A 72,089-nucleotide genomic window follows, 5' to 3' on the forward strand; every position below is an offset into this window, starting at 1 on the left:
GTTTTAAAGACCAGGTAAAAATGTTTTTCAGGATATCTCTAGGAAGGTAGACACCTACACATGCATACCTCTTCCTTCCATTCACCTTTGTGATTCTAGGATGATATAATAGTTTTATTATTCCCAGCAAATGCTCTGGCAATTCAGAGATGTGACAAACAACATTTGCAGGAAAAGGTTATGTATCCTATCTGACCAATTGCATATAGAAATGGCAAACTTCCACGCACATGATTTCCCCTTTCAATTTTTTTATATGAGAAAATTTTCTTGTGTCTCATTCTGAACATTCCCAAACATAGCCTTTCTCTCTTTCACTTGACACAAAAATTGGTCACTAAAAAATTACATTTGGAGCTTAATCTAAACAACAGAACAAAGATATCAGTGCTGAAGTGGCAGCAAGTGTATCTTTAGCTGGTTATATAGGACTATATTGCTGCTGGTTATATAGGTTATATTGTTTGGAGTTTTTTTAAATCTCTGGAACAGTTGTGTTTGTTTTTTGATGCCTGGGGTGCGAGTGCTGAGTGCCATACCATGGGGTCTTGATTAAGAGTGAGAGGCAATGTAGCATCTATGTTGAATAGGTACTCCATGATAGCTGACTACAGGAAGGGAGCTATTCATCCCCAAAGAAGTCCTTGAATAACATTCTACACGAGCAGGAGAGAGAGACAGCATGTGCACTTTGGGATAATTCAGCTCTGTCTGCATGCAGGGTCGAGCAAACAGCACCAGTGATTTCAAGCCTGAACCAGGCAGAACTGTCCCTCTGCTTAGAAGGCTGTCTCATGCACAAACAATAAAAAGCCAAGTAAACAGCAAGCACTCAGGAAACATTTTCAACTTTAAATAAATAACTTAATAAAAAGGGTAAACTACCTCATCAGGCAATCTATTGCTTTTAAAAGTAGTTGTACCCTCTCGAGTTTTTTTCAACTAGAAATGCAGGCAAAGCAGGCTCTATTTTGGGGCTCTGCAAAAAGATTATGCATTAAAAATATGCTCCTAATGTAATGATCATTCTCAAAAGGCTCTTTGAAAATTAAGAAAAAGCAAAGTTTACTTTGGTCAAGAAGACAGGACACAATTCTAAGAAATATTCAAGCATAAGTTATATAAAATTCATGAAGCTGGAATATTTACTCTTTTACCCATCAATTTTGACCCAGCTAAGTTACTTTCATCAGGAGAGATGGAATGCTTTATACTTATGGCCTTTCTAGCAGTCAATATAGTATTGACTGTATTGCAGCCAATGTAGCCAGTGTGGTGATGAGATACTGTAGTTTTCACAAGCTTTCATTAGGTTTGCTATGAAATGCCATGCTCTCATATTAGTCATCCTCTCTGCATTATATCTTAGAAGATGCATTTCAAACTGTTTTTAAAGTACATTATTATTCAGCTGTTCACCAAAATAGACCAATATACATTATAATATGTTTACGAGGTGGCAGTCTTACAATTCAACAATTTAAAACTTACATTCCATCTGACATAGCTAGAAAATTGTTTCAAATGGCTGTGTTTACTTTTTGGAGCAAGCAGTTCTAAATGAAAAGGTTGATGGCTTCAATTTGATTATTAGCAAGTAAAAGAACACTGATAGAAATATTGCAGTCAGTATGTTGATATTCCAGGGAGAATGAAAAATGTTTAGTGGACAGTTTAGAATACTGTCAGTATACAGTGTCATAAAAACTGCTGAACTTGCTTCTTTATTTATATCATTGATGTAGGTTTGATACCATTTAAATATCTTCAAAGCCACGTCATTAATGAAAAAAATTAGCTGTTTCAACAATAGATGGTAAACACTTTCTTCCTAGTATGCTTCAACCAAATATGAGCTATAGGCAGCTGGAGAGGGATAAAGCTTAGCATCTCCTGTCAAAAAGCAGCCAGTCTGCAGGGAATGCAGAACTCCTCACCTCTACCATGAGACATACAAGGTCATCTTATTGTATGTGTGGATTGAGTCAGGTTCAAGTATGTGAAAGGAAAGGAGGTGGAGGAATGGAAGGAAAAGGCAGAAATTTGACCTATTGTCCCAATAACAAATCATAAAACAGAAAGCCCATCAGATTCTACACAATTTTTCTCTGCTCTCATAATTTCACTGTGGCAGAGTAAAGCTGATTATCATGTTTTCCTAGTTGCTACTACTATATTAATTAATTCAATGCTTTCAGCAGATGTCTGCATGAAAATACAGCAACTCAACTTGAAAAAACAGATCTTAAAAACAGAGGTCTTAGGAGGTGAGATAATACTCAAGTAAAAACAGTAGTTCTCTGAATAACAGGGCCAGTGCCTGCGATATGGAAAATAAGCAAATGAGACCCCGAGGACAGAAAGAAGATGGAGAGGAGGAGCAGAGTTACAGTGTGTCTCCTGAAGTCGAGGTTGGAAAAAGTGCTGAGATTGTGTGTGAAGCTACATGTGTGTTTCTACAGTTTCTTAAAAGCCTTGCATAACTCTTCAGTGAAAAATGTGTTCGCAATTTTCCCCCACCTACCATGGAAAGAAAGCAATTATTAATTTATAATCAGACAAGAAGTTGTCCTAAGTTATCTAAGCACATTTACATCAAGTTATTCTAGAGGAATACCCGTCTGCAAATGTCCAAACAAGTGGTCCTTAAAGCAAAGAGCACAGGTCATACAGAAGTTCCCTGCACTGCCAGTAGTGCACACTGAAAAGGCAGCACTGTCAGCAGGACTGCAAACATGCACCTTTCCCACCTGCTTCTGTACAGCCAGAGGATAATCTCCTGTCTCCATTCCATGCATCCTGAGCCTGTGCTGCTGCCAGCACATGTGACAGCCATTGCCAATTGTGACAGTTGTTTTTGTGAAGGGGGACATCTGTCTACATAAAATCAGGCTGGGGTCTGCAAACTCATTCACAGAGGACACGAAATAGTCATCAGATGGTAAAAATTACCTTCTTGGTTAAAACACAAACTGCTGTCCCAAAAGTGAGAAAGACTCTATCTGACTAACGCTCACCTGAGCCAGGCTGAAGTTTGTAACATATGTGCTCAGGAGAACCCTTGTAATTGCTGACAGATTGATCTCCACCTAAAGAGCCTTCCACCTCTACTTGCATCTCTCATGTTTTGAAATGTTAATGATAAAAATTACCTTCTCCACCAAACATCAAAAAACAGCAACATGAAATTCTTGAAAAAGCTATCAGTATGTAGTGTACATGTCCTATCAATGAGCTGTTTACAAATGCCAATGAAATGGCCCATTGGCTTTGTGGCTTTTCATAGACGGGCTTGTCTCAGAGGAATATTGACATCAGCCCAAGTCTCTCCTTGGCATCTCCTCTCTCCTCTCGTTGTTTCTCTAAATCTCTTGCTGTAAGCCTAAAAGCAAAAAAGTTCTCTGTACAGTTGGTTCCAATTAAGAAAATTAAAGCTATATATTTTTAAGCAAAAATAAAAATGACACAGACAACATTTAAACATTTAAAGCACAAGAAGAGTGAATGGGCAGGCAGTTATATTAACTCTTGACAATCTACCTTATGCAACACATTTCCAGGGTAAATGCATTAGCAGTTCAGTGTTTCTTTAATTTTTGCACAGAAGCATCATTTTTTGGGGGTCAGATCACATTTTGTAACACAATATCAATCTTGCCATACCCATGTTCTAGACGGGCTGTAGGGACTGTGCTGTAATTATGTCAAAAAATGAAATATTTCAAAATCTGATTGACAGCTTGATTACAATAATGCATCTGATTAAATTCAGGGTGTGCTGGTGTAACGAAGGAGGGAATGTCAGTGGTAATTAACTGTATTTTTGCTAAATTTTGTTGAGCATTTCTTGCTCTTAGGTTGTGGTACATTGAAACCAATGAGACACCTAGTGGTAGCATTTTTTTAGAGTTTCTTAGTGCTATTAGAGATTGGCAGTTCTTATGCAAATCACATATTTTGTTACATGTCATGTAAATTTTATGTAGATTAGCATGGTCATGAACACCAACGTTATGCAGTACAGTGGCATGACAGGATCCTTCCATGCAATGCTCAAGTATAGAATAGCAGTTCTGTAAGTACTTTTTCTTCCCCAGACAGCTACTTCTGTATAATAAAGCTTGCCTGAAGACAGACAAGTATGAATTATAATGAATTGCAGTGGTTTATTTTTAATTTTCATTGTATTACATCTCCTTCCTAGGAAGGAGTCAATGGCTTCTATCCCTTCTGTTTCCTCAAAGAAAGTTTGTATGAGACAAAATTCACCAAAAAAACCTATTTATATGAATATGAATGACCTTTTGATATTAGAAAAGGATGAAATGTGCTAATTTTCATTACTTGTAAAAAAAACTCTTTTTTGCTTCAAATTTTGTTCCAAACTCCAAACTTTGTCTGCTCCTCAGACAAAAATTGCTGTCTCCAACCTAATAAAAGATCTTAGCTGTTTTAGAATGTAGTTTAGAAATACAAACATTACCTAAATGATAAATTTTTAGTGTTCTCTCTCATGAAACTGATGGATAAATGCAGAGATGAGAAATTATTATTTCCTCGATTTAAATAATTCAAGGTGCTACACAGCATAATTGACTCAAAACTGTGTTCTTTCATGGAACACAGTTCCATGCTGATATCTGCTAACCTTGATATTTTGCCTGCACATCTCTTCCACAAGTTTTACTGTCCTCTCAAATGCATCCCTTACAACTGCAAAATCCATTCCAGGCCAATATTCTTCCCTTGACCCAGTTTTTATTCCCTTTTAACAGTCTGTAACCACTGACTTGTCAGAAACCAGGTTACCTATATTTGTTCTATTTTGGGGAGTGAGGAAACACGGTAGAACAACTAACAAGGCTTTTGAATTTATTTGGTATTTACGGACTGTAATATCTTTGAACAACTGCTATGTTCTCCTCTGTATCTGGGTAACATTAAATAAACTTTGCTTCTTGGCAAGGTATAGATGATAAAAACATACAAATAAGATGCAATCTAATATAATAAAGTGAAAGATAAAAATATATATAAAGCTGGCTTACTCGTTTATTTTCTGTGAAAAGAATTGAAGAAATTGATAGAGGAAGTAACAAGCACATGGTGATTCTTTATTTTTCCCAACATACAATTTCATTTTCAAAAAATGGGCAGAAAGATGCTATTTTTTCTATTTTCAAGCAAAAGAGTTAATACTGTATTTTTTAAAAACCCTCTGTAGAAAACATGTGACAGCTTGGTGACCTTGGAAGTGATAGTGATGTCTGTAAGCAGTGGGAAATATGGAACTGTAAATAGTGAGTATAAGGCACACAGCTCTCCCTGTTTGCGTCAAGAGGGTTTTGAAAAATATAACCTCGTTCTTTAGTGCATTTTTCTAGAGCCTAATCACCTTAAGAAATCACTATTTGATCAGTAAGTCCGCAGCTAAGTATAAGCTCACCTCATTCAAGAGATCTACATCCTCTGAGCTACAAAGAATATCAAATAATAAGTTTATAGAGTTCTGGTTTCTTATTTAAATAGCATATAGTGACAACACTACTATTTAGCAGAGAAGTGTTTGGAGGTATGCTAATGACCACAAGAAAATTTCAAACCTCCATAATGTGCTTTAATCACCAGCTGGAGATCAAAAGCCACCATGTGATTTTATACAGCATGGGCAGCTTCCAGAACTGCCATACATGGAAAGAGATCAATGGTAAAATTGGTAGATACAGCAAAGCTTTGCAATAAAAGCGTTTTATGTATCTTGTTCAAAGTATTCAAGTGCCTTTTAGATCACTGATTGAACCATAGACATTATAAAGTGGAACCTTTTAATACCAAAATAAATTTGTGGAGTAAAATTCCATTACAGGAAAAAGCATTGCACTGCAACAGGACAGATAATAATTCCTTCACATGTAATGGGATATATGAAATGTTTGATGATAAACAGAAGTTCTTTGCATCATTAGAGTTGGATCCTATGCACTGCTGTTTGTGTGCATGTGAGTGAATCTACAGTGTAGGATATACAGTGCCCCAGATGAAATGCATTTGTACCTATAAATATCACTCTAACTGGGATGGGGAGAGACACTTCACAGTCAAGACAATTCAGTCATTTAAACAGAGAAAAACTGCCCATGCATATGAGTTTGGACCTTGACCAAAGAAAACATAGAAATGCTTTAGAAACTCATGAAAGTCCTTTAATTTGGATTAATTTAATGCACTTCAAACAAGCTCTAGTCTTAGAAGCTTCAACTTATTAAAAATTATTTCCTTTAACAGCTTCAAATCATGTGTCTGTTAGCATCACAAAACTGCCAGAAAAGAAGTGAAACTTCCAATGGATCTCACTGTGTAGCTTTTCTTCCAGTGTTTTCATCAATTCTTCTAATACTTCATCTCCTTTCTGTGGATATATTGGGTACTCTGTAGAGACTGGATCTCTCCTACCCCATCTTCCATTCCTCTCTTTAACAGATTAGCTACTCGGGGAATGAATACAGATGACCTTTTAAAAGAGCTGCAAGATCTAAAAATATTTTCTCTGCCTCAGCATCTTAATTTTGAATTTTAAATATTTTGAAAAGTACAGTTAATAATGTCTTTTAAATTCATGATACAGAATTAAGAGTCGAGTAAACCAGGTCTTACTTTGAGATTTGGTACAAATTTCCTTTATCATTTCAAGCTAAACAAAATTTACTAAGCACCTCTGGGTCTGAGTCTTCAATTGTAATAAGGGGTAAATATTTATTTGCTGAAGTGATTATTTATTCAGTTCTTTAGAAAGTTGATCCTAACAAAAACCAGTTGTACCTTCCTTTGGTGAGGAAAACTTAGATGACCGCCTTATCCTATGGGGAACTTTTTAGACAGATGTGTAGTAACTGCACTGAGTAAATAAATAATCTCATCAAAGGGATTCAGTATTCAAAATAATAGTTTCTTATTCACTGCATTCTGAAGGAATTAATAAACAAAAATTTAAATTCCTTCCCAAAACCACAAAAATTAGTCTAACTTGTAAAGACACCTGGAAAGATTGGCAAAACCAGTTTTGTTCCTCTCTACCTTTTAACAGCACTCAGATACAATTGGATGTTGTACTGGTCTCCTAAAATACACACAAGCTCTGAGGTTACTGGGTAGATCACTTTAAATTCTCTTGAAATCTCTATTAATGGACAAACAAGACAACTCTGGAGTGCCATACTGATATACTCAGAGAACAGTGATTGTTCTTTTAAAGTTTAATAAAAGCACATTAGATGAAAAAAGCCACAGCCTTAATTTAATTTATGTAACCTCTTTCCTCTGAGGAAAATAGTGTGAAATGTGAAGACAAAGAGTAAGTTTACAGTAAACACATTTCTCCCTCAGTGTCAGTATATTGCCACTGCAGGATAACAACTGGATATGAGGGTATAACAACTGGATATAATTCCTTGTACACCAGAGTAGGTGAGTGGTGGGTGCATGGCAACAAAAGGTACTGAATCAAAAGCTTTCTCCTTGGAAAATGATCATACCACTGTTCTTTTTCAGATTGTTTATGCACTCTGACAAAAGGTTTTTAACAAAACCTTTTGTGTTCTAACCATTCATGAGGTCTGCAATCTGAACAAAATACCATGATGATTTTTTTTGTGCAGTAACCTTAATCTCTACTCCCATCTGTGGTCCTCAGCCCCTGGTTAGGACAGCTGAGTGTAACGCATGTGTACTCTTTTACCGAGTATCTGTGGTGGCACAGTCTCCCCATTCATTTTGGAATTGTCTGCTAATTTTTTTTTAATTATTATTATTTTTTGTGGTTTTAATGCATTGTGTGTAGCATGACATGGTGTTTGAGCAATGTACATGCATTTTTCTTCTCATTTTGCAAAGTAGAAAAATAAAGAAGATTGCAGAAAGAGAACACATACTGGAATTATAAGACATTTAATTCTATAATTTTTGGAAGATTGGAAATGTGAAGAACATAATTTACTTTGGAACTTGAGTACTACATTCTATTAAATTCAAATGTGATTCATATGTAGAAGTGGAATATTTATTCAATTTCTCATTTAATTTTCTCTATCAGCATCTTAAAATGGCTTCATGATCCCAGTAATTCAATACTAAAGAGGATAGAACTGCACGTGAAATGCCATTATGTCTAGTAGTGTTCTTCACTTAGTTCAAACAAACGTTTGGTCTTTCCTATGAACAGCAATATCCTAGAACATTTTGAGCAGTTCAGATTCTTGAACATCTCTAGTAGTACCTAGAATTTTAAAAGTACATTTCTATTATTCTTAATGTAGCCTGGAAAAAAATGTGGCCAAGGAAGTCTATGCAAGTACTGTCATGATGGGCATACCACAGAACGATGGTTCTTTGATTGAAGCTATTTAGTACCGCAAAAACCGGAGCATGTGAAGACGGCGGCCATGAAATCTTAATGCCTATTTAAAGGGTTGAAACACCCAGTAAATTAACAAAATAAAATCATTGTGTTATTTTTTTTCTGCCTCAGCCCCTAACTTCCCTGGTTTGCCATGTGTTTCATCTTCTGCACGTCTCTCACTTCACAGCTTGGCAGAATCAGGCGCGGGTGTGCGGACACCTGTAGCCGACAATAAAAGTAGGAAGAATCACTGTTCTGGAATTGTTTAAGGAAAGACTGGACACGGCACTTAGTGCCCTGGTGTAGTTCACCTAATAGTGTTCGGTCACCGGCTGGATTCGACGATCTCTTCTAACCTAATCGATTCTGTGGTATCAGTTTGACAAAGCCTTCCCAAATTTACTACACCATAAGAAACCAAGGCTCCCTGTAACTCTCAATTTTTTTTTTTTTTTTTTTTTTTTACTGAGAACAGCTGTGAAGCACTACAAGAGGCTGTCCAGGGCAGCAGTGGAGTAACCACTCTTGGAAATGTTCCACAAACGTGTGGATGTGGCACTCGAGCACGGTGAACACGGGTCTTAAAGGTCTCCTCCAACCTAACCCATTCCACCACTGTAAAGCCTTCAGCTCCTGGCCCATCTCAGGCCGCGGTGCCTGCTGGGAAATATAGTTCATGTCGGACTCTCCTGCTGCCACTTGCTGTGGTCGTGGACTACTTTTCCCAGCAGGCATCGCGGCCAGGGCGGGGCGGAGGCAGCGAGCCGCGCTCGGCGGACCAATGGGCGCGGGCGATGCTGGGAGGTGGCGCCGGGCGGGCGGGCCGCCTGGGGCCGCGGGCAGTGCGGGAATTTCGGACCGGGAGGAAGGAACGGCGCCGGGCCCGCTCGCGTAGGAGGTACTTGGAGCCAGCGGCTGCCTCTGGGATGCAGTTGTTTGGGTTTTTTTTAAGGAGGCGAGTTTTGGGGTACTGTTTCGTGTCCGCTTCGCCGTGCCAAGCGTCCCCGGCCCTTCTGGCGGATTGCGGGCGGTTTTCCCTGCTACCCTCGCGGAGGAGGCTGGTGATACCGCCGGGGCCGGCCCGAGCCCTTTTCCTTCCGAAGGGTAGAGAAAGCGCCTTCCCTTCCCTGTCCCGGCTCAACCCGTGCCGCCGGAGGCGTCCCCTGGGCCCGCAGGGAAGGAGAGAACGGGGGCAGGTGGGCCACAGCTCCCTCAGCTTCAGCCTTGAGGTCTGGGGCCGCTCCCCGCCTTCCCGGGCTGTGGGCACTAAAGCTGCCTTCGGTGGCGGCGGCCTAAGTTGGTTTCCTTGCTGGTGTGGTTTTGGTTTTTATTTTTATTTATTTATTTATTTATTTAGCACTAAGGCTAGGTGGAGGAGGCTGAGTAAAAGGTATGCTCTGTTCCACTTTAGAGGTTCGTCATCTTCAGGATTATCTCAGGTGTGCCATCACTTTGCTTGGGAGGTGTTCCTGACTTTTGCTTTAAAGTAAACTTTTTTTTTTTTTTTTAAATACAGGCCTAAAAATCACAAAAATCTGCGATTTTGGGATCAGGAGAGGCCTAGTGTGTAAGAATTTTGGGCTAAGCTGGTTTCTGTCATTCGTTGTTTTTCTTCACTTCCTGTTTTTTGCTAATTGACTTCCTTTTTTAAGATTTAAGCAGTCGCAGACAGGGTGGACTCTGTTGTTCTCTTTGGTTTTCAATTTGTGCTTAAGTACTCTAAGGACTATAGGGTTTTATTAATTTATAGGGAATCCATGGACCGTTTTTATGGCTAAGAAAAATACAAAAGCTGTTGTGAGGCTTCTTGTCACTATTACTGTGGCAAAGGGCTTGTACCTTCATCTGTAGGGATAAGCTGTCCACTAAATTCTTGGAGATAATCCCTGAGTGAGGTGGGATTCCTGGTGAACTTCAGAGCTGATGGTTTTTATACAGTTCTAAATTATTAAAAAGCCTTTAAGTGTCTCACTCACATGTGTCAGGTCTTTGCAGTTGATACAGAGGTGAGTGATTTGGAGTGACATGATTTGATACCTTACAATCCTCACTGGTTTTTATTGCAATAACAGAGCAATGTTATTGCAATAAATTGCAACAGAGCAATGATTTAAGATTTTCAGAAGAACCTTAAATAACCTTTAAAGAAACTTAAAAAAGGTAATGTATTCTTGAGAAAGCAATTTAAAATTAGTAACACATTAGTTCCTCTTGTAAATGGCTGTTTCCTACTTCTGGGCAAGCTGCATGCTGAAATATTAAGTCATCTTGGTTTGTTTAGCAAAAATAGAAAAAGGTCATTTCCTTGGTCCACTCTGGTGGTGTTGTGATTAAATATTTCCCAGTAATTTTGGTTCACCAATGGCATTTATTAATTTTGCCTAATCTTTTTTTTTTTTTTTTTTTTTTATTATTTCTCGGGAGAGAACCTTAGTGCCTCTTCTTCCATAATTGCCATTAACTGTCTGGTATCTTAATCAGGAACTTAGATTGGAGAGGTTTTCACAGACAGTGACCAACCAGTCACAGAATGTCTGATTTATGCAAGAAAATCTTTGTTCACCGTCTACCTCACTCGGTGTGACAAGTCACTGACACATCAGTTGTTTTTTGTGTGGTCCTTCCCATGAAGCAGCTCTACAGTTTTCAGGAGTCTTTAAGCATCATGTTCTTTCTTCCCCACCCCTTGAGCAAAAATTCAGTTTTGTTTTCTCATTGTCTTAATTTTTTTTTTTTTTTTTTTAAGGCAGATGAGGATTTCTTGCTTTGACTAATGAACAAGTTTTAATTATATACAGATTTCAGGTCTTGCTGGAACTACCTGCTCATCTAGGAGCACAGGTCACCAGCATGCCTTCTCTGGGTTGACAATGAAAATACATCCTGCTAGGATAAACAACTGTAAAAATTACAATTTCCAGAGAATAAAAGAGGAAGATCAGGAAGCAACCAGTTTGACTTTACACACAACAGAAATTCCTTCAAAATAAATTTGTTTTGTATTCATTTCAGAGTTTTGTTGATAATGAATGGCGACAAGAATCGAGAAGTGGCTATTCATATTTATTCTAAGAGTTCAAGTATCGCTCAAGTAGCAACCATAGCAGACAACATTTGTAAAGATAACACCACTGATATGCAGACAATTTTGCATCAACAGTGCTATCTCAAGTACAGTGTATTCTGTTTCTTCCAAGATGTTTTATTAGGTAGAAGCCTTTGTTGTACTAAGAGGCTTCTGGAGAGAGTTTAGACAAATAGACTTCTGTTATTCATACTTCTTAGTAGCAAAATCTTTGTTTTGAGCACATTGTAGCGACATAAAATGCTGCTGTTTACAGTCATGCACCTTGAAAATTGTTCTTGTCAGGCACCTTAGCTAAGTAGGGTCAGGTCTGGCACTTGAATGATAGTACGGTACTTGACACCCATGGCACTCTTTCCAAGGACTTTAGCATGATTGCAGGAACTAATGAATTAAACTTCACAATACCTGTGGATAGAAAATATTCCTTTTGTTGATGGGAAGAAGTATTGAGAGGAAAGTTTCAGAGTTTTTTTCTTTTTGGAGGGATGGTGGTGGTGAATTTGTAAAGGTGATTTTAGGGAGAATTAGATGGCTTTATTCCGGTTGTGCATTGACAGTTCTATGTCAGGTTTGTTGGTGCCTAAGTTTCCTGACAAACCCCTTGTGTTTGTTGTATTATGAGTTGAAAAGCACGTCGAATGATAGAATTTGCACTAAATTTTAATTGTCTTTTTCATTTCTTTTTATTGTGACTTTTTTCCCTAGTTCAGTCTTTTCATGTAGAAAATTTCTGCTGTGTCCAGGTGCCTTTGATTTCAATCAATAGAAGACACCTGAATGGATTTACCCAAATAAATGTGAAAGCATGTGCAGCCATTGCTTAAATATTTCCTTGGTTAACAGCTTTTTTGCAAGAGAGTGAGTGCTTAGTTTTGTGCATGCTGCCCATTGCAAGCGATCAGTGTTTGGCACCTATGGCCCACTGATAGTTTGACCAACTTGTAAGTAGGCACAGTGCCATGTTAACAGATGGGTATGAATACAGACAGCCAAGAAACCATGTATGTGTATCTAGTGTATTTGTTAAGGGCAGGGTTCCCAGCTGGGGACGTTCAAACTTATGTCCATTGTGAATTTTTGCTTTTATGGGTAAAGGAAAGTTGTCATTAACAATTTTTTTTTTTTTTTTTTAAATAAATACCTTCAGGCATACAATTATTGACCATGTTAAACAAAATAAGCGGGGGTGTGGAAGAAGAGGGAAGCACCAGCTCTTCCTTTGATACTCTTGAGGAGCTATTTTAAGTAAATTTAATTCCTTTTTAAGCAAGGCTGCTATCAAGAGTCTCACTGTGAATGTCAAAGATGTGCAGTGTATCAATAGGTTTGTTTCACAGGCTTGCTTGCCTTCTTGAAAGAGAGGCTACAAATTTTTCTTTTATGGGCAACAATCTGTCCAGCATTCAGGCACATCAATGGGTCTGTCCAAGTCTTGCCCGAATTACCTGTAATAACTCAGAGATCAAGGGGGTGCAGTCCTTCAAGTCCTCTGCGTGGTTCTTATACTGACAATAAATTGTTTCTTTGCTTGAGGACAAGTATGCTCATTTTGGATACGTTTTGATGTCCTTTCGATCCTTTAGTGTGTGTGATCTCGTCCCACATCTGAGTCACTGGGCAGTGCTGCTGATTTTTGCACTTTCTTGTCTTACCTGAGTCAGCTTTGGGGCTCCAGATTTCTGGTTTATTTCTTTAGTACTTCTAATAATTTCAGTCTGCCCTTTGTTTAAATCCATTTCCTGACTTAGATGTCCTGTGAAGCTGCTTAAAGGTCTGCAGTGATCTTTATGGCCTGATCTTGTAAGTGAAATCAACACAGAGCCTTTTCTACCGCTCTGTTCTTCCTGACACTTTGACACCGTTGCTTTCTCATTGGTATTGTCTTATCTGAGCTGGCTGGAATTGTCTTTGGTGCTTGAAAGTCTCATTTTTCTCCTGTAGAAAATCTGGAGGAAAGATCTTCCTCCAAGACAGTAAGCTATGTATCACCTTGAAGATTAAAAAAAGAAAGACAAAGGGATGTAGAGAGGAGTTTCTTGAAGACACTGTGAATAATGATGTGGGTAAAACTAGCCTTAAAATTTATATATAAGATGTGTCTTGATTGTAGGGAAGAATATTACTGTGTCGAAGTGGACATACGGAAAAGTAATGCAGAATTAAAACATCCTTTTTTGTGATAATGAGGAAGCTTGTGCAGTATAGGTGTTGATAAATATCAATATCTTCCTGTGATGTGAGTATTTCATAAAAGTTTCGTTGAAGTTTCTCATTCAGATGCAAGTAAAATATTCAGCAGGTATTCAGGTGTGGTTCCATGACATAAAGACACTCCTCTCAAATTAACAAGGACACTAAAAAAGAACAGCTTTGGCCTGGAATGATGCACCTTCTTTTCTGTATTTATGCATGTATGGAGTGACTGTGATGTCTGGAGACTGCTTGCTGCCAGAGTCCATTACTCTCTGACTAAGTTCTTTTAGATGTTCTATGTATAAAGAATGTAATATTTGATATCAAATTTACTTCTGTGAAGATAGTTGATGCTATGTGAGATGTCTGATTTAGGAGAATGATATAAAATGTACTGAAAACAATACAATTTTAAGTTACACTTTGCAAAATACAGCAGGTGCAGTGCACAGTTCAGTCATGGTACTGGCGTGATTCTCATTACTGGTCTCTGTAGTATGTTCACTGTCACGATGCTGGTGTGCTCAGCCACTGGAAAGGACTATCTGGATTGCAACCAGCTCAAGCCGATTGTTCTCTTCAGAGTTATTTTGCTAGTTATTTAGTTTTTGCATGCTTGTATTGGACTCGGCCTCTTATTCACTGCCCCCAAGCTGGCCTGGCTATTTTGGGGGGACATTTACACCTCCATTTGATCCAGTTAGCATTCCTGAGCTCCACTCATCTGTCATTTAGCTATTTTCCTAAAACAAAAGCCACCCATTGGCACCCTTTGTGTTGAGCTCCTGTGAGTTCCTTTGCATTATTGCCAGAATCACCATTCTCAATCTCCACTGAGTGTTTTATCTCCTGTTGGGCTTTATTCTGTCTCATTCCACTTAGAGAGGTTTGGTCAAGCACAGCTATATATACTTGAGCATTAGTGGACAGAACAACATTTTCAGGCAACTTGGCAATTATTCTTGCCTTTGGTAAGTAGAGAAGTGGCTTCTCTCTTCAGATGCTGGTTGGGTGACAAACATTGTTTGAGGAAGAAAATTTGTTGCAGATACCCAGTCAGAAAAGTATTGTAGGAAGGGGAGTGCTTTTGGAACAACTGTTGCAGTTATGCAGTTTTCTGTTTGGGAAATTAGAAGAAATCCTAGAGGAACATTAGAAATGAAAGAGAAAAACTGATGCTAAATAACTGAGTTTGGCTTAGAGTTATTGTATTGAGTAGCTAGACAAATAAGAAAAAGTTATTTTGCTATCCAGAAACTTCCTAAATCGTGTGTTAATATTGCTTCCTGCTTCCAGCAAAATAATAAAATCCCACCAGTGAGAATAGTATCTTTTAGAAAATAAATGTGACTTGTTTATATGACATTTATCTTCATAAGGTAGAGGGAAAGATCAGGCTTTTTGTAAAACAATTTATGAAGACCTTTCATGTAAAGTGACCTAGTGCAGTCTTTGCTGTGTCATGGCTGCATATTCATTAATTTCTTCTAGTGCAGCAAAGTCTGACTCTACTAAAACCTCAAAAGATTTACTTGCTCAAAATGAGGCCTTCTGCCAAGAAGGACTTTGAGGTGATGGTGGATGAGAAGCTGTACATGAGCCATCAAGCAATTGAGGAAACCAGTTGTGTCCTGGGCTGAATCCAAAGCAGTGTGGGCAGCAGGGTGAGGGAGGGGATTGTGCCTGTCTGCTCTGCTCTGGTGAGATCCACCTGGAGCACTGCAGCCAGCTCTGAGGTTCTCAGCACAGGAAGGACAGAGACCTGTTGGAGCCAGTCCAGAGGAGGAACACAAAGATGATTAGAGGGATTGAACACTTCTACTGTGAGAGACTGAGAGAACTGGGATTTTTCACCCAGAGAAGAGAAGTCTCCAGGAAGACATTTTTGCAGCCTTTCAGTACTTGTGGGGGGTCTGTAAGAAAGATGGGAGCAAACATTTTAGCATGGCTTGTTGTGATGGGACAAGGGGTGATGGTTTTCAGCTGAAAAAGGGTAGGTTTGGAATAGACAGAAGTTAGAAATTTTTACAGTGAGACTGGTGAAACAGTAGAACAGGTTGCCCAGGGAGGTGGTGGATGCCCCATGCCTGGAAACATTCAAGTTCGGATTAGATGGGCTCTGAGCAGCTTCATCTGATTGAAGATGCCCCTGCTTGTTGCAGAAGTACTCGATGACATTGAAAAGGTCCTTTGCAATTCACACCATTCTGTGATTCTATGCTGCAGAAAGAGGCATATTCCAGTGGGCTCTTACGCTATTTCTGGAAATATTGCTTATCTGAAACCTGGGGTTATGAGAAAGCAACAGTAATACTTTCATACATGGGATCTCAAAGTAGGTAGTTATGTATTAGTTTTTGTGATGACCTACTCAATGCTGCCCTGTAAAAAATACCCAGCCTTTCTTTTTTTCTTGCTTGCAGTCATATAGGAGGAAAAATAAAATAGACTTTTTTTTTTTTTTTTTTTTTTTTTTTTTTTTTTTTTTTTTTTTTACAGTGAAGAGGAATTCCTCATATTACTACTGAAGAGTTGCAGTTTTTCAATATGCGAGTTTAACTCTAGGAAAACTAATGAGCTTTATTTCATAAGTTTACTTTTTTTCTAGGTTTAGACCTGTGATTTGTTGTGACTGATTGAATGTGATAGATTCTGAGATTTTTTAGTGTGTGTTATACAAGGTTTTGTAATAGGTTTCTCTTCTGAAGATTTTTGCTGTCAAATTTTTCTGTGATGCCTGGAAAAATTAGTTCTTTCTCAGTTTTAATTCATGCCAATGGAACTGCTTACTGCATTTCTTTTCAAGTATCTTTGTAGTAACAAATTATGACTTAATCCATTCTTTTTCATGTTTCTAGCAGATTTCTGTGTAAAATAAGTTGGATCAACATGTAGCCTTTTTTTTTGTTTGTTTTTAATTTTTCCTCCCCCTCACTTTCTCTAGGGAAAATGCCAAATAAGAAAACAGCTGGAAAAAGAGCCCCTGCAAAAAGAAAACTTGCTGAAGTGTTTGGTCTGGGGGAGGTTCTAGCAGATACATCAAGAAAAGAATGGAAATTAGGTGTCCCTATAGGGCAGGGAGGCTTTGGACGCCTATACCTTGGTAAGTGCACCTATCTTTGGTAATTCTTTAAAATGGAGAGTAAATGTTTATCCCTATGCAAAACAATGAAAAGTTGACCCCTAAGTTAAAAATGTAAAGTGTCTTCATGTGATCTTTTCTACTAGAATCTTGAGTCATGGTGTTGGAAAAAAATGACAGAAATAGACAAATGGTCATTTTAAGCACTAGTTTCATGAGTTTCCAGTGGTAGTTAATTCTTTTTAAAAATCAAAATCTTTATTAAAAATATTTGAATTTTGGTCTGGTTGAAAGACTGGATTTTTCATGAGTGTCTTTATAATAATGAATTCTGAACTGAAACTCTCAGTGCATATTATCTGGAGGCTACTGGTCAGCCAGTACTTGGACTAGTTTTGACTTTGATATTGCTTTTATTTTCTCATTGCCTTGTGAACTTTTTTTTAATATACGTTTTTAATATATTCTTTTTTAATGTAACCAGTGCAAAAACCAAATCAAAATATTGAACTTTACCTTTAAAGACTTAGTTGAGGTCTTGTTTTGCAATTCTGTTACAAGGAAAGCTTAAAGTGAAATAGGGTTCCATACTTAGTATCTTTTTTTACTTGGACAAATGAACAGATGGGAGAGGTCTTGAGACTTCTCTGCTTCATTGCCCCTAGTCATTTTCCAAACAATTCTGAAGGGATCAAAGTTAATGTGATCATTATAATATAGTCTTCCTCATCTTGGGGAAAAGGTTGTGTTGGATTCATTCTGAGTTGGAAAACAGGAAAAAAATCTGTCCTGCTTATAAAATGAACAGACTGCAGCATAAGTGGGTTAAGGAGAAAAACAGGACCAGTTGGTGGCTTTTTGCCAAAGAAGCTTCTAACTTCTTACTCAGCCTCACTCAATGAGCTACTAAATTTACTGGAGTTTCAACTCATTTGAATTCCTGCTTTGTTCAAGCCAAAGCTTGCTCTGCTTCCCCATCATTTGCACAAAGCTGTGACCCTGACTCTTCGTGTTCTTTGTACTTGCCTCACTTGATGTTCTTCATATCTGTATCTTCTGTCACAAATACCAACAACTTAGTAGCAACAGAAGGTCACTTTTAGATACGTGACATGGCAACATAGAATTTATTTTTCTTCTTTATATCTAGAAATACGTATGTTTATGATAGTCCTAGAAGGCAAAAGAAACACTATTGAATAGGAAAAAGTTACTGGATAAAAGAAAAAAGAACACCTGCATTTAGTAAACTGCCTAAAAGCAGACAGAAGGGAGAATGCAAGAGTGCAATATCTGTATACAGTACCCTTCACTTATAGCCTGATTCTCTTACCAAAGGCTAAGGTACTGGTCTGTGTTCTGTCAGCACCTAGTTACTTTGTTGTATGTTTGTCCATAAACTCCAAAAGTGAGTTTATGTTGTGTGACAGTTTCCTCTCCTACTAATAAAAGCTTTCTTTTTAACAGCTGATGTTAATTCTTCAAAGTCGGTTGGCAGTGATGCCCCTTATGTTGCAAAAGTGGTAAGAGAGCATTTGAATCTTTACTTCACAACTTGAAAATATTTGTTCTAGAATAGAATGTGTAATTTAAAACATCTTCTGAAAATAATGCAGTTGCAAAGTGGTGTTTAAAGTAAGAGTGTGAGGATACAGAGGAGTGCTGCTGAGAATTAGGACTCCTGTGGGTGAGGAACATCATAATGGAACATCACTGGAGTTGAAAAAGATCCATGAAATCGATCAGATACTCTTTCAATTGCTTCCTATAAACAGCACAGATATTACCAAATGAATGAAATCTGTCTAGCTTTTGGAGAATTTCTGTGATTCAGCAGTGAGTCTTTGAACTGTTGCTCACCACTGGATGTTGATAAACTGACAGCTCATGACTAGAAATAGCAAAACTTTAATTCCTAAGGTCTTCACAAGGTTCTTAAAATGTTTATTTATAAATCACGTACATGTTCTAATTTCTATTGAACTAAAAGAACACTGACCTAATTGTTTTAACCTAATAATTAGAGAGAAGAAAAAGCATTGTTGACAGCTCATTTTTAGCCCATTGCAACAAATCAGCAAATTCTTCTTATTACTTGAAATTTTCTTATGGTTTTAGTCTAAAAAAAAAGAGTTATTTACTCGAATTTGACTATTTCTCTTCCTAAGGTGTAAAGTTTTTTTCTTAATTTTTGCCAGAGTATTTTGTATAGATCTTACAAAATCTTACTAAAAAACCAGGGAATATGGGAATAATCATAGTAGAGCCAGACCCTTTATTTTCTAGGTGGCATTTTTGTTTCCGCAATAAAAGTAAATGCCAAAAAACCGTACAAGAACTTCATAGTGTAAAAGATTGGTTTTTCAGTGCAGTTCAGAATTGCACTGTTTAAACATTTTTTTATTAAACTATATGATGATACTGAAATACCTTGGTTGCAGTAGCCAACCACTTTGTGTATATGTTAGTGCTTATAACATTTGTTCCTGAAACTATAAGGTTAGGTTAGATTAGAGTAAAATACATTTTGGTTAGTATGTGCCTTTAATCTTGGTATTTACATCTGCTGACTAAAGGGAAATTGTAGAATACTGGGTTTGATACTGTTCAGACACCCCGAGGTACAGTTTGTGATGACCCTCCCTCGGAAATGTCGTCCCTTAGTGAAAAAAGCAGTGCTTGCTAAGCAAATGTCAGACTGCCACACTTTCAACATGAACCTGCTGCTGCTGTCTCAGGTGTTTGTGGGCAGGAATTCCAGAGGAGCTCCAGCCTGCAGTTGTGTGGTGGCAACCTGTGTTACTGTGTTCAGCCTGTCCTCTTGAGGGTGGGAGTGTCCACTTGTGATCTGTTTTAGAGGCAGATAACAGCAGTGGCTGAGAGGCAGTGGCTTCTAACTACTGGCTCCTGCTGAGTGTGGACTGAGCAGGAAACAGAGCACCATTTAACTTTCATGGAAGAATCTGGTTTGACTTGCTGGGAAAACCATCAGATATGCATTACTTTATGCTGTGTGTAATTGCTGTCACCCTCTTTTCCTGAGTCTGAAACACGCCCATCTTCTCGCCACTTTGGGCTCTTAATATAAAGAGTTGCCCCAACTTTTGGGTTGCTCCTATGCTGGATTCACTTTGTTGCAGCATTTTGTAAATACCTCCATTGCTAATATCCCAGATGACTACTCACTTTTAATTTGACTTTCATAATTTTGTCTTTATGGCAATAAAGAATAGCCCCAGTCTTTGTGCTAGCCTCACAAATGACCCATAACATATTATGCCTCCGCAGTCTAGTATAACACAACTATGGATTAGAGCCCATTTTCTGATGCCTGGGTGGGTTCTAGTTTTTCCATCAGCTGAAGCAAAGTGGTTAACAGCTTTGAACAATTATTAGTGTTTAACAAAATATGTGCTTCTATAGTAATGTTCTTCAAATTAAGCTATTAAGGCAGGATGGAAATTGGCTTAGTCTTTGACATATCCTCATAGTATTGATGTCTGAGCAGTCTGAAATGAATCACAGCTTTTATTAAAAAAGAAATGCTTTTTAACATGTGGACCTTTCAGATGTCATTGTTCAGGAGTGGATGTAAGGTTTAATTACACTTCATTACATTGCTGACTGAAAAAGATCAGAATTCTTAAAACACTACTTGAAGTTTGTTGGGTTTTGACATGTACTCTATAATCTTTAATTATGTTATCTTTTTGAATAACACTTTAATTTCAGTTTTATAAGTCATGTATTTAGAATGACCCTGAGCATAAAGCTGTAGAATTTTGTGTTTGCACTCCTTCTGGACCATTATGGCAGATATTGGATGATGTGTAAGCTTTTATAGCATCATATATACATTTATTTATCTGTAGGTAGAATTAATGGTATTGTGGGAAAACACCTTCATAGACAACATAAAGAACTGGTTTACAGTTAAATCATTTATCATTCTCTAAGTATGAAAAGATAACACGTTGTTCTTTTTGATCAGAGAAAGATACACGTTTTCAGCACCGAGACATAAATTTTTGTGGAATAATTTATTCATGGATAAATACTGTAAGAATTTTTAACACTTACTTTTCTTTGGCTGTATTTTAGTAGGAAAACAACATTGTTCAAATCTATGTAAATTAAATGAAAATTATATATGAGAATTCATATTCTAATAAGTTAGGATATTAATAGATAATACTACACAGGATCAAGTGAATAGGTCAAATAACGTGTGTTTGAGATTAATTCGTATATTGCAGTTATCTATTTAACCCTTCTCCTCTGCATGTATAATCTCTGTATTGCTAATTTGTTGTCCATTGTGGATAAATAAACTCACTGTGAAAGTAAATGTGCAGATACCAAAGTCTGTGTGTGTTGATCAGTTGGTCTGTCTTTGGTTTTGTTTTTTTTTCTGGTTCCTCCTCACACGGAGAGGCCAGGAGGCTGTCTTGGCTCCACTGTTTATCAGGGCGGTGCTGCTGGAGAGAGTGAGGTGGAGACAGGCAGCAGGTTTGTAATCAAGTGTCCAGGCCTAGGAGTGGTGCCCAGGCTGGGGGTATCTGTCCCCAGCACGTCCCGTGTCCCAGCCGAGCCTCGGAGCCGCACAGCAATGCCCCGGTCAGGGCACTCTGAGCTCTGCATGGCCCCAGTGGGACTGGACAGCAGGGAGCCTCCCTGAGCTCAGGGCTGCACTCTGCCTGCAGCAACTGCTGGATCACTACATCTGCATTTAGAAGTTAACATTAAACCTGTTTAAGATTGATGTGTATCTAATGCCATCTGATTGTATATTCTTGAGTTTCTTTGCAATAATATCATACTTTTATTACTTTTTAAGTGTAGGATATTCCAAAACAGGTATTTCAGAGAGTAGAATGAATTCGAATGTATATGAATAACTGGACCAAAATATATTGCCTAAGCTCATCTCAAAATCAATTACTGAAAATTTACAAGAATTGAGATAATTTTTTTTTTCTTTTTTATTCACTAAGTTCTGGAAACATAAAATCAAGGTACTTCCCTATATGGTGTTCTTGCAATATTTCAAATCTTTTCATAGGAATTTCTCTCTTGAACTTTACTTGTAATATATGGTTCCAATAGATTTGCCTCTTGAAAGTGGAACTGAAATGTATTAAATACAAGGTAGACTCTAAAATTGAAATAAGTGTAGTTCTTATAATTTTGAGAAATTTTGAAGTTTTGAAATTTTGAAATGTTGTTTAATGTTCTCTGCTAAACTTCTGCCAATAATTGTTAATTTTTCTATACATTTCAGTTAATTTCTTATTCTTTAGTCTTCTGCTGTTGGACAGTATTTTTGATACCCTTAATCTCAAGCCATTTATACTAAAAATGGCTTTTAGTGCTCAATTTCTTTTATAATACAAATATATTCTATTGAGTTTATCAGCATCAGGAGCATTTGACTGAGAATATGTTTTTAAAGGGAGAATGTTTCAGCTTTTAATAATTGTTAGGCATGAACACAGAAGTTTTTAATTAATTTTAAATTGTCTTAAAGGAACCCAGCCAGAATGGACCTCTTTTTACTGAGTTAAAGTTCTACATGCGAGCTGCTAAGCCAGATGAAAGTAAGCAGTCTATTAAAATGTTTTTAATGAACTACAAGCATTTATAAAAATAGAGCCTGTAGAAGTAAAGTTAAGCTTCAAGAATCTCTTTAGGTAATTTTCAAAATTATTTTTAAATTATTGAAATTGAATTCAGATATATTGTAAATTAGAGGGTTTTGGCAGTAAGTGCTTTGTAGTTCTGTTGGTAGTATTGTCTATATTTAAACTTGAGTTGCAGTTCTGTCCCTACAATGGATATGTGATTAACTATCCTGTAGTTTGCATATGCATTTCCATGAAATAAGCAGCTCACAGGTACACTGAAACTGTAAGCGATGTGACTGTTCCCTTTTTATGTAAGTCTCTACTCATGCAAATTCATGAAATTAACTTTGTTTGTATTTTCAGTTCAGAAGTGGACTAAGTCCCATAAACTGAAATATTTAGGTGTACCAAGATATTGGGGTTCTGGCTTGCATGAAAGAAATGGAAACAGGTGAATATATCTTTTGTTGACACATATTAGAATTTACTTAATCCAAATCCATTATCTCTTTCCGCCTAAGTTAGTTTATAAGTTACATTTTCTGCTTATCCTCATGTTGTTCACTTCTGTTCACAAATTTTCATGTGCATGGCAAGGGTGTGTTTAGGGACTATATAAATAGATACATTTTGTCTGTGTTCTGTTTGTTACTCCTATTTGTGTTTGTTGCAGTCTTTATACTGAGATTTGATTTGTTGTGTACATTGCTGTAAAGTGATGTATATGTGGTTTACAAGCTTTTTGTATTTTAATTAAAGAAAGTAATTCTCTAATGTCCAAGTCCTGGAATATTATGACTGAAGTTTTCTTGTTGTGTGCACTGAAAGAGTATTTTCACTCACAAATGTTAAGGACTTAGTGCTCTCTCAAATCTGTTCTGTTTTCCCTAGGGATGGGGCTTTTCCTGGCTTAATCTGTGAGCTAGAATAATTGCTAGTCTCATGCTAAATTTGTTTGAAGTTTAGGGATAGTTTTTAGTATTTTGTTCCATAACCAGGAAAGGTTTTTGTTACTTAGTCTCTAATGTTAATGCCTGCTTATGTAATAGTCCTTGTTGCCTAGTGGCTGTTCTCTAAACAGCTGTGCTGCCAAGGAGTTTTAGTAGTTCTCTGGCAGCTCACAGTAGGTCAGGCTTCTTTGTGTGGTGCACTGTGTAAGGCAGTCCGTGTGGATGTCTTAGTATGTCAGAAATGTCACTGTTTCAGTAAGTCCTCAACTGTAAAACTAACCTAATGTGAAAGCAACATTCATTTGGAGAGCAAAAGTAAATGTAAAGTATTTTTTTTTATCCTGCGAATAAAAGTGACTTTGCATTCAGCATTTAGTGCATGAATTTCTTTAATATAGCGACTATGAACTCTTACAGTTCTAGAACCAGTTTGGCTATAGCAAAGAATATCATAACACCTCTGGCAAGTGAAAGGTTTTTGTTTTTAGCAGTATGTTAGAAAAAGTTTGCAGCAGATTTCAGTAAGAGAAATTGTAATTGAACATGTTAAAGCAATTAGCAATTTATAAAAACAAAGAAATGTATTTTTGTAAGTAGATGATGCTTAGTTTTGCCTATAGTGAGTTACAATAGGGATGTTTTCCTCTTTGAGTACTTGTTATTTTGTTGCATTACTAGAATAAAGAGCAGTTCTTTTTTTGATGGATGAACATTTGAATAGTTGATGTAAAAAAGGTAAGAAGTGATGTACAGGATTAAAAAACCCACTGTATTTCAAGTATTTCCTGTAGTTTCTTTTGAGAGAGATGTATTCAATCAAAGTAGTTACTGCAGTTAACACGCAGATAAAATACTTTCCCTAAGTGTGATTCAGTAACTTTGCTGGTTTTTTGACCTTTTTTTTTTTGTCCTTGAATTTAGCTATCGATTTATGATAATGGACCGATTTGGCAGAGATCTTCAGAAGATGTATGAAGAGAATGCAAAGCAGTTTTCCCATAAAACCGTACTACAATTAGGCCTGAGAATAGTAAGTTTAAAAAATGCATTTTATTTTCTCAGTGTGTCTTCCCTGTGTAAATGTCTCAGTTCAGTCCCACTTTTGTGCCGAGTCCAGGTCCTCTGGTGGGCAGACTTGGGTACTGCATTTACATGACTTCTGTTTTGTTAGCTTGATATTCTGGAATATGTCCATGAGCATGAATATGTGCATGGAGACATCAAGGCCGCAAACCTCCTTCTGAGTTACAAGAACCCTAATCAGGTATTTATAATGCATTTTATTCCTCATATTTTAAACCTTCTATTTGACAAAAATGAAAGTGCTTTGAACCTGTGAAATCTAGCAGAAGCTCATTTTTAAGAATGTATATGGTAACATTATTTCTGCTTGACATTTATATCTAGTTAATATTCTACAATTTTTTAATGCATTTTGCTGGACAGTTATCAATTGACTATTTGGCCTAAATAGTGTTCTAGAGAAATTCTTAAGATTTAGAAAAAATTGACTCACAAATAGGTATTTGCAGGTGGAAGCCTAAAATTATATAGCACACTGATAAATTATGTTTGCTTGTCTGCATTATTACCTCTTTGCTTTGTTCAAGAAGTCCATCAGATAAGTGTTCTGTTACTTGGAAAAATTGGTCTCTTTAAAGTGTTGATTGTTCCACTTGATTTACTATTCAAACAGTGCATATTAGAGTTTCGAATTATGTATTTGTTCTTGCCCAAATGTTTTAGCTTGTGAAATATGTAAAATAAGAAGTTCTTATTAAAGGATTTCAGTTCTCTTAAAGTAACTGTGTTGTTAGTGAGAAGTAGTAGTATGTAGTATTGTTCAAATGGGTCAACTGACTTTAAAGGGGATAGCACAGTGAGTGTATTTATAACTCTATGGAAGTTACTTCTTGTTTTGCTTGTTACTTGCGTTTTTGGGGTTTTTACCTTAATCTAATTTTACTGGTAATAACTATTGTACTGTACTTGCCTTCTGTAGCAGCGAGTAATGACTTCCAGATCAGACTACTTTATGGAAAACAATAAAACCTAACAGACGTCTTGTTTTCAAATCAATGTGTTAAGATTAATAAAGTACTGAGAATCATTCAGAGTTGAACAACTCACCATTCTTAATACTTTCAAAGAAGTTATGAGAATGGTTTGGAGCTGCATTTATTATTTGTGTGTTTTGTATTTATTATTTTTTTGTATTTAACCTTGGAATGCTTTGTGGAATTACTAGGTGTACTTGGTGGACTATGGACTTGCCTACCGATACTGTCCTGAAGGAGTTCACAAAGTATATAAAGAAGATCCTAAAAGGTGCCATGATGGAACTATTGAATATACCAGTATTGATGCACACAAGGGTGTCGGTAAGGATGTAAAACTCAGCAACAGGCATTTGTATATCCTTTTTTATAAATAAAAGACTTAACAAAACTCAGTGTAGCAAATAAACCAGATTTCTGATTCTAATTTTTTTTCTTTGTGCTACGCTGGCATTTTTCTTCTATTTACTAGTTTTTACTAATTGTATTTTTAATGTAACTTTCTTAAATGTTCCTTAATTTATAAAGATAAGAGATTCAGTGTATTGCTTTTTATTAACCAAGTAGAAATTGAATAGTGCTTGTGAGATCTTAATAGAAAAATTAGTATTGGTTTTAGGAAAAAAATAGTAGCTGTTATCAATGTAAAAATATTTATTTTAACTCAAAAAACTTCAATTAATTAATTATGCCTATAGCTGCTGAACATCAAAAAGCAAGAAGTGAGAAAAGGTTGAATATATAAAGGACAGGTTTATGTCTGATTAATTATTGAGGATTTATAGTGAATATCAATTCATTTTCTTAATTCTTAAATTTTGCTTTATTAGCATAAGAGTGTTTTCTGCAAAAACAGCAGTTGTTGAAAATTATTATTTACTTGAGGATTCTTAAAGCTGAACGTAACCAAAGACAACTTGATCTGCCAATTTATACTTCTAGTGTACTTTGGTACTTTGTGGTCACTGAACATGTGAATTGTTTCCATGCTTTTTTATTTTTATTTTTTTCTGAAGGCTTAGGGATCTGATCTCATACTGTCCTTTGTTCAGTTTTCAGGCCACATAAAATAATTCAGCATGTAGAATATTTTTTTGGGAAGGTTGGGTTTGAGCACTTTTATCTTTTTATAGATGAAGGGAAGTAAAAACTATTTTGAACAGAAAGTCAATCACTTCACTAACTTGTTCTATTTTTTCCACAACCTGAGTACTTAAAAAGCTTCCCAAATTGGGATAACTGCAGCATGTCATGTCTTTGAATAGGAAAGATTGATAAAGGGCTTAAAAATGAAGTGATCCTTCCAGATGTAGGAACAATATTTTTTCCTTTCTAGCTTTCATGGTAAAATAAAGATTTAAATAACACATACAGTAGTGTTACATTGTTAGCATTGTCTTAACATATTTACAAATTTTTACTTGTTAAACTGCGTGTACTTTATTAGCTGATGTTATGGGGTTTTTTTGTCTGCATATATATTTAGCACCATCGAGACGTGGTGATCTGGAGATCTTGGGTTACTGTATGATTCATTGGCTTAGTGGCCATCTACCATGGGAAGATAATTTGAAAGATCCAAATTTTGTCAGAGACTCAAAAATCAGGTGAAAAACTATTTGTTTTCATTCTTTTTTGAAAATGAAAATGTCTTTCTGTAGAAATGCTTTGTACTTGCAGTATGTTCCCTTTTGGGAGTTGCCATTGTTTTGTATACCCCCCATTTTCCTGTCGTGTCTCGTGCATCCTTGACTTGTAATTAAACTTCACTCATACTGTTCTGTTGGCTCCTTTGGCATATGGGAGATGTTTATTTTTCCACCACAGTATTGGCACTTTAGGATTGCCATGGTGAATCCAAAAGCACTCTTAGCAGGATGCAGGTAACCATCAGTCATGCTTTACTGGAAGAGAAAAGTGTGAGTCCCTTTAACACCATGCTCTGATGCATGTGGCAGAAATGAAGGCTGAGGGGGAATCTTAAATGTCTTTGAGCATCATTCCAGCTAGAGCACTGCTGTTAGCAGATTTAAAAATTATTTTTCCTTTTGTCCCTTGGCCTCAATGTCAACATGCCTTCATCTTCCCCTCAGCCCAGATGAACCTTCTCTTGTCACATATTTAATGTGAAGAGAGCTGTCCCAGTGCAGCAGTTTCTGTCTCATTAACAAGTATTTGTTATTTGGCTTCCTTAGCATTGGTATGTGAGGATTGAAAATGGACCAGTTCTTTTCTTCAGTCTTTTACTTGCTTTTAAGAATCAAGAACTATTTCAGATGGCCCATCTGGCATTCATCAGGCTCTCAAATGTGCTGCACACCCACAAACGGCTGTACTAAGTCATATCAAAGGTTTATGCAGTAGTGTTTCTTGTATCTGACAGTGGCCCAAACTGGGTGCTGAAGTAGTTTATCAGAACCGGACAAGATTAAAAATTCAAAATAAACAGTAATTTTGACTGATTTTGTTTTTCAGATGTAGAGATAACATTTCTATTTTGATGGACGAATGCTTTCCTGGGAAAAATAAACCAGGTAAGAGGAGCTATTTTAAAATACTTGTTTACTGAACTTTTTACTTATTTTAATTCTTCCTTTCAATCAGGAGTGACAAAGTGGCATGAATTAGATTGCTCCTTAAGAGAAGTGTAGACTCTTCATTTTGGCTGCAGTTACATACACTACAGACATTCTGTTGCTTCTGGTTAAGCACGGTATTACACTTCAAACATGAGATGTGTAAATTGATTTTTCTCAACTGGATTTTAGATATGGAAATTTAAGAAGTAATGAGAACTTGAAGTATAGGTTGTTTTTATTTGGCAGAGGTGATTTGCGGAGTACATTGTTAATTTTTTTAAACTGGCTTTATTAGAAATACACTTCTTTGAGATCTTAATGTTTAGTTATTTCCAGCTGTTCCTGGTGATCAGAGGAGTTTTCTTATTCAAGTGTGACTTGTTTGTTTTTTCAGAGGTTTAATGTTTCATGTATTATTAGTATATGTTTCAGTCTTAAACTGATGAAATTCTGAGATAACATTGAATTTCCTTTTCCAAGTTTTTAAATGTAGACTTAAGAAATACCATGTAAATAAGCATTTATTGGTGAAGATTGGCCTATTAGGTTTTTTTACAACTGACTGTTTTCTTCATTGCAATAAATATGTAAAAAACAGTGATGCTGTCATCACTGGGCAATGAACCTTGGTATAATTTTTCTCTAAAATGTGTAGTAGTAAAGACATAATTATTATTATGAGTTTATAAATAACCATTTCAAAAATAGCATAAGTAGTGCATGCATAATCTCTGTCTCTTTTGTAGTAAACGTGAATGATTAAAATGTTTTCAAGTAGAAATTAATTGGAGGTGCCATTTCTTTAGATGAAATAGCCAAGTATATGGAAAAGGTGAAGCTACTCAGCTATGAAGAGAAACCTGTTTATCAGCATTTCCGAGAAGTCCTTCTGCAAGGTCTCAAGGCCATTGGACAGAAAGATGATGGCGTGCTTGACTTTGGCTTGGCAGAGAATGGAGACTGTCAAAGAAATCCCGTGCAAAAGGTTTTACTCTAAAAATTCATGTCATCTTTTACTGCATTTTGTTGAGCTAAGTAAGAGTTAGTGGTGTTGGAAGGAGGTGTCATAACTTAATCCAGTAGCAAATAATTAAGTAGTGAAATATTGAAGTCCTAGTTGCACACATCATTTCTCTAATTCAACTTAACTAGTTGTTAATAAAACTTAATATAGAATGGTGTTCACAGAGGTACTTTAACAGTAGATAGCATCTTGGATAACAAAACTTCTATACCTAGTTGTAATGACGTTTGAACAGATGAATATTTGGTTAATATACTTATTTCTTTAAACTGGGAAAACTCCAGATGGATCAAAGTCTGTGTAAGATTAGTCTAGCTTTTTTGTTTGTGGGTTGTGGTGTTTTTTTTTTGTTTTTTTTTTTTTTTTTTTTTTTTTTTTTTTTTTTTTTTTTTGTTAGTTTCCTTTCCATGATTAATTCAAAGCTTAGTTTTAAGCATACACATTTATGCCAACTGTTTGATTCTGGACTTCACATATTGACTTCACTGTGATCTAATATGTTGTTTTTGAGTCTTAACTGTATTGGTAGGCTAGGGGTATTTTCTTCCTTGTATTTATGAAGCCTTAAACTCTGGACTTGAATTCCAATTTGAATACAGCATTAAAGACTTTTTAAGCTTTAGGGAAAGTGTATGCTAAAACAGCTTATACCCATTAAAAAGTGGTCACACAATGGGACAGTAATTATCATCTTCTACTTCAAACTGCATTTATTGCTTCTTTATTTACATTTGTTAGTAGCAGGTGGGCAGTTTATTGGTTCCTTTAGTGTGAACCGAGGAACTGAGAATTATAATACAGTACAGTAGTAGAAGTATGTTGCCTGCTTACTGACGTGTTCAGTATGTTAAAGATGGGGAAAAAGCAGGAAAAAACCCAAAACTGTAGGATTCTAGTCTTCTGAAGATATATGTTCAGCTTTTCTTAGATCTTTTTGTCTAATAAAAAGTATTTTGGCTAAAATCATACAGCTGTGGACTCGGTAATAATATTTTGTGCCGAATTTAGTTTAAAGGTCCCTCCAAAAGGAGAGTTTGATAGCATAAGTTCTGTTCCCCCTGTGGTTTGATATGGCTTGAGACCTATATTTGGAGAAAAACTAATTTGTCTTCAATGGTTGGCTGGTTTCTTTGCTGAGTAAGTTGGCCTGCTGCAGAGCCAGCATCTGTGACCTTTAATGTCCTTGTCCAGCAGAGAGGTCTGGTGCACATTTTCCATGGAATAAAAACTTCAAAAATATTGGGTTTTTAACCTGTATCAGTCATGACCATTCCCAAAGGCTGGGATAATCCTTTTCCATAGGTCCTTACCTCCTGACATGAAATAGAAGTTAGTCTTTTCATTGGATTTCTTTTTTTTTTTTTTTGTATACTTTGAGAGCCGTATGTATGGTCAGCTTACTCAGTTGTCACAAATATGAAGCTTAATAAAACAGGGAGTGCTACTGGCCCACTTGAGTAAGTGTTTTCAGCTGTCTGCTTCATATCTTGATGGACTTGATGCTACTTCATGCCAGATACTGCTAAAGTGTCTGGACAGAATAAGATTGATGGGCATCATAACTTTCTTGCTTTTGACCAAACACCAGGATAGGTGACTCTTTCTTCTACATTGGTTTTTGTTTGCCTTGTAGCAGCTGCAGTATAGGCTAGGGTAGAAGATGACTTAGTGTTTTAAAGATAAGCTCCAAATTCCAAACTTCATTAAAAACTACTCTCCATAAACATAATTTGTCATTAATTAGTGGCATTTTGTCTCTGAAAGCCAGGATCTTTTATAACGTGCTGAATTTTGTTTGGCATGCTTAATGCCTAACTTGAAAAAGAAAAAAGCATCCATCCTTGAGAAGACTGTGACCTCTAACACAAAATATCTATGACATTTTGGCTCTACTGATCTTTTAATCACAGCAGTTCCTTGTTTCTTTTGGTGCAATCTACCGTAATATTTTCTTAAAACAGTGTTATTTGATGTTCTGAAGTTATGCTGTTTCATAGCTAGGAGCTATTTCTAGCTTCCTTGTAAATACATTCTTAAAACGTAGGATTCTCCTGTGCTATCAGCTATTTGAGCCATGGTGGGCATTATATGTTACATATAAGCATGATTGTTCTGGAATCTCAGTCATTCTCCAGTATTGGTATCTGGGTAAAAGTCACAGATATCTCCTATATTAAAAGTTAGCATTTTATTTTCTATCATGGCTCAAGTTTCCCCACATGTATAAGTAAATAAAACATAGTCCACAGCTGTCCTTGAGATTTTTCCTTTTTTTTTTCTGTATAGTAACATGCTAGTTTGTGAGTGTGATATTTTCTAGTAGTTCTAGACAAATAAGAAGCATGTACTGAAGGAAGTATTTCAAGCTCTTGACTAAATTATTTAGAGCAAAGACCACATTTTACTGTTGTTCAGTGGTGAGGAGTGCTGGGAAATATTGTAAGCAAAGTAGCCTGGAAAAATACAGATCTTAGTGATTTGTGGTTCCTTCTAATGTTCAGGTTCAGATGTGCAGGTGTTGCTTTTGTCAGATGAATGCTGCCTGATTTCTACTGCTATGTACTTCACCTGCATCAAGATTAAGAAGCCACTTTTTATTAAATAAGCTTGGAAACAAGATAAATGTATTTTGCTTTTGTGTAATATGTGTATCTGTTATGTGTATGTATATATGTATATGAATATCTGTTTTTCTGATGAGCATTTAAAATGTTTCCTGGTACAATTGGGAGGAATGCATTATCTCTCATATAAAAGCAGTACAGTGCTGAAATAGTCCTCCTTAATTTTGGTCAGAATGAACAAAAGTGTCTGTGTTTATTCCTGCCTAATGCATCACAAATCTGCTGACATGCTAACCTTGGAGTCTTGGCTGGCGGTAATCAGGCCTGTGCACCGGCAGGAAAGATGTACCTAATGCACTCCATCAGTGCAGTTTGCATATGGAAGTTCTCACAGGGGAGCTGCCCTGTGCCAGCTGAGGGTTACCTGCCCACTGCAGTTATTGTATGTAATTATCGAACCAATCTGTTCAGCCCAGCAGGGTTTAGATGGTAATCATGAAGCAACACTTTGGAAAGGAAAGATGTAATGCACTCTCCCCTTCTCCCGTGAGCTGTGTGAAGTTGGAGCCACTTTTAAAGTGGTATTAGAGAAGCTCTAGTCTCACACTATTAATAAATAAATAAATAAAAAAAAGGAGAAAAGGTAAACCTCCTCCAGTGTTCAGTGCTTTTCATGTATGCCTGATGCAGGTCAGTTCATCTTTTGCAAAAATCATGGCTTTAAAACAATAATTTTTCATAACTACCTCAGGAATATTTTGTAATAGTAAGTTTAATTGTAATACGTAGATAATAAGAGATCTATCCATTTAGAAATTTTAAGGTAATGTACCTTGAATAGAGTTCAGATTTTCTCAATACCTCTCTTTGGAACAGAACCCATGGTTGCTATTTAAAAAAAAAAAAAATTAAAAAAGTACTATAAGCTGTGCAAGGGAAGCCTTAAGAGGCAAGGATATCCAGGTACACTTGAATTTAATGTGTAATTGTTTTAGAAAAACCCAATTAATATGAACTTGGGATAAAATGTTTTTTTTTGTTCTCTTAAGTTTTTCAGATTGCTCCTTTTGTAACATTTTTTCAGAGTAAGTTTTAAAACCCCCCAGGTGATGATCACAATATGTCATGTTTTTCTACACCAAAATTTCAACTACTAAAGTGATCTGCAGATTGGGGAACTGTTTTAAATTGTTTATGCCTTAATACCAGTATTGTGTTAATACAGGAATAAATTTTCTCTGTGACTGGAGACATTTTATAATATATAATAAAAAATAAAAGAATGCCTTGTGAGGATATTGTCTACTTTATGGTTTTTCCTACTCTTGAGTTCAACTGCTATTTTTGGTTAATTTTTTTTCCTTTTTTTTTTCTAGAAAAAAAGAAAGGCAGCAGCTGCAGCCAGTGAGAGCACTGAGGCAGAAATGGAAGATACAGGAAGTCCAAAAAAAAAGAAAGCTGCTGCTTCTAGTAAGTCGAAAGATTGTTCTGACAGTCACATGTACTGATATGGCAGGATACCTTGGCTAAAGTCCAGACCCCTACACAGCCACTTGCTCCCCTCCTCAGTGGGACACAGGGAGAAAATAAGATGAGAAAACCCATAAATGAAAACAAAGATGAGGAAATTTATTTCTGTTTACTGTTTTGGGTAAACCAGACTCAGCTTGGGGAAAATGAATATAATATATTGCAAATTTAAAATAAATTTGGATAGTGACAAACATTAAAACACCTTTCCTTCTCCTTCCTTCCCCCAACCTCAACCTAAGTACTTCACCCTAAACTCCACCACTCTTCTTGTGCAGGAATCCTGGAGGGGAAGTGTGCTGTGGTCTCTGCTGCTCAGTCATCCTTACATTTTCCCCGCTCCAGTGTGGGCTCTCTCTTTTGGGTTACAGTCTTTCAGGAAAAACAAACAAACAAAAAATTACCCAGTTTTTTGAGGAAATATCCATTTTTTCCAGGTTAGGCTCTCACATGAGTTGCAGGGGACATCTCCTCCTCCTGTCCTTCCTGAGCTACCAGGAATATGTGCTCTGGTGCAATGGAGTACCACTTCCACCTCTGACTTTGTTCTGTCTGCTGTTTCCCACTCTTCCTCTTGCACTGCTACTCCCTTTTTACCTGGCCAGTGCTTTTTTTGTCCTTTCTTAAATCTTTCCACAGTGGTGCCACAAATGAATTTGGCTCAGCTTTGGCCTGTGATGGGTTTGTTTTGAGGCTTTGGCCTACAGTGGGTTTGTTTTGGAGCCAGCTGGAAAGGGCTGTAAGGCACAGAAGAGCAGCTGGCCTCTCCCCACAGAGGCTAGCCCTGAAGCTGACCTCAGCTTACCAAAACTCAGCCACATGGCCGTAAAACACCCAATAGAACCTTCAGATTAACTTTATTAAAAGAAGTTAAAATATTTCAACTTTCTATGTAAGAAACGATCATACTCCACTTAAGTAGTGCCCAGAGCTGGTGGAATTGCTAGGTGATAAAAATTGGTGGCTGAAACCTGTTATTTTGCCATTGTTCATTCTCTGCTCATTCTTGTTTTTATCTTCCTGTCTTGTCCAGTTCAGTGTTAGAACATGCTGACTCCTCAGGATTGCTCTTCACAGAGTGTTAAATCCAAGGGCTAACAGCAGCAGCTTCCAAAAGCAAGCTTGTTTAAAGTCAAGGAAAGGATTAGCTGTAAGGATAGAAAATGCTGAAGCCATTATTTCAACATAATTTGGCATAGTTTCAGTGCAGTATGGAAAAAGTCATGGACAGATAAAGTAGGATTATTGAAAATCCAATGTGAGAAATCTTCAGTAGATCTGTATAGGGTAAGCTGATGGTGAGTGTCCCATCAAACTGCTTTATGGATCTGACCTTGTAATGCCTTTATTATAATTAAATCAGTAAATGTGAACTGAATTCAAGTACTAGCACATATATTTTTCCTAAAGAATGTTTTATTTATGATTTTAAATAAAAGACCAGATGTTGTCTATGGTCAAATAGTCTAATAATAATAATAAAGTAATAGGACTAAAGTCTACCCCAAAACAAATCTCCTTGTTTAAAAATGACTTGATGAAGGAGTATTGCAGGATGGGAAACTGTAGCCTTTCAAAGACAGTAATAATATTGGTGAGTTTTGGATTTACCTTGGGATACTTGCTCAATCTGTATGGCACAAAGTACCAGGAATAAAGCTAATGTTATTCCAGGAGGTGACTCTGCTTTGGTCATTTTCAGCTGTTCATATTACAGAATTTTAATCATTAAGACCAGTGATTATTTCTCTTTTTTGAATGGCTATTTACTTATTGACTTCAGTTTATTATAAATTTTCTAGTCTGCCAGTGGCTGAAAAAATGTTTATAAGATTATACATTCTTTCATAGCAATATAATTATTTTAAATGATGTTGACACAGTTTTAGCATTTTAGATATAACCTAAGACTTTTTAACAAAATACTTAATACAGTTGACTGTTTTCTGGTTTTGAATTGATGTGCATGAGCAGAACTTAATTTCTTTTCTTATAATGTATTATACTACCTTTTCCTGGGATTGTAGGGTTAAATTCTTACACAAGAAGATGGCATAGAATGTCAGGAATTGCAATCCAGGTGGTAACCCATTGTAAACAATGAGATTTTTTCAGACTAAGTTAAAGTATTTGAGAGGCTGTATAGATTTTCAACATATTCTTGAATGAGAAAAGCTTCCTATTGCTAGTTCAATAGAGTTACAGATGAAATGGCTTTAATTTCACCTTTTTACACTACTCAATGAATACCAAGTAGAGGGAGTATATAAAATGCTTTCAGGTGAAATGTGATACATGTACTTAGTCCTTTGGTTCTCTCCAAATTTGGAATTAAAAACTTTACCAATTATTACGTGATTCATAAACCTGTGTTGAAGGAAAGGGTAACTGTTTCATAATCTTTTCTGATTCTGATGCTTTTATAGTTTGAAAAGGGCTGACTATAATAGAAATACTCAAAACTGTTTCCAAATGTGACTAGTTTTGTGTTACCATGGGCTTGTTTCTCCCTTAATTGATTTTTGCCGTGGCTAAAAAAAAATCCTGAAGTTCAGTAAAATGAATATTTTCTTGATATCACTTAGTTGTACAATTTGAAGTTGAGTCATACAGGAATGCTTTAAAAGTTGTTACAATTCTATTTTATTGGTTTCTAAGGGGCATATATGTGGTAGAATGGTGGTTGCTCTTCAGGTATTCAAGCAACATCTTATAAGTGTTTGAACAGAAAGCAGTTATGAGAGCTGTGCAGCCTCTTGCTGTTTAACTCATTAGCATTAGCCACCTTTGACTATGCAGTTTGTCTTGTCCAGTCCAAAAGATAAGGTGTCCCCAAAAGATCCTGATCAGCTGTGTCCCATTTTGAATACCCTAAGGTGCTCAGTGGCTATAGGAAGTCTGCCAGTATTGAAATCTACTGGGGCTGGGGAACCCCTAGACATGGAGGAAGAGGAAGAAAGAATAGATAGCACTGAGAAAGAACAGTCATCTGGAAATTCTTGCTTCTACTGTCAGCTGCTCTTGGCTGATCTTAATGTAAGAGTGGCGACATCAGATGTGGTCATTAAAGGCCTTTTCTTCCAATCTTGTCAGCCATCAGTGTTTCTAGAGCAGTCAAGTGACCCTTTGGAAACAGTATTTCAGAAAGTCCTTGAGAGACAAGCTGTGTTGGACTTCCAAAATAGGTTGGGTGAAATTTGGTGAAATACTTAAGTTGTTTTTTATTTATATTAGCATGTTATCAGCTTTTTTTTCTTCTTTTTTTTTTCCTTGACACAACAAACCCATAGGCTTTCCTGAAAAGGGGACTTTTTCAAGGTATCCTTTTTAAAGTAATATGGATGAGGTTGAAGTATTATATTAGCCAATCTATCTCCACTAGGAAAAATGCTGTCAGAAGAGATGATTTCTATTTAAATAAGAAGCATTTCCCCCCTCTGTTGCAGCTCCATTTTCAGTGTTAGCTGCCTTCATGTGCAGTAGTAAAATAGAGGCTTATAAATGATGAAACTGGTAAAACAGAATACCAAACTTTGGCATACACTGAACATATCCACCAACGCTCATGCAGGGGTATTGTGCATAATATGATAGGATTAATGTGCTTATTTTTGATCAGTTTGGTGGAATAGGCAGATACTATAGGCATCCTCAGTGAAAATCTCATAAATGCTGGAAAAACAAGAGTTTCAGGAGAATTTGTGAATAATCTTAGGTTCAAAGTTACAATGGAAATAAAACAACTACCCTGGCAGGTATTTTTGAATCATGGGATTGATGAAGATTGGATTAGAGTGAATTAGAATATTTAATGCTAATTAGAAAAATTAGGGTTCTTTTATTTTCAGTTTTGAATTTTTAAGACAGTTTTGGGATTTATTAATTAGGACATATAAAGAAAAACATTAAAGTTAGATATGACAATGAAAGTACTGTATTTTTAAATATACTTTTAAAATAGTCAGTATTCCTAAGGCTAGGAATTCTGCAGGTCTGTATTGCTGGATGGCATCTACCATGTTAAGGCCTTAATTGGGGTCTTTGATTACTCTTGCAGTATAAATAAAAAACTATTTGAACAGCTCCAATATGAAAACAATCATACTGATGGATTGCTTAGAAGAACATTGGAAAGGGGTGGTTTAATATTATTTCTCAATTAATAGGTACTTATCTTTATATTTCTTTACCTTGAATGACTTTGCATGAATCAGTTATTGGGTTATTTAAATATTTTCTTTCTTTGTTCAAGTAATATTTAATACTTACTGCCCACTGAGGTGCATTTTCGCATTTGGAGAATTATTGGCCTTGTCACCAAGCTTTTGGAGAAAGCAAGTCCTATCTTTTTTGAGCTTCTTTATGGTGCAACTTACTACTTGTCTTTCTATTCTGTACCAATACTCAATTACAGGTAGATTTTTTTAATCTCTTATTCTTGTACCCTAAAAAATTATTTGTAAAAAAAAAAAAAAAAAAGACTTGTACTGCACAATAGTTCTAATTTTGTAGTACATCTCTTCGTTGTTGTGGAGGATTTGTTATTGACTACTATTTGTTCGAGATTCCAGGAGGAAGCAGATACAAGTTTTAAGACTGTGTATCCATCTCTGTGCTTAGTGACTGAAAGATGTCTCTGTGCCCTCTTAGCTTTCCCTTACCAGTCTCAGGAATGTTACAAGTTAAATGTTCTAGTGCAGGAGTTAGGTGGTCTGGTTTTAGAAGTTAGAAGCACGTGCTGCAATGTTGTATCTAGAAATTACCAAAAAGATCTGGGTTTTAAGCAGAGAAATACTGTTTTCAGTTGCCTGAATACTGACAAACTCACTTCTATATTTTGCATTAAGCATATTCAAACACAATATGAAGTGTTCTGACTTTTTATGCCTGCCCTGAGATTGTTTGAGGGTCTTCAAAAGCTATTAGAAATTAAATTATAAAAGGTGTGGTAGGAGGTGCTTTTAATTTTAAAGATTTTTAAATATTTTGGATAGTAAGGTTAATATAGATTTGCTTTACATTTAATTTATCTTTGTGGTTCTTAAGAAATAGTAGGGTTTTTTCAACAATTTGCAAGCGACAAATTCAGTGAGAATAACTTTGAACTAAGTAATTTGTGCGACTAGTCGTAATAAGGAGAAAAAAATTAGTGTCCAACATGTAAAGTGTTGCTGTGTACTTCTGTATGTGCTTGGAACACAGTTCTTTATTTAGTTTACCTTTTTATTTTAGGCTTATTTCTGTACAATATTTTCAGCTCATTTCTAGCACTTGAACACTTAAAATATAAGTAATTTAGGTTCTCTTTTTACATTTCATGGGATTTTCTTGTGTTTTCTGCTAATATAAAGTATTAAACTAAAAGACCTTGTAACAAACATTTTCTGTGTGTAAAGTTCTGTATAATGACTTTACATGTTGAACTAAGTAATTTAAGGAAAAAAAAGTTATGTCTACTTTTTTGCTTGTTTTTCTGTGACCTAAAGATGAATTGCAGTATGTTGAACAAGTATTTGAATTCAAACTCAGATAGAAAATTTGCAAGTGAAATTTTTCTACAGGAAAGAAAAATTGTACTGCAGTGACTCAGATTTTTACAGGGAACTAGCCTTTTTCCAAGATTGCAAGTAATGTTTTGAATTAAACTGCCTGCTTCCTGCAAATTGCTGTGTGGTGAAGAGGAAGGTTAATTTCAGACACATGCTGCATGGGACGAATGATTTCTGTTTATGTATGATTGTGTTTTGAAATATCTTCAGTGCAGCAATTTTTGCAAATAGAAGTAAACCAGTTTCAATTTCATCTCGAACAATTTTATATTAAAATTTTTAAAAGAACACTCAGATATTTGTTGTAATCTCTAAGAAATACATAGGCATAAAGTCATAAATAATAGATTCTTGTGTTCTGATGTTTTTCCTTATGAGAATATGAAAAGTATTTGCTTTATTTGCTGCAGAAAAGGGAGTACTTGGCAGAACAGAATAGCTAAAGCTAAGCCCCATTCCACAACTTCACTGGCTTCTCTCTCTCATCTCCACCCACAGTCATATATTTACTGGAATTCAAGTCCATATTTGCATTCCTCTGGTCTCTCCTTTTTTTTTTTTTCCTGAGTTGCATTTCTGAATTCTTGTAGAAAAAGACCTGCTGTGAAAACAGAAAAAGCCAACTAGCCACTACTACTATTTATTGCCCTTGCAATTTCTTCAGCAGCTTCCGAGTACTGAGAAATGCTTGTCCCAAGAAGTGTTATTCACCAGATTTTTTTTCATTTATGCAGAGGTTCCATGGCTGAACTGGGAAAGAGCTTGTCAGAGGCCTCTTCCTTAAACCAAGGAAGAGTCTTCTTAAAAGAAGACTTCATCTTCTTGCAATCTTCTTAAAAGATTTCATCTTTTATCTTCTTTAAAAGTATCTCTTCATTGACACCATATTCAAACTGCCTGAAGTGATTGGAGAGTGTGGTGTTTAACTCATTAAATGCTGCAGCCTGGCCTAAGTTCCCATTTGATGTTTGCAGCTGGTTGCTGAATGTAGTCTTCAGCTTCCAACACTATTTTTTTATTCTTTCCATATGTAAATAGGAAATGTATGGGTTCCATTTTCTTGTTCCGTTTTTCAATCTGATTTTAGAACCCTTTTAAGGGGCAGTTGAAGGAAAAAGGTCTCCTAGAGAGCCATCTAGTAAAATGGCTTGGTTATTTGATACCAACAAAACCAGCTGAAATATAGCTGAAGCACATTTTGCAAGAGAAAAGAGATACTGTGATCATGAAGAATTTAGAAGAACTGGCAGTTCTAAATTCAGCTGTTTTGGAAACCACAAGTATGCATTTATTACTTAAATTAGTAACGCAATTATTCTTGGGAATCATTTGTTGCACTGAGATCTGGTGTAGTAGCATATGTAAGATCGTAGGCTAGGGACAGTCTCATTCCTGCCTTATCACTTCTCAGGTTAACTGGCAATTTCACATATTTATGTGTGGAATAATTAAATACAGGCATGTACTTGCCTGTATTAAAGCAATGTCAGTCCTAACACTGTCCTGCGGTGGCACATGGGGTGTCTACACAGAAATGATGATTAAGCTTCATTTGTGTGGATACTGGTTGAGAACATCTCTTCCAGACAACTCCATCACATCATCCACTGCTCCAGATTTACTGACCTTTGTTTCTTAAAGAGGTAAACATAGAGCAAAATGCATGTATAAGATTGTGCACACACATTCATGGACATTAGGTTTGGGGTTCTTTTTGAGAAAGGAAGTGTCTAATCAAGGTACTCCACCACTTGTTTTGATGTTAGGTGTTTTATTCAAGGACGATGACTACAAATTTGGTTTAAGAGCTACAATTGCTGGAACTCATCAGCCCATTAGCTGGAGACTGGCATGTACTTAGCCTTTGTCAGGTGTAGATTCAACATATGGAAGTGATGCATTTGGTTCATATCTAGCATGTCTGCTGTTAGATATTTTTCACTTACCTGATGTTTGCTGACAGTCTGACATCTCTATGTGGCTCTGTTTTCAGATATTCTAACCTATGATGTAACTTAAAATCAGGTAGGATTTAGTTATCTGCTCAGTTGCTGTATTTTCATGTTTCTAAATCTCTCACTGTCCTCCTTTTCATCAAAGAAGGCAATTTAAACAGGAAGGTCATGACTTTTTACCGAAGGAACTTCTGTAATTTTATAGAAACTTTAATTTTTTGACTTGAGCACAGTTTTATTTCTTAGTTGTAAGACTTATGTGTTCCTGAAACAGTGTACATAGAATTGGAAGATGAGAAGGAACATCAAGAAGAGATCTGCTCTATAGAGCAGTCTAATTAATGAATGTTAGTGTTAATCTTGATACATGCTAATATTTTATCTTAAAACCTGTATGGTTACTCTAAAACTTCCCTGGTGAACACCACTTGTAATACTTAACTATCCTTACTATTACAAAGGATTTAATAAGGGGAAGTATTTTAATATTTTTATTACCTAATCTGAATTTCCCTTAAGTTTAGTAGTTGTCCTAGCTGCTGTGGACATGAAAATCACTCTCATTCTATGAAGCAACCTTTTACACATCATATGTCTCCCATTTTTTTTCTACTCTCTTCAGATAAACTAGTTAAATTCAATGTTTTCTTGTTGTTGTTTATGTTAGAGAGCTGGAAACCATTTCTTCTCCCTGTTTTTCTCAGACTTTTTTTGTAGAATAGAGCCCAGAACTATAAGCAGTACTGCTGGGTTTCTTTTGTAAAGCTTTGTTTTGCATTGCTCTATGTCTCCTTGATTTACCCAAGTTTACTCATTGAACTTGAATGATCAGTGACTCCCACTGCTCAAAAGCTGTTGTCTTAAGCAAGCAGCTTCTTTCTTAAGGACTTCCATGAAATTCAGTCTTACTTTTCTTTACCTGTACACTTGACAAGGATTGCAGAATTGTATGTAGTTTTACAAGCAAGAACTGAAGTAGTTAGGCATGCTATCTTCAAGAAGGAATTTAAAATTAAGAAAAAAATAGTATGTGACTAGGAGATGAAAAATATTTCATTGTTACTGTAGATGCAAAAAGGTAGAAATTTTTATTATATATAATATTTTTTGTCAAAGTGACTGCAGTTGAATGCAATTCACAGAAATGAGCAGTGGTGTTTTGTTTTCTTCCTTTTCCCTGGTAGTAGGCAGGCAAGAATCAAAGTACAGGGAGGTTTTTATTATTCCTTTTAGGTATGGTCTCTTTGAACAACTTGCCTGCCAGGTTTACTAAGAATGGGATTATTCCTTACCTTTGTTAATAAAATAATTAGCAAGTGATAGCTTGAATCTGTAGGCATAGTTGCACTGAAAGCTGAGCTGATTCAACAGCTGACATTGCCAAACAGAAATCTTCCTTTCTTTTTCACCTGTGTGTCTTCCACCTCCCCTTGTATAAACTCCATTCAGAATCCTCTAAGATGCCACATTTCACTAAACTGTGAGAATACCAGACCAAAATTTCTTTGCTAAGTGTCCTAGTTTTAGCTGGGATAGAGTTAATTTTCTTCCTAGTAGCTGGTGCAGAGCTGTGTTTTAGATTCAGTATGAAAATAATGTGGATAACACAGATGTTTTGGCTCTTGCGGAGCAGTGCTTATCCTAAGTCAAGGACCTTCCAGTTTCCTGTGCTCTGCCAATGAGGAGCTTCACAAGAAGCCAGGAGGGAGCACATCCAGGACAGCTGATCCAAACTGGCCAAGGGGATATTCCATACCATGGAATGTCATACCCAGTATGTGAAATGGGGGAGTTGGCTGGGAGCACCCTATTACTGCTGAAGGGCTGGGCTGGGCATCAGTCAGTGAGTGATGAGCTCTTGTATTGTGCATCACTTGTGAGTTGGAGTTTTTTAATGTGTGCAATAATTAATCTCTTTTGTTTACTTTTGTTATTACTGTGTTTACTTTATTGTAACGATTAAACACTTCCTATTTCAACCCATTTTTTTTTCCTTTTTCCAATTTTCCTCCACTTCCCAGGGGGAGTGGACGGGGAAGTGAGTGAATGAACTCTGCATGGTAGGTAGTTACTGTCTGGGGTTAAACTGTGATCGCAGAGCTGGATGAGCTTAGACAAGTCCAAAAAATGGCTTAATACTGGGAAGCATCATAAAACTAAAAGTTGGCACATGGAGAGGAAGGAGGGGTGTAGATTTTGTAGAAGATCTAATTCTTTTGGTGAAGATGAGCTAAAAAAATGACTCAACTCTGTGTGATGATACTCTTGGAGAAGTTGAACTGTACAACATGTATTTTGGAAGGTCAGTGCCCAGAAATAGTTGCAGATTCTTCTCTGTCCATGGCACATTCCCTATCCTCACTTAAAGCTCAATGAATGATTTGAGCTATCCTTTTAAAAACTAAAAGTATTTTCTTGTGATCTGTTTTTGTTATTTTATTTAACACAAAGTGTGTATTTTTGTTTTGTTTGAATTGCAGATGCAATTGCTACCAGAACCCAGAAGATGACCTCACCAAAACCCAAGAAAAGCACAGCAACCAGAAAGAGAGTCCAGAAGTAAATAATATACAGAGCAACAAACTAAGTTGCTCTGTGGCTCATTTCTGGTTTTTGTTTGTTTGTTTGTTTGTTTTTGGTTTTTTTCTGCAGCACTGGAATCTTTTTCTTTCCTTTTTAAGTGATGAATCCTATAAAAACATGGACTGCCGTTTGTACCTGTTTTTGAAGAATAAATGTTTTATTAAAATATTTGCATAATTTATGTATACTTAAATACTGATGCAAAATTTTGCCAACTTTTGAAGTGGGGATGCATTTTTATTCTTTATATACATGATTTCATGTCTTACAGGCAAACTAAAGAGAGTGCTTTTTTTCCTGCTTTGTAAAGTAGAGATAAAACCTTATTTAATAGTTTCATTGTGGATACTGTATAAGAAACAGCAGTGTTGCATCTGATTTCTCACAGTTTTGAGGAAAGTCATATTGATGGTCACTTAAATGCACACAGAGATGAAGTATGAAAAAGCAGAAATAGCTTTTAAATATGTTTCAAGTGTTTGAATTAAAAACAGAACATAAGGCAAAAATCATGTCCTTCCATTCTAGTTGGTATAAAATTATTTTAAACAATTCTTTGGAAGACAGGTACTGAATTTTAGCCATTTTTTTTTTGCATATTTTTTGTGTTTGTATTACTTTTCCATTTATTCACAGTTTCTCTGGAAAGAAAGAGACCAAGATTTTAGATGAAGGGTCCAGAGCAAAGAAAAGAACCAAGCAAAAACCAATGCCTATTTTCAACCACCCTTCAGATTTTCTTTTTATATTAGTGAAAAGACTAGAATATAATTGTGAGTAACCTTGTGCAGGATCTAGTTCCAGTGTGATATTGTCTCTAATCTGCTTCTTCTAGCAATAATGGTTTCCCTTCGAGAAGCGTGTAATCTTCCAAATCCTTTTGTAAAAGTAGTTCTGTGGTTAGCTATGAGTCCTCTCTTCAGAGTTGTAAGTCAAAAAATAGAGTGTTGAATTCCAGTGTAAAACACTGCTACTTTTCATATATCTACTGCAACACACACATTATAAGATATGAACCTCATTCTTATCAGGGCAGCAGAAAGCTTGACAAACCAAAAGGAATCCATATGAGCCAGTAAGAGTGTATTTGTATGGATGTCCAGCTTGCTTGATTATATAATGTCTGAGTAGCAACTCATGATAATAAATAAATGTGTTCTAGCATGAAATGTTGAATGAATGAATGATGAGGCTATGTTTTGTAATAAGGGAATCTGTTGTTTTGAAATAAAACTGGAATACCGTATTTATGAGGTGCTTTCTCATTTCTGTTGGCTGTTAAGATTCTTTTCCTGAGTATTAGCAGTGTGGCTGACGTTGTGTAACATGCTCTTCATTTCAGATGTAAAAATAGGATTGCTAAAGCTTCTCTAAAGTTTAAAACTCCTCAAATCAAACTATCATTTTAATGATTTCGTTTAATCATTTTTTCAGAAAGTATATTACAATGTTCTGAATAGCTATTATCAGGAAGGCATACTGTATTCTCTTCCTTGTCACATACTCAAAGCTAATGTCATTCTTTTATACTTCAGTTGTTTGACATTTTTTTTTTAGTAACTTATTTACCAGTAAACTTCCTTTGATTACTTCCCAAGTTTTCAAGCAGTGTGTTTTCTTTTGACACCACCAAAGCCAAATGGAACAAACAGTAATTTCCACATATTTGAAAAGAATGTTTTGAGGTGTGAATTTTATAAACCACCCCTACCTCCTCCCAACCCAAAAATGTCCTGGAAAAAGATGTCCTGGTAAGTGTTCTGTGACGTGAAAGGATCCTTTTTATTCAAGGTGAATGCTGTTTCAGGGCTTGTCTCTGCTCACTGTAAAACCCCAGGCTCCAGCTCGCTGTAACTGCAGTAGTGTTTAAAGCGTGGGATGGCCAGGAGGAGCAGAGGGGAAGGCTGTGATCATCCCCGCAGCGCTACCGTATGGATCACATATAGTGTGTGCTTGCACACACGTGTTCCCTCTGCTTTGCAAAGCACTGAGGGGGAAATGCAGCACTTCCAGAGAGGTGGAGGGTGCAGTTGGATTTTGTTGACATTCCCCGTTTGAAAGTAAAGCCCCTAACACAAAAGAAGCAAGCTGCCTTTAGACTGCATTTACTGCTCTTGATGACTCCAGTTGTGTGTAAATATTAGAAAACAGCAGGGTCCTGCATTCCAAGAATCACTTGAGCAGTGCCATGAAGACAAGTGTCCTTACTAGTATTGTAGTCATACTCCCAAGCTCTCCTGCTGTTTCTAATCTGTGCGTGCAGCCGTGAAAAAACTGGACTGACATTTACAGGCACAGCAGGGAGACACTTGAGTAGGGAATGTTAAAGACTCCGCTACCTATGTTTCAAAGTGGCCACCATACAAGATAAATCTTCACAGGAGAACTAGTCAGCACTTCAGCTGATGGTGTAATGAGGATATTGATAATGAAGCACAGAATGCTTCTTTTAGTGCTTGAACATTTTGCAGACAGATTGTTTATATTTTCCCCTAATCTAAAATATCTGGAGCGACAGTCAAATTCAGGATGGATTTAACGTATTTTTTTAGATGGTGCTGGTTTGATAATTTTTACAGGATTATTTTCCAGTAAGTTAATATAAAATTATAATTCCCAATATTTGCTGCAGCTAGCATTAAGAAGGGGGTCAGTTGCTTTCCTGAGTAGTTTGACAGACTTTCCTCACTGTTTTGTCCCAGTGAGCTGCCAGATTTGGGATGCCATAATACCAGTAATGCAATTAGGTTTTCTGCACGTTGTCTGGTTGACTTCTCAGTTAAGAGTTTCTTTCCCTTTGGGAATAAGACTAGACAGACTGTCATTTGCTATTACTAATTCTGCTTAGCATTATCACTGGAGCTTTTTTGTAATTAGCTATCTTAGTTGGCTCTTAAATTTTAATAGCCAATTGAAGCTACATTTTAGCCAAGTTCCATATCTAAATTGCATTCAGTCCATTAACAAAGTTGGTTAAAAGGCTATTAAAACAAAAGCCAATATATGGTGGTTAGCACTTACATCTTTGCAGCAGTAGTAGTACCAGCCTCCAATGAATATCCTCAAGAAATGGCACTTCCTTCTAGAAAGGAAGTGCATGAAGAATGACCAAAGTTTGTTCTGGGAACAAAGGCCAAATATGCAGAATACTTGTAGAAAAAGTAAATAAATTGAAGTGTCTTTTCTGGAAGAAGGTGGAAAAGATGGCAGGGGGAGATGTACAAGGGGCAATTAATTGTTCTGCTCAGATTTGACAGGTTCTGAAAAAGCCAAATAAATGAAGTGATGTTTTTCTCCATATAAGCTGATCAAAATTATTAGCAAAACCATCTGAAGCACCTTCTGGTGGAATTGTCATCTTGCTGAGCTTAGTTTGTAAAACATCCTGCCAGACATAAAAAAAACCTGTAAGCATGCCAGCACATAGGCTCAGAGCACTGCTTCTCTAATTGATAGACCCTATAATTTTCTTTTTTACTGAAGACTGTGGCTGGATACCTCAGCCTCCCATGTAATTTAATGTAGCATCAGTCTGAATTTTTTTTATCCCTAGTAGCATTTGTTTAAATTAGCTTTTTCTCCTCTTTTCTTTCTTAAGGTGCAGACAGGAGATTAACTGCCTTTGGTTTATCCTGTAACTAATAATGCCTTTCTCAGACTTTTCTGTGTTAAAAAAAAACCCCAAAAAACCCCAAAACCTTTACTTGTGGGAAGACATCAGATATTAATGCTGCTATGGCTTTAACAGAGAGTCTGCCAGTTGCTGATGAGCTGTTTCAAGGATGGTTTGCAGTGCCCTGTATAGGTGATGATAGGTGAGTGTCAGTAGTTTCATTGTAGGAGGTGTGAGGCAGACTCCAGATTGTGTCTTAATAACCAGTATATATCTGCTTTTACCACCATATGCAGTGGGACACCTAAATTAGAGTTTCCATAGTGTACCAGTTCTGTTGTAAAACTGAACACAGAGCTCGTGCTCTTTGAACAAGAGTCAGATCCTGTTGCCTGTAGTGGCACTGCAGCATCAAACTGGAAAAGCTCTGTGAGAGTAAATACCAATTCCTTTACCTGTCACGTTGTTTTGGGGCTGCTGGGCTCTTTGCAATGATGAGGTACTCAAAGTGGAAAGGAACCTCTTCTTTGTGAGAAGTGATTTTCATTATGTCCTTTCTCAAAGGCAGAGAGAAGGCAGATGTGGTAGGATCAACTTTTTTGAAAAGTCCTAGAGTCCTAATTAGGATCTCAGATAGCTTGTTGCAACTGCATGCTAACTCATAGACATTTCAGTTCTCTTCACTGATATTGTCAAGATTCAGCAGCTGAAGATTTAGAAAGTTGATTCCATGAATTTGATGCTTCATTTAAATCTTTTATCTCCAGGAATAGTACATCTAAAGCACCAGTTTGGGGTTTAGAAAAATGCAACAGCTCTAGCTGGCTGCTCCAATTCAACTACTTTTCACTACATGGACGTGCCATGTTTTTAAATGTGAAATCACAAACAGTACTGCACTTGTACTTCTTTCTGGAGTCTGTGTTTCAAATTATCCCTCCAAAACTTGCCTTCTTCCAGACTGGTGCATATCCTGTCCATGTGGTCTTTTCATGCCAGATTTTAATGCCCTTGCATTTAGTTCTGCATACAAATACCTGAAATTTTCAAATGGTTCTAAAGTTTCACAGCTTTCTAAGCTGCTATAAGTGAAGCTTTTTCTTCCCCATTGAGATTGCTGGAGGAAATAAAAATTGGGGTTTTGCATTTTCTCAGAAGTACCCCGAAGAGTAAAAGTTGTAGAGGAACTGTCATTTGACAGGAGAAAGATTGGCCCCCATATTTCTACCCCTTGTCTTGGAAGGTCAACTTTCCAACCCTGCAGACCTTAGCTGCTGTGATGGGCTTTCATAAGTATACTCAAAAGAAAAGTGGTGAGAACATTGGGAGACAGCTGTGAAGTATGGGAAAGTGAAAAGAAAATATATATTTTTATAAACTTCCTGAACTAATTCCTTTTGCCAGACCACTCCAGATAGGGAGAAGCTGTCACAGTGGGGATCTGCATCTGCAGCTTCTGAGAGAAGAAAAATTCTTCCTTGGCAAATGGAGCTATAAACCCAGAAAATTAAGGATTAATATGTTCATTTATACAGAGCAGTGAGAACACAATAACATGAAATACAACCAAGGAGGATGCATTTAAAAGACAAAAGAGCCCTGGAAGGGACGGTACTTAGCTTTGTTCAGAATGCAAACTCTAACATGCAGTTCTGGGAATTGGTGAATTGCACAGCTTAATGTTAAAAGAAATTACTTCATACCACAAGAAATACACGATCTGTGCCTTGAAAACCTGAAGGTACTTTCCTTTCTGCCAGGAGAGGAGTGGAACATTGGATCTACTTGAAAGTAAGTAACCCTCCAGCTAATTTTGTCTATCTGCTGCTAAACCTGAACAGAAATAATAAATTGAATTCCTTTCTGGAAAGAGATATATCTATAAAAAAATAATAATGCCTTTATTCTTACATTCTCACTAATCTCTCATTGTGGAGCTGTTTCCTTTGGATTGGTGAGGGTGGATCTGCAGTAGCAAATACGCAGTCCCTGACTCACATCTAACAATACTTGGTGATAGCCACAGCAAAAAATATACAGCAAAGAGCACCACATTTAGAAAGATAATGTAGTGCTGAAAATATCTGGGTGTGGTGTAATAACTGGTTTCCTCTGTCACTGAGAGAGCTGATCATCAGTAATGTGTCAGCTTTGGGCTTTTTTAATTGGTGTGGTCAAATGTGGAAGGAGGCAGAATTTGAAATTCATCTCTTATCCAGACCAGGTATCACCTGATAAATCTCTTTGGAGACTGACAACAGTTTTTGCCTTTATTATTCTCATATGTGAGATGGTTTATGTGTGGCAGTGAGTTGTGTCACTGATTGGTTGTTTTCCTTCCTCATGGCAAAGCCCTCCTAAAAACAATTTTGAAATTTGTCATCCATTTCTGGTGAAAGCACCGTACAAGATTTTCTCTAAATCTGACCAGAACAATTTTCTTTAAGTGCATAGAAACTATTCTGTTTTGGGGGTGAATTCCAGTTGTTTATATTGGAAGCCTGACCTTTCAGAGGTAGTAGCGCCCAAAGTATTTTTTGTAACCAGGAAGGGCTGCAGGTAACCACTATCTCTGAAAATCAAGTTTATGCTCCTCTAAAAGTGTATCCTTTGCCTGCTAGGAAGATAATGATATTTTTTGCTGTCAAGCACACTGCTGGATTATCTTTAAAGGTTAGGGGTAGGAGCAAAATTGCAAGAGAGACCCTAACAAGGAATGAGTAATTCAGAAGTGAAATTGCATGCTGCAAACCAGTAACTTGAGCTGAACCACAGAGCTTGTGCTTGAACTTGACATTCCTTGATTAACTAAGGGTACTGTGTCCAAGGTAATGAGGAACTGAAGGAGTGACAAAAAATGTATGTAAATGTGTATGTGTTTTTGCTGCATTCTTCAGGGTTTTTTTAAATGTCTATTATAAGCTCTTTCAAGATGTGGTTGTCTTCTTACCCCTCTGCATAATACCTGCCATAGTAGAATGGGAAAAGTTGAGTGCTTGTGATAAAATGAATTTCCTTTTATTAGTTATTTTGTTTATTTCTTGCCAATATGCTTCTTCCTTCTGCCTTTCAAGGGAGTATTTTGATTATCCAACAAGTATTTTAGCTTTATTAGACTAATTATTTAGCCTCATTAGATTAATTATTAGCCTTAATGAAATTCATGTTGCCCTGAAGAGCACAGAAAATGAGGGGAGATATGGGAGACCTGGGGCACTGGCAGGCACTGGAGTAGGCCAGGGCACAACATTGTGCTTATAGCTGAGGAAATGGAATGGCTGTCCTGGACATACTGTCTTGTCCAAGGCTGATGATTCAAGGTGTGGGCATTTCTTACAAGTGTGGCTGCTGTGCTGCTTCCTCTTCATCACGTCTGCCAGGTAAAAGCAAGACAGCCATCTGCCTTGTGTCTTTCCTTCATCTGTCTCTTTCAATCCTATGTATCCAATTTCTTCCCCACGTCAGCACAGACAATGCCATTTGCTGCACTGTTCTAATCAATCACTCTTGCAATGTTCAGTGCCATGGGACCAGAAGTCTGACTCCTGCACAGGTTCTAGGGGACCCACTAGATCACTGTGGGTCACCTGAGTTTCACAGCATGGCAGGGGCTGTAATATTGCATGGAGCTTTTAAGGAGACACAAATAGTGCATTAGAGTTTCCTCTCTGTTCTCCCCTAAACCCTCTCCTTTTATTTCTGTTTTTCCACAGTAGTATCTCCTCAGATCTTTATAGAGTCTACAGATGTTGTTGTCTCTCTTCCAACCATTTTCACTCCACTTCTCTCCTACAGAAACATCTGACAACTCATCAGAGAAGCCTACACTTACTGTGTTTCCATATTATCATTTTGCCTCTGACTATTAGTTTTTCTGAAAGACTATCAAACTGGGAATGAAATGTACCAAGGAAGCTGTTTCTTCTAGAAAACTGTTTTATTCAATTGTATGATGTTCAGCCACCAGAGTATTCCTTTACTTCATAGGCATGGTAGTTTTCTGTGCATATGGCTCATCTATGGCTTCTCAGGAGTGCTTGAGTTTCTTAATATATTAATAGTCCCCAAGGGGGGACTATTGTCTATAGTCTATACCCTACTTGTCTCTTGAAGTCTCAAGTATCCAGATTGAAAGATGGACAGACAATTTTGTAAGTTATATCACATTCCACTGGGAGTGTTTTTTTCCCTGAGGAAACCTGTCTGAATGCATGGATAGTCCATACAAGTCAGCAGCAAGCAATTGAGTGTTCAACTAAAAATTGCAAGTTATATTTCTAGCTGCAAGGTTTCTTCAGACAAATGCCAGGGGATATTATGTGACCAACAGCTGATCATTCTAGTAGAACACCAGTCAAACAGGATCCAAACCTCTGGTGGCAAAGGGAATGGCATAATTTTCTGTCTTAGGAATGTCTGCCTGCTCAAAAAGTAGAACTTTAACTGGAACAGCATTTGTTAAATAAATGTCTGTAATTTAAAAAAAACTAATGTCTACTAAGAGATTTCCATTATTTTGTTTCCTTTGTTGCAATCTGAAGATAATATCTTTGTCTGAACTGGTAAATTTCAAGCCCTGCCCCAGTAGCTGCATTCCAGTAATGGGCAAGAATTTACCTGCTCTTGTATCACAAGCAGTGACACGTTTCTAGTGATTAATCTGCTGGCAAGTTATTTAAGCCATCATCCCACAAAAGACTTGCATACCTACACACCTTATAACAGAATTTGTAAGCACTGACAGTTAACTATGTTTGTACAAGCTATGGTGCAGCTGTGGTCTGTTCTTCCCCTTTCTTGGTGACATCCCAATGTCTGAAGGAGACATTGGTCAAGAGAAATGGTAGGAAAAATCTGATGGGTGGATGCGAAAGAGGAATTTTAGCAAAGCTGCTCCAGAGACATTGTCTCCAGGAAATCATAAGTCCCAGTTCCATGTACACTTGTTAATCATCACTTCTGCCTTTGATACCATAGTCTATTACCCAATTAGCTGTTACTTATTGTCATAGGATGTTCTAGAAAGCTTTTTCATTCTGTCATAAATTCTTTCAGGTTTTATTTCAAGATCTTGATTTCTTGCATTGTGCTTTTCTGAAGGAATAAATGAAACATGCATGATGACTCCTGACTTTTTGCATTTAATTTTAGTGGTAGGTTAATCCTGATAATTAATGAAGCACTATCAAATGTAGTAAGGGAGACTTTTATTAAAGTGCAACAAGAATGTTGTTAAAGTTAGAAAAGAAGGTTGGAAAGAATTAATGTGTCTCTGAATGGAGCACTTCCTTCCTTTTTGAAAGACTGGGGTGTCTTTTTGTCTTTGCGGAGTATCAGCCCAGTCTAAACACTGAAACAAGGTGGGTGAATAAAACTTCAACACATCTTTGATCATTCAGACTCTGCAGAAATTCAGGGCAAGTCATTGCTGCCTAGTTCTGGTTTCAGAACAAAGGTTTTTAGAGCAGTGAAGTTCAGCAATTACTATTTTTGAAATTTTAACGGATCACTAAGATACATTAATCTTTTTTTGCTTCCTCCTCATCAAAGTATTTGATTACCATTTGATGGTTGGAGGACATCACAGTCAGAAACCCTTTAGCTCTCACTGCTGCATTCTTTGCAAAGCAGCAGCTGAGTTCAAGACCTGCCCCAGAATTCATACCTGATTTCTACCTCCTTTTGAGAGGTTGAGTGGTGTTAAGAGTTGTACATAGCTTACAGAGGGCATACACATAAGTGATACCAAATGGAATTGAACTATTTCTGAAATATTGAGGAGCACCTCTGAGGCAGAGCATGGTTCTTTTAAAAATTAGGGCATGCTATTCCTCTCCAGTCTTTGCTGTGCCAAAAGAGGACTAGTCAGTGGATTATTTATATAAAACTTCTTTTAAGTTTTTCTTCCTACTAATGATGGGGATAGCATATGTAGAAATTTATTTTTACTTTCAGGATTTCTTAAAGTTGGTCTATTTTACCAAGGTTAAGATTCAGTCCATTCTGCGTTAGACTTTTTTGTTCTTATCAATGATCCTGACATTATATTGATGAGATAAAAATATGCAAGGGAAGAATCTACAAGCTCAAACTCAGAAAAAGAACTTTTTCCCTCCTTAAGCTATTTTGTCCTTCCTACCCTGCAAAACATAGGAAAGCACTAGAAGAGAAAAATTAATCAACAGCAAACCAAATTACATAAAGAGAGACCATGAGAAAACCAGTTATTTTTCACCTATCCTTTTTAGAAGGGTAATTGAAAGAGACAGAAGTCAACTAAATTTAGCACACTAAAACAATGTACAGTACTGTGAGTACTCCAACCTAATGGATCAAATATAGTTCTTTAAATCCTTCCCATTGCAAATCCAAGGGGAGAGAATTAAAGAGGCTTTATTTTCAGAGTTGTTAGTCAGTTAACTGTAAAATAATTTCCAAAGATAAAAAGATGTCCTTAATGCTTTATACTGTGTGGATTCAGGTTGGAATATTTTTGTTCTGCAAAGTTTCCATCACCAGAATCTCTTTCCTGCCTTGTTCAGACATTTAAAATCCACATTCAGACCTGTCAAGTCTTATACTCAGAGAATGAGACTCATTTGATTCATTCCTGTCTCACATGTTTCTATAGATGGGCTTGATATCAATCAGAGAATAGATTCACATTTCAACTAAGCCAATCCAGTGGGCACCTGGGGTCAGTAGCACAGTCCCATTTTCTTTTGCTGCTCCCTGGTTATGTGTTCCTGTCCCCTTTGCAGTGGTGATATTGTTGCTCATTGCAGTGAACTACCTAAACCTGCTGGGTGTACAACCCTTTGTTAAAATAGGGCTTGGGACTTTTTTTTGTTTGTTTTCTGAAGTAAAGTTTAAAGCCCCTTTTTTAACTAAGAAATATTTCTGTTTTCCTGGCTGATCATACTTTAGTATATTGCATTTCTAGGCTGGATGTAAATCACTCGGGTACTGGCCAAAAGTTGTTGTTGAACAGCTCTAAATACCTGTATTGTCCCAAGAGCTCCACATGCCTTTCTGGGAAATTCCCTTCTACCTTTGAACAGTGGAGAATTAGCCAGGTATCTGATCAAGCTGCATCATTATGCCTCATCACTGATATTTTCTTATTGAGAATAAGATACATATATTCTTATTGAATATATATATCATGCATTACATCCCATTAAGTTAACAGACTAAGTCACATGTAAAAGTCAGTTATGAAAAACAAACTTTTGGAGGCCAAAAGAAGAAATTTAAAACCTACAATTACCTTCATTTTCCAACATTGCTTCTAGTAGCGGAGTCTCAGGCATCACCAGGCAGTGTCACTCAGTCTGGTGCCTGTGTCACATTTTACTGTCTCCTTGTCACCAATCTAGCAGGTCACAGGGTTAATTCTAGAATGTCCATTTCAAGCTATTAACTTTGTAATCAGAATAACTGTTGGTTTGGAATGTGATGAAGTGGTTTAGAGTAATTTCCAGGGCTGTCAAGATGCACATGCTAGCTCTGTGACTGCAAGAGACATGCAGTGGAAGCTGAATGATTGGCAGGGACAAGTTGGAACCAGTTGCTGCTAGGCTATCCTGTATGGGTTGTTGCATTATCATAAAGCCATGCATATACAATAGGTGGATTTGGTTTTTCACAAAATGGATTACTAGTAAGTCTATGACATTATATTTCACTGTAACATTGAGTGGAAACAAAACACACATCCTTCCTCGCAAAAGCAATGGCCTCCAGAAAGTCTCTTTGTGTTAGAAGGATAATGAGACTCTTCAAAATTTTAGGCACTCACCTGAAATGTGCATGTCTGAAGCTTTGTGTGGTGTAATTATAAAGGGAAGGCATTCTTCCCAATAGTATATTACCTGTTTGAGAGAAAGAAAAATTACAAAGAACGTGGAGTGTAAAATGAGTCTTTATGTTTTAAATAGTATTGACTAGGGCCTCTAAAGAATTCTGTGGGCTGCTTGATGAAGCAGAAAGAGACAATAGAGAATTTTCTACATGCTGGCTTTGCAGAAACATGTTCTATATTTGATTGTTTCATTGAGTGCAGCAAGAGAGTATGCAAAACATTTGGGATCAATAATATTTTTGTACATCTTTTTTTCCAAAGATGCTAAGTTATTCTACAAGAAGTGAGCATCAGTAGGAGAAGCTCATATCTAGGAACTAGGTACCCTCTTCCTTTTAAAGGGAAACAGGGGACCAGACACACAGTTCAGCTTGCTCAGCATCAAACACTAAGTCAGATACTAAATTGCTTATAAAATTTCCAGACAGCACATGTCACTTCATCTCCTGGTCCTCCATACAAGCCCTGAAAAGTGTTTGTTCTTGATTAATTGTCAAGCTAAATTATTTAGGTCCAATGTTAGTGTCCTGTGGAGGCCTTGTGAGGTAAACCAGCCTCAGTCTATTCAGTCAAATTCAAGGAGCTATCTTGAATTTGCTATTTATCTGCAGTGGAAGCTATACAGGTTCTTCTCTAAAGTCCTTTATAAGTCACAAACGAGGAGTAGTGTATGATCTGGGTTATTTCTCTTGTCCATTTGCTTTTAAATATGAAGGGTAGCACTGAACTAATTGTCTGGCCAGTCCTGGGCTGGGAATTACATTAATCACCTTAAGATGGCAAATGTGTGTGCTGCACCAACCAAATGTGTGGCTGCCATTTCCCAAAGCCCTTTAGCAGTTAAAATGTAATTACCTGTGTGGACATGAGATGGTTGACTGAATAGGTTATATCATCAACATAATTATAATGCTGGTATTCTGTAGGTGTTATGGGGGGGCAGAAGTTAGCACATTTTTGCCGTTTTGTCTAAGGGAAGCTTCCTAATGCTTCCAGCAGGAAAGTCAACATGCTACTGGGTTCAGTGCCTGTCTCTTTTGCTGAGACTGGATTAGTTTTTGAGGCTTTCTCACCTCTCTAAGAAAAGGCAAAACTCATAGCCTGCTTCTGAGAAGTTCTTTGCATTTTGTAAGTGGGGAATCCTACGCAAAAGCAAATTCTGATTGCTTAATTATTTGCAACATCTTGTGTCAACTCTCCCACTACTTTCCTGAAACCTTCCACTTCATACAAGTGAGCACACTAAGCAGGCACAACTTTCTTTGCATTTTGAGGATCTGATCTTTTCAAAATGGTATTCCTATTTTAAAGGAAGCTTCTAGTGCATCATTAGTAAAAGAACAGGTATATTTACCTTTTGAAATAATTATTTACAATTTCTCATTTTTCTAGTAATTTCATGATTGCAATCAGATCATCGATTTGTAAGAAGAATTCTAAATATATATTCATAGAGGGCATTTTTTCAGAAAGGGGAATAACAAGGCTTAACCTAGTGTATTAGAACAGTAAAAGTCTTCCACTGTTTTTACAAGATTGGGTTAAATGTAATGTGTTTTCTAATGCTAGTAAAAATAGCTATGCTTTACTTTCTGAGGATAATGAGGAGAGACAAAAGTGGTGCCTCCCTCTTCTGAAATTTAGAGAGGGAAATTAGTTTGTCAGGAGATGGTTTGAAACAGGTGCTCAGATAATGTAAGGAATGTACATGACAGAGTCCATCATTCCTAGTTCCATTATTGTTGAACACAGCCTCTCCAAGATGACATTCCATGGTTTTTATAATTGATTGTAATTAGGTCATTACAGAAATGTGTTCTGTCTTCCTCTTCTCAGTGCTTGCTACAGTAGCCCAGAAAGAAGTTGACACTTCACATTACCTTGTGTTTCAATAGCTTTATATGCAAAATCTCCACTGCTTGTTGGGTTACCTGCTGGCAGCTGGCTGTGGCCTACCATCAAAAGTTATGTATCAGGTTTCAAGAGCATGTCATAATGGGATGGTAAAACCAGTAGAACCACATAATACTGTGTGTGGTGGCCTGTAGAAAGGGGCAATCATGTAAGGTGAGAATAATTTTTTTCCCAAATAGACTTCTAAGATCCAGCTGCCAGGTACTCACAGACTGGGGTGTATCCCTGCCTGTGGTTTTGCTCAAGGACAGAGCAAATCTGCGAGCAGGAGATCTCATCAGGAGAAGCCCAGGGAAGGTTGGGGGGAGGATGTAGGACTAAAGACTGAAACTAAGGATAAATTCTGCATCCAAAGGTAGTAGTGGACTTTCTGATACTCCATTCTCCAACTCCTCAGTGGGGTTTGCCATAATTCATGCACATCAAGGCCAGAGTTAAGTCATGCAAGGGGCTCTCCTGCCTGGCAGAGGAAGACCATGGCCATGGCACAAAAGGAAGTTGAAGGGTGGGCCAAGCCTGCAGCTCGGTTTTTGTCATTATGTGCAAGGTACTGTGGGCTACAAGAAGGCCAGGGGGTTGTGAGACCTGGGGTGGCACTGAGGGATGACAGCCTGTGTGTCCCGTCAGACAGCTGGGGGGCTCTGCAGGTCCCCAGGAGGAGAGCACTTCTTGGGATCTGGTGATTTGAATGGTTACAGTGCAGCTCAGTCAGGAATTTGTGGCTGGAGGAAAATTTTCTTATTAATACACAGAAGAAATCCTCTTCATGTGGGATACAGCTTCTACTTACCTCCACCTGCAAGTCCATAAAGACACTTGAAACTTTCCAGCTCATGCTCCATAAACACACACTAGACCTACACCACAGCTCTGGCTGACAGACTGCCAAAGCTTTTAAAACTTTATAAAGTTATAAACATATATAAACTATAAAGGTACACTGGAAACAATCCAGATTCAAGAAGCATATGGTAAGAAAAGCATGTGGTAAACACAAAGTCAGTAACTTTTATATAACATGGAAGCTACTGGTTTGCTTCAGAACTGCAGAGCTCTGACCACAGTGGGTTTGGAAAGCTGGCTCATGTGGCTTAAGGCAGACCTATTTCTGTGCTGGAGAAGTGATTTCCCAAGGATTTGAGAGAGAAGTAGTATTCCCCTTTAGCTAAAAGTGTCTCTGTGCCTCTGACTGTGGTATGGAGTCAACTACAATAAGTGTACAAAATATGCAGTTGTCATCCGGGGTACAACAGGATCTGAGCAGACTCAGTGGATTGTCATTTTCTCCTGCCATGCTAAATCTCTTCAATTTACAGTTTCTTTTTCCTTTTACTTTCACGTTTGGCAGCTGTTTGTAAACCTGTGAGCTGTACTCAGTCCAAGCTGGCTTCTCCAAAAAAGAGCAGTCATGAAAATGTAGCTGTAACATGTAACATAAACACATTTCAGCCTTGGGTACCTCTGTTGTTACTGAACTAGTTTCTGGCCTTTGAGCTTTCTGTGCCCCATTTCAGACAAGTGGTGTGTCTATTTAAAAAAAAAAAAAATCTTTGCACATATTCAGGTTTTACAGCCAAGACTTGCAGCCACTTACAACCACAGTCGTTTTCAGCTGCTTTGTGGCAACAAAGATGTAAGTAGGTAAAAAAGGAGCTGGAAACTGTTTTCAAAAGATAACCATCCTTCAAGGAAGGGAGGTCTCACTGTTCTGTCAGAAGAAGGAAGGCTCAGTGTTGGGTTTGCCCAGGGCCTGGCGTTGGGCTGCAGTTCCCCTGGATGTCACCACAGGCCCTCTCACAGCCATGATGCCATTATTTGAAGGCTTGCTCTTAAAAGAATATTCACGCTCTTGGTTAGACTTCTCAGCTTCTTGCTTCTCTCTTGCCTTACTTCTGAAAGAGTTAATGTGAGAATGAGCTACAAAGCCAGGAGACTGATGAGAAAAAGGGACCTGAAGGCTGGGAAGGGCTGTGGACCATTATGAAGGGCTGGGCTGAGTGTGGGCACTGCCAGCTGGGTCGGTCACCTGGCGATGGGTTTTCAGAGGCCCCGAGCCTGAAGAGTGGCTGGTGGCTCATCACCGCCGCCCCGCTGTCGCCCTTTCGGCGGGGTCGGGGCGCTGGAGCATTTTGAGGGGTATGGGTTCAGCAGCGAGCGGGCCGAGCAAGTGCCATGGGAGGGCAGCATTGCTCAGACACACAGCCCGGCGCCTTTCAGCCTTGTCCCGCACACATCCATGGAGGGGCTTGTCCTCTGGGAGCCCCTGCGCACCCCGGCCCGTGGGGCCGTCAGCCCGGGCGCTGCAGACAGCCGGCCTCACGGGCACCGCCGGCCACTGTCAGCCCTCGCTGCTCACCTCTCCCCGGCTCCTCCCGAGCTGGTTTGGTCAGGTTTTTTCCTTTTGTCTTCCAGTGTCTTCAAAAGATAATTACGTGGACCTGGGGCCATTTGCTCAAGTTACTTTTAATTCCCTTAGTGGTTATAATGAAATGTGTGCTGCACATCCATTTTACTAAAGTAGTGTATAAGGACACACTTGACTTGCTTTTCCTCTGCAGTTGAGAAAGGACAGATCATTAAGAAAACAGGACCACTACGTTATTGGAGCCTTCAAACAGATCTCCTGCCTGACTCCTTTGGAGGAGATGCAGAGTCTGAGACATAGGGAGGCTTTGGTAAAGGGCTTTAAAATGCTTCCTGCCCCCCAGGCTGGTGCTGCTCCCAGCGTCTCTGCAGGTTTTTTTCTGAAAACAGATAGGCTTGCTAGTGAACAGAAGTGTCCATTAGAGGAAACAAGGGAGAAACACTCTGCACCAGTGAACAAAACCATTTCTGAAGATTTTCACTTTGTCGCAATGCTGCCAGGTGCTCTTCCCACATGGTTCAGTTGGGGCCTGGAGATTTGTGTGTTTAGGTGCTGGCTGGTCTGCCTCATGCTGAATGCCCGAGCTGGTGTCAGAGAACAGATTTTTTCACATTCAAATCCTCCTTTCCCTGTTCTTGACTTCACAGAAGTTGCATCACATACACAAATGCATGTTCATTTATTATTTCCTGAAAAATTGTCTCCTTGGGGCTGCTTTCTGTAGAAGGGCTGTCCTATAGTCTCTCACAGAGGAACTGATGACAGGGATTTAAATCAAGCCCTTCCTGTATGTCAGAAGAGTACATAACTCCCCAGCCAGAGTGCATTTTGAAGCTGAGATTACATCGGATCTTTCAAGCTAGATATATTTTATATAAAGTAATTGCACAGTCTTGTGTTTAAGATATGCAGTCAAGTTTCTGTCTTTGATCTAAGAAGTGCTTATTTCCCAAAGTGGAACAGTGTCAATAGGAAATATTCATAATTCAAATATTGCTCCAGGGCTGGGGTGCTGTCCTGGGAGACTGAAAATAGGGCTGTTCTGTTCCAAGTGATCTCTCTAAACACTGAAACTTGTGAATAAAAGTCAGAGGTGAAAAAAGGGAAAGTTGATATCAGCAGCTTTGAAACTATTTCTACTTGCATTTTCTCATAAAAAAAAAAAATAGAAGTTACACAAATAATTATTTTCAATCCAAACAAAATACAAGGCTTTTATCTTTGTCACAGAAAACACAAAAATATTTTTGGGCTGGATCAATTTTATTTTCTTCTTTTATTTTAGTGAATAATATTCTTAAATTTGCTTGTAGGAATCTATGCAGAGATTCACTGAGCAGAAACCTGTTCATACTTTTACAGTGCTTTTATCACTGGACTTTGCATTGTCTGTCAGAACTTTGATTAACATGACAAGATTATGATGAATTTTTGTCCATGGTGAATAATCCAACATCCTTTGCTAGTACAGGAGGGGATTATATTGTTTTTTTCATATCTACAGACAGACAGAGACACCAGGAAAGGCTGGAGTAAAATTCACAATACTTGTTAATAATTTGCCTTTGTATTATCCTGCTATCCTTCATTTCTTCCACCAAGTTTCCTAATGTCAGGACATACTGGAATGAAAATATTAGTTTAGAGGTAACTGAGACTGAAGCTCTTGCTTCTAGGATCAGGGACATCACTTTAACATGATGGTGTCCTACCACTAATAAGATTTTTTTCACTGTTCTGCAATTCAAGGGAACTTTTGGTTCCACCTATGTAAAGGACCAATGTAAACACTGAACGATCACTAAAAATAAACCCATTTGCTATTTATTATTTTATAGCTGAATATTGGTAGCTACTTCAGAGTTGTGAAAAGAGAAGACACCCTTAGCTATCTGTGCAGAGCATTTGCAGACTAAGGGGTCAGCAAGCACTGGTAGGATATTTATAATCATGCAGTGCTCTGCTACATTTTCATAGTAAGGAAAATATATTCTCCTGTAGGAATTACTGTGTTCAGTCCTTTGCCCTATGTTAAGTTGAAAGTAGCTCAGATTTTAGGGGTCCTTCATCCCTTAAAAAATGTTAGCTAAATCTACCACTCTGAGTTAAAAGATGCCATTGTTGTATTAAAGCATTGGACTGTTTCACAAAAAAACCAAACAACATCTTTTGAACTCTAGATTATAATGAAAAGATCATATAGAAAAGAGAAAACCAGCAATTTTGCAGTGAGAGTAAAACATATTTTTTGAACTCCCCAAGGCAAGTTTTCCTCTAGTGAGGCCTCTGGAGGAACAGTAAGCAGAAAATGATTCCTGTGATTTTTAGGCTTGTGGTTTGCAGCTTTGCAATGTGACACATAAATTGGTGGACAAATCCTTTTATTTTCTGTTGTTGCTAATGAAGCACCCATACTTCTTTGAGAACTTAAAGTGAAGCCCAATCCTGCATTGCTGTATACAGGAGTCAGTACTAATTTCTTCTCTGCATTCCTCTATGGCAGCCTTAAGTGCCTTTATTTTGCAATGATACAAGATTTGTATCAGTCTATTTTCTTTCCCTTCTCACTGTATCTCAACTTGAATTGAGCTTTTGGTGGGCTCACCCCATGCTTCCCTTAGTATCACATTTAAGGCGTCCAGATGGGGTGACAGAATGGAATAAGACACCAGCCCTCCATCTGTTAAAAAAAAAAAAAAAAAAAAAAAAGAAAAAAAAGAAGAAAGAAAAAAAAAAAAAATAAAAAAAAGGGTTTTATTGTTCTTTAAGTAAGAACAGATACAGTCTGTATGTCAAGGCCAAACTATATGCTATTTAATCTCTCCTTTGAAGTCTTCCATTGGGCTGACCAAGGACAGATGGTAAACTGTTATCAGTTGATATGGGATTAGGTCAAGTCGAAGTTCAAGATTGAGGGTAACAGTGAGAGTCTCGGTTCAGCTGTGAAACGTATTAGTTTATTTAACAAATACCACACAGTCAGCATCTTTGCTACCATTCTGCTAGTTTAAAAATTGGGAGATTTATTTACCCAAGGATCTCGACACTCTTTAGAAGTTTAATATGGCAAGTGTATCTGCTGTAACTTAGTAGATGAATAGCAATAAAATCTTTATTCTTTTGGAGGAGAAAATAGCTCAGGTTTAAGATGTACCAGCCTAAAATATACTGCAATTCTTTTTATTTTTTAGTTTTATTTTTACCTGGCTCATATATTTACATAATTTGCCTTTGTGTTCCTATTTTCTTTGCATATGCATAAACCCAAAAATATTCTTATTGGAGAAACTGATTACTCGTATCAGATGTAGGGAAGCCTGTAGCAGCATTTCATTTCTTACACTTTATTTTCACACCCAAATAATGGATGAAGACTATTGACCGTGAAGCTGAAATGCTGCATACATGTCAGGCTGTCTATTCTTCAAATTTGGCAGAGGAAATGAACTTGCTTTAAAAACAATCTAGCCAAACATGTTTAGAAACAGCTTTTGCAGAACTGGCTGATGTTTGCCATATGACACATGAAATGGACATTAGACATAATTTGGAAGCAAGAAAATCGGTTAAGCGTATGCCAGTGAACGAGCTGAGACAAAATGAACTTTCAAGATCTGGTCACAATCTTATACAATAATTCTGTGTCAACCTCATGGTTTAATAATGGGCATGTTTTATATAAGCTAAGGACTGATGGGATGGGTCTTTGCTGGCAAACCTAGAGATAAAAATGCTCAAAATAACTTCCTAAAGAACAACTCTTCTTTATAGCTCTATTTTTTTTTTTTCTTCATAACTCCTTTAGAAATTTGGTGAAAAGGAAACTCTTCTCTATGAGGTGTGTTCAGGCAGAAAAGAGGAGCAGTAGTCATGAACCCTTGTAGTGTTAAGTTCTCTACAATCACAGGAGGAAAGATGGCAATTGCAGCATTGGAATTATTTTTCAGGTATATAAATCATGAAATTAAAATAATCTAAGGTTTTCCTAATACTGTTCAGTGTATTGTGGGTACACATTGACTTCTCCATATGACATTTGTTCTTTTATGTACTTATTACATATGTTAATGTGTCATGTGAATAAGTAAATATTGCCAGAGAAACAGGACTTTTGAAGTTGTGACACTTTGTGCTTCATCACTTGACATTCAACAGCTCTTCTTAATTTTTACAGTTGGGATGATGTGTAGCTGACTGTAGCGTTATACTGTGTTAGTAACACATCCAAACTAAAAAAAGAGACAACTCTAGAACTGTTTCTGGTTCACTCTCAGCTCCAAGAGGTTTCTGTCTGAAAGCTCAGGACTCAATTCCCATTTAAGCAAAATTTTAAGCTTGGCTAGAGTTGCTGGGAAAATCACTTCAATACCATTTTTCCTGTTCTCTGGACTTGGCCTGGCTGAAACTACTGTTGTAATAAGGCTTTGGGCTTCCTGCTGTCTGTCGCAAGGAATGCTGTAGCTCCCTGAGTACTGCCCGACCTCAAGGGCTCAAATGTGGCTGGTCTGCAGACTCCTTTGCTATGCTCCTTTCTCCCTTTGCTACCTGTTCTTCCACGCTGAGCTAGCAACCCTTGGGCAGAGTGATGGTCATGTTCCAGTGGCTGGATGGACAAGGCACAGCCCAGCCCTACAGGCCTCCTTCTTCATAGGTCCACAATGTTCTGCAGTGTAGCAGTACATAAATGTTTTATCTTCAAGCTTCACTTACAAGACTGGTAAATCTGGAAAAATCATCCATGCAGACTGGACTTTTCCTTACCCACTCTCCCAGGTAGCTGTATCCAACTCAGGGAACAGGGATGGAGTGAGTGAAGAAAGTAGCCATTAGAAACTTTTTGAGCATTTCTGTAAGCCTTTTCTCACCTCAGTGTAAGCTTTATACAGTTATCATAGCCTACAAAAGTGGAAAACTGTAACACCAGGTGGAAAAAGTCTTGGATCTACTTTCCAGACATATTTCAAAGTCACTCAGGAGAAGCAAAACATTTTCATTTCAGAATATTGGTCTTTTCCACTTTGTTTTTGATTAGCCATTTGTAGCACTTACCTTAACTAAGGCCCATGTCTGTACTTGCTACTTGAGCAGGAAAAAGTTTTCCTTATACTTGGCTACATAAAGGAATGTAAATAATCAAAACCAAACTTCATTTGCTCAGTATATTTTGGTATCCAAATGTGTTCAAAATATAATAGTCTATACATGGGTAAAGGTTCTACATGTGGGTTCCTGCTGTAATTTCATTTTCCCTTTTTCCCTATGTGTTCCTCTTTGGTCATTCTTTTGAGAAGGGATTCACACCTTCCTTGGTTTCAAAATTCCCTGGCTACTGCAACTTCATTTATTTGAGTCCAGTTAGCTCCCCGAGGCCTTGGTTAGTATTGGGTTTTTTGAGGTAAATAGTGAGCAGATTGGACCTCTAGAAGCACTTGGCCTTCCACTTCTAGTGTTAATGTTTCTCTTTGAGGATCCACCAGGTCCTACATTCCTGAAGCTGGAAAGTTCTTAGGAGATCTTACCCTTCACTTCTGAACCCAAGCTGACCAGGTCTACATATAAACCTATTCATATAACCCAGGTCTGCATATAAACCTATTCAGGCATGTTTCCTATATCCACTCTGCCTACAACATTTTTCTTGGACATCAATGTGTCTTCTCAAGGACCTGGAAAATTCCTAGAGCCTGATGTACTTCCTGTGATGCAGAGGAAGATATTGTTCCTGTAGGTAGAGAGGTGTGCAGGTCAGAAAGGTGTAACACTCTAACACTTGTGTCCTCGGGGCATGTCCCCATACTCTGTTGTATCCAACATGGATTGCTCCTTGTGTGTTTGCTCTGGGACAGGCCTCATGCAAACAACGTCAATATATTAAAGCAGATTATAAGTGCATTATCATGGATGCATATTGAAAATTAGGCTTGTCGTAATTTTTCTCCATAAATAGCAGCACCAATTGCATTATTTTGTAGAAGGCTAGGATATAATAAGTGGCACATTCTAAAAAATAAAAATAAAAAAATCTGTTCTGCAATATCCGGGGGCCATGGCTGTCAAGGGCCAACACAGCCATCAAGAAAGTCTAAAATTAAAACAGACAAGTTGCCAATGCATAAAACTGCCATCATCATGTTCACTTCCCAGTTTGTTTCAATGACCATCCCATCTGTGAAACATATTTCTGTGGGACAGTTAAGGGTTGCAAGCATAAACCAGGCCATTCCAGTGAATGCTACAACCCAGGTGTCGCTCTTGTTTGAAAAATGCCTGGGTGGCCCCACTGCCAAGGATATAACCACAGATAATACAATCCAGAAATCCCTTTCCAAAGCAGTGAGTAATTGAAATTTATGTACTTGCATAACTCATTTATTGCCATGAGAGCAACGAATCCAAGGTTGTCAGCTCCAGCCATAGGGGTTGTTCCCTGATCCAAGAGGCCTGTGACTTTATTGTTTGAATGGGAGAGCTGAGGCTGGTGACTGGCACTGCTGTTTAGAGGCTGACATGTATAGCTGGGGACATGCTGGATGAGAGGTAAGGGCACAAACTGCTCTCCTTGGCAGGAGGAAGAATACCTCAGCAGGAGTGATTTAAGTGGGTAGGGGTTTGAATCCAAGGCCTGAGGCCAATCTGATAGGCTCTGTTTTCTGAAATGGAAAGTCTCTGATTTGCCTTATTCCTAGCAATGCGGTAGCACCCACAGATTTTCTTTTATTTCAATTCCAAACTCAAAGACTTTCAAGGTCAGCTCTGGTTTTGTGCATTATTGTCACTGAGATCTGGGAAGCAAGTTCAGGATACATGGAAGAATATCATGCTGGAAAAATTCCTTACATCTGGGAGATCTGTTTTCCCTCCCTTGCTGCTGTCATGGATTGAGCTGAGCTCATAAGTACCCCAAAACTTCTAGAGGCATATCTGGTAGGAAAATAGAAAAAGTTTTTCTGTGATGGGTCTATGAAGCTCTTAAGTGACTGATGCTAAAAATATACTAAATATATTTTTATATACTTAGTGACTAATTAAATGATTTGACACAAAGGTTTGTTTTAACAAGCCTTTGCTCTTGTGTGAGGCATCCAAGCAGGGATACAATCTCAGTGATTTTGTTTTCTCTCTTCCAAAGCAGTCACCTTTTCTTCCATTTTACTGTCTGTCATGATAGTTTTTTCCTTTCTTTCAGAGAGACGAAAGAGTTCTGTTTAGAATAAGATGCTCCTAATTGGACAAAAGGTATAACATACTATCATCAACTTGCTTACTTCAGTGGTAAAATCTGAGTGTAACACTTCAGTTTTGTAAATATTGAGACATCTGACATGTATCCACAAAGTTGCTGGTGTCTCTTCATTTTTTAAAACAAAATGAGACAGCATAGTCTTTTAGGGGAGAATAGGATGAGACTTTGGTTTTGCCGTTTAGACAAAAATTAGATTTTTTTCCTCTTGAGTGGGAGAAAGTCACTGGCTGTTATTGCTTATAGTGACAAACTTCTCATACATACACATGCAATCTGAATTTGGGCTATTCTTAGTCCCAAAAGCTCTGTGTGCTCTACAGATGGTAGAGAAATTAAATTTCATGGCAGCCTTTTCTAATCGAGGAAAATGGGGCATGGAAAGGTCAATCAACCTGTTCTTGACTGTGGGGCGACCAGAAGTACTACATGCTTTTTGTTATCTGACTTCTTTTTTTTTTTTTTTCTCTGCACAAACAACTGTCCCCCATCTTGCCCTGAATCCTGGGTCAAACAGATCTATAGTGTGAGGATTGCAACAAACCCCATAACCACATCTTCTCATCTTCCTTCACTGGTGGTGAGAGACACTGACCAAGCTGAATATATGACTTCCTATGTCCTTTTAACCACAGGCCTGACCTTTTTCATAGAAGTTTCTATGTTATGATAGTCTTGTCAGGATTTACCGGTTGTGCTTATTATTAATTAAGAGGCACTAAGTTTAAAAAGTCATTAGAAATCAAATCACAAAGGATAAGTTAAAAACCTTTCAGTGAACTTTGACATGCCCCTGTATTACATCTAAACCCACACCAACAAAAAGAGACATTAATAAAATCATTATATATTTGAAGGGCAACACCCTAGCCCATGTAAAGTTTATGGCTACAAATGAATATGTGTCAGGGAGCACCATCAAGTCCATTAGGCCAAAGATTTCACTGTTGCTATTCATTTAGAGGGTATGGAACTTGTATGTTGTCATGATGGACAGTAACATAAAAAATTTATAAGAGGGATTAAAGACTCTTTCTCCATTTTCAACTCAGCCTTATAAACCATATACACTTCTAGGGAAGTATGAATAAAAACAAAACTTGCTGCCATGATTTACTCATTCATAAATTTTTTTTTTCTTTTAATCACTGGAAATCTATTCCAGTGCATGTAAAGTCTTAATGAGACCTAGCAACAATATGAGTGCTGGGAGCAATCGCCCTTCAGCCTCATGCCTGCAAACGCTCTCAAGGCATGCATATATCTCATTATGGCCGAACGCCCTGTCATGTGTTATTCCTTACTTAGTGACAATTTGTCATTGTCACCCTTGACATGTCACTCTGCTGCAGAAGGATTTGACTTCAGCGTAAAATGTGACAATCAGATGAGAGGATTTTGTAATCTAAACTGAAATATGGGGCTGAGAGAGACTAATTTTATTCAAAAACAATCCTAATATAACATAAATGGGAAGAAATGTTTGCATTTAAGGATTTTTGTTAAGGTTTCCTTCCTTTGCCTTTTCCCAGCCCCTGCTCCCCCACTTCAATTATTCCTTAGAATAATGCTTTTATTTTTGAAGGATGGAGCCTTATGTTTTAATACCATGCATTTTCAATTAAGTGCACTAAGATCTGTGGATATAACTATTACTTAAACTATAAGTAATGGTTACATGTAAAAATTAGGGAAACATATTGTGCTTTAGATAAATTACATTCAGATTACTTCTTATTATAAATGGGGTAGAAAATGGATTTTTAGCTCTGGCTGGCCAAAGAGCCAGCATTTGTATCTACTTCATTTGTATAAATATATTTCAAGCCAGATTGAAATCCATATTGCCTGACATTAATTGAGTACTGAAGCATCAGTGTACTCAAGTCTCATAAACCACTGATGAGTGAGTTTCTACAGGCTTGATTTAAAAATATACTGTCCCTTTTATATGAAAATTATATTCCATTTATAGTGTAATTCTTAAAGCCCAGCATTAAATGGTATAAATCTTAATAAGATGAATGTAAATATGACATTTGTTCTGTTGAGTTGACATCTTGTTTGCTAAGAAAATTATATTCTGTACTCAGTATTTATTAACATCTTCTTCTGTATGATATTGTAGGAAAACTGGTTTTCTTTTGAAAAGAATGGAGATAAGAGTGGGGAGGGCTGTGAAATGGACTGATCCTGAAGGTCACTTACAGGGTTTTGCTTAGGCACCTCATCTGGACAGGATATTCCATTCCTGGGCATCTTTTGACAATCAATCCTATCAGGTTGCCCAGTAATTTATTGGCTTTGTGGCACGGACAAATAGTCAATCATTCCAGTGGCAGCCTATAGGAAGTAAGGTTTGAGCTCATGTTTCCAGAGGTGAAAGTCTAGGGCAATTTAACCCATTTTTCACACTTGTAATTTTCAGAGAAGCAGACATTATTTGAACAAGATTCTGGATTCTGAATTTCACAAAGAAGGTGCAAGGCTATGATTTTTCCTTCAAGTTTCATCAAATTTTTCTGCATAAGATGAATGAATGAATAAGTTACTAACTAACTAACTAAAGACACCCTCATCAAGCAGCTTTTACTGGCTGAACCAAGTGTCCTATGGCCCTCATCAAGCTGCGCTCTCTCTGAGGTAGGGAGTGACTGCTTTAAGTGAACGCATTATGAAGTGCCATCTGCAATGTGCCGTCCTCCTGGATATTTTTATCAGGACTAACATAGCTGTCAGGATGTCATGGAATGAATGTCGGATAATTTGTACACTTGATTTTTTTTTTTTTATAAAGCTCTTCCATACTATTATTATAATGATAAAGGCAGCTTTCTGCTTGAAATGCATTTGCTGCTTTCTCAATGTGCTTAACTGAAGTTTTTTTCTTTAAAATCTTTAACATTACAGATTTTGTTTAATAATACAAACATGGTGAAAGAACACAGTACGCACTGAAAAATCAAGGCTTCTGTCAGGAGTGTGGATTTTTGATGTAAGTTCTATCATTTATCTCTTTCATTTATTACCATCAGAACCAGGAGCAACCTGTCCTTATTTGTTAAAACCATAGAACATGGTAGATCTTTATTTCATATTCCAGGAAAAGCCACATTTTTTATTTGAGTACTCTTTGTTTCGATTCAGCATCTGCAAGACTTGGGAAATCTTAGCTACCTCATGGAGAAGTTAATGGAAATACACTTATGGGGCTGCAGGCATTCAGATAAGAGGTGGGTGAGCATGAAAGCACCAGGTGAATCTCTAAACCATGATCAGCAACTTTTGCTTTTTTTGTCACCTCTTCTTTTCATGCTGAGCTGTGTTCTCCAGTCCTCTCCCATGGACTAGTTTGGCAATTGTTCCATATTTTGTTGTGCTAAGTCATCTCTTTATGCTAGGTAAAACCAGTTTTCTTCTCGTGGTTTTCCCCCTGTTGATTCATCAATTTAGTTGGCTTAGTGGGACCTCCTCCTTTTTATAATTGTGAGGTATAACTTCACTAAAATTTTCACTGGAATTACTTTGAAGTCATTACAGTTTTCTGTGTCACAAGACATATCTTCAGGACAATCTGAGCCAAAGTATTAGATCACCATGGTCACAGAGTGGAGCTTAACTCTCCTGTACCCTTACTCCTAGTCTGGCTCAGAACTGCACATGTGTTGCTTAGTTTGGGGTGGTTTTTGACTGAGGTGTTTGGGTGTTTAAGTTAGTCAGTTTAGCTCACTCAAATACAGAAACTAGGCCAGAAATGAAAACAGCAACAGAAAAATAGGTATTTCTCTGCTGAATTTGTGCTCCACTGGACTCACTCCAATAGATCCACCTCCTTATGTTGAGGCTCCAGAGATGAAAATAGTACTGCAGAAGGGGCCTCAAAAGAGGAGTAGAACCTGCCTCGACGTGCTGGTCACACTTATGTTGCTACAGCCCAGGATACAATTGGCTTTCTGGGCTCCAAGCACACATTGCTGGGTCATGTCCATCCTCTCATCCACCAGCACTCTCAAGTCCTTCTCATCAGGGCTGCTCTCAGTTCTCTGCTGCCCAGCTTGTATTTGTGCTCATGATTGCCCTGACACAGGTTCAAGACCTTGCACTCAGCCTTGCTGAACTTCATGGGTTTTGCACAGTCCCAGTTCTCAAAGCCTGTCCAGGTCCCTCTGGATGGGATCTCTTCTCTCCATTGTATCAATGGCACCACATAGCTAAGTGTCATTGGCAAACTTGCTAAAGGTGCATTTGATCCCACCGTCCATGTCACCAACAAAGATGTTAAACAGCATATCTCCTTGCTAGGTTGATGACTTAAATCAGAAAGCTGTAAACATACAGAAAAATGTTAGATGACTTGTAGTAGAAGGAGAGACAAAAGAGAAAGAGAGCAGTGTTTGTGGTTTTGAGCTGTTGCTTTTGGTTGGGCTTATTTTGAGCAGTGCTCAAGCAACAGTTTAGGAACCAGAACAAAAGTCTTAAGAACCAGAACAATGTATTCTTAAGATCTTGGAGCTGTTGATAACCTTTACCTGGACTCTTCACTAGGATGTACTTTCCTGCCATTGGTGATGAGTAACATTCCATTCTGTATGGTCAACCTACGTCTTTCCTTCTCTACAACAAACTGTACCTTTTGGAGAAGGACCTCAAATTAGCCTTATGCTATGGATTTGAGATGATGAATCAGAACCTGAAGGCTGTTGGCTGTAGGGAATTATTTAGTGGAATGGATTTCAGAGTTAATCTATTCATAGAAATGTATTAAGTCACAGCCCAGAACTAATGTAATTTCTGCTCCCTCTCACCCCCTCCAATATCTTCTTCCCTTAGCATACTCCTTTAAACTTACACTTTAGTAACAAGAACTAAATTTAGATATTTAAAGAAATTGAAGTCTCTGATCCTCACGTTCTTCTAGTAGCTGGTGTTTCTGACATTGGGCTCACACAAAAAACCCTGTTGCTCTGAACTAGTATCTCTAGAGACTGAATTCAGTGCCAAGATCGCTATGCCTGTCTCTCCCTTGGCAGGGTACTTGGTAGTTGTTTTCCTTTCACTAAAAGCTTTCTTTCTGGAAACAAATTGCATTCTCACAGAATAATTTTCACAGATTTTTTTTGTTCTGTTTGTTTGGTTTGGTTTTTATTTAAATTTTCAAGTTTTAAAATTTTACTTTGATTTTTTTTAAAGCTCAGGAGAAGTTTTTCAGCAGAGGGTAAAGAGAAGTCTCAGATGCTGCTGAATGATGGGTGAAGAATGGACATGCTGTTTGCTTTAATGTCTTTGTTTTGTTCTTTGTGGGTTTTTTTTCCTCTCCCATAACTTTGCAAACATTGCTCTGTTCTGCTTCTTGCAGGAAACCAGATTCCCACCAATATGGTTTTCCAGTTGAAATAGAGAATCAGTCAGCAAGGAAGGCATCCTAGAACCATACTAGGAGAGCATGCTAGGAGCCTAAATCTCAGAAATTCAGGTGAGCAACAAGGGAAAGCTTTTAATTTCCTGTCCTAGACATGTGCAAATATATTTCTGTTGATGAGCCATTTGCTTTGAGGCTGTGCAGACTTTATGTATTTTCTCTCTACTTGCTTTAGTAAATTCAGAGGATCAGTGCTAAATACACTTCTTTGTGGCTATGTCATCACATCTTTTGGAAACTGAAGTTGGAGCAAGTGTACTAGAAAGCTCAGAAAATATTTTTTTGAGCAGGTAGAAATAATAATGGCTTGCATAAGCTTCCTTACTTAAAACCTACTTTTACCTTGGGAAGCTCGCTTTTTAACATAGTTGTCTGTGTATTTTTGTGGTTAAATAATTGGTCTTTTGTAAGATTTGGCTTGTCACAGGTGCTTAAGAAAGTAGAACTCACTTTCCTGAGAAAAGAATAATTTCAGCTCTGTCTTTTCACACTACTTCTGAA

The 72,089-nt window shown here is 37.4% G+C and overlaps 1 protein-coding gene across 1 annotated transcript; it reads left to right on the forward strand.

The window, feature by feature from the left end:
- The first annotated feature begins 9,176 nt into the window (after positions 1–9,176).
- Positions 9,177–44,419, forward strand: VRK1 (VRK serine/threonine kinase 1). The gene is given in 14 exon segments (XM_066321847.1): positions 9,177–9,201; positions 9,204–9,293; positions 16,621–16,779; positions 18,226–18,281; positions 22,286–22,355; positions 22,746–22,833; positions 24,254–24,362; positions 24,504–24,596; positions 25,581–25,713; positions 26,876–26,996; positions 27,865–27,923; positions 28,775–28,953; positions 32,933–33,026; positions 43,071–44,419. Coding segments are annotated over 14 exon segments (1,359 nt in total). The 3' UTR covers positions 43,154–44,419.
- The last annotated feature ends 27,670 nt before the right edge of the window (positions 44,420–72,089 follow it).

This window comes from Sylvia atricapilla, chromosome 6 (genome assembly GCF_009819655.1).
Source record: "Sylvia atricapilla isolate bSylAtr1 chromosome 6, bSylAtr1.pri, whole genome shotgun sequence".
In the NCBI taxonomy this organism is placed as follows: domain Eukaryota; kingdom Metazoa; phylum Chordata; class Aves; order Passeriformes; family Sylviidae; genus Sylvia; species Sylvia atricapilla.